This window comes from Bufo bufo, chromosome 1 (assembly GCF_905171765.1).
Source record: "Bufo bufo chromosome 1, aBufBuf1.1, whole genome shotgun sequence".
Classification (NCBI taxonomy): Eukaryota; Metazoa; Chordata; class Amphibia; order Anura; family Bufonidae; genus Bufo; species Bufo bufo.
Window position 1 is genome coordinate 793,122,535 of NC_053389.1, and position 64,645 is coordinate 793,187,179.

General features: G+C 47.1%; 1 protein-coding gene across 4 annotated transcripts; it reads left to right on the plus strand.

Moving 5' to 3' along the window:
- Positions 1-29,182: 29,182 nt before the first annotated feature.
- On the plus strand, positions 29,183-51,026 carry LOC120986451 (nuclear factor interleukin-3-regulated protein-like). Of its 4 annotated transcripts, none has more exons than XM_040415042.1 (2): positions 29,183-29,276; positions 49,547-51,026. In XM_040415042.1, the coding sequence occupies exon 2, from the start codon at positions 49,810-49,812 to the stop codon at positions 50,869-50,871; it is 1,062 nt and encodes a 353-aa protein (XP_040270976.1). In that variant the 5' UTR covers positions 29,183-29,276; positions 49,547-49,809; the 3' UTR covers positions 50,872-51,026. The 4 variants fall into 4 exon arrangements, with proteins under 4 accessions (XP_040270976.1, XP_040270975.1, XP_040270973.1 ...); XM_040415041.1 differs by lacking the exon at positions 29,183-29,276 and adding an exon at positions 44,917-45,191; XM_040415039.1 differs by lacking the exon at positions 29,183-29,276 and adding an exon at positions 44,918-45,075.
- The last annotated feature ends 13,619 nt before the right edge of the window (positions 51,027-64,645 follow it).

A 64,645-nucleotide genomic window follows, 5' to 3' on the forward strand; every position in this document is an offset into this window, starting at 1 on the left:
CACCACAGGGGTGTGTCCGGTCACCATAGCACTGGACAAGTTTATAAACATTTCAAAACAGAATAAATAATAATAAATAAATGAAAGCATCAGTGGGGCCATCTAAACAAGTTTAATCAGCTAGGGCTATCAGATCTATAGAGATAAAAATAAAAATGTGATTGTGAAAACTTGGATGGCACATCTAGTGTCTCGGCGGCATCCAGATCCCTCCATAATAGTGTCATCCACAGACCATCATTAGTTCAAAACCGACCAAAAGCACACCATTTGGTTTAAAATATATTTTTTCTAATTTTCCTCCTCAAAAACCTAGGTGCGTCTTATGGGCAGGTGCGTCTTATAGGGTGAAAAATACAGTACTTTTTTTAACTATCATGTGTATATCATCACCATATCACAATTTTAGGTATGGGTAGGGTTCATATTATGCATGCTTTTAATGTCTTTTCATGTATTTATCAATTATTACACTTTTTATCACAATATATATTTATGTATTGAATATGGTTGAAAGAAGAATGCATTTATTATGCAGTGGATCAGATTGATATTTATTGCGAAGTTGGGGTAATTTTTAGATATGTTACAGCGGATAGTCTAACAGTGTTGGAGATAATCTATTGAGTATTCCTATTTCCCTCATATCTGACCTCTATCTTCCCTTCTTCTCTCCATTGTTCTATTTTTTGAACTCCACATAGTATGTTTTGTCAAATACATGCCTTATACTGGGGCTGAGGGCGAGTTGCCCTCAACCAAGACAGCGCGGACGCCGACTTGGGAATGGACCAATCTGGTTTTGCCCGCCTCGTCCTTACAGGTATGGGGTAGGCTGGACCTCAGGATTGAGTTGCCTCCTATGACACTGTGTCATGTGACCTCCCATCGCCGGAATGACTCTTGCATGACGAGCACACGTGACCGTGGGAAATCCCACGAGATGTGGGCGGCCATGTATTATATCATGTATTTATATATTTTTTAAACAATAAAGAATTAATTTATATTATATGTGTGTGTTTAAAAAAATTTTGGTGAGCCAGTGTGAGCTCTTACTGCAGCAGCGAAATCACAGCAGCTTTAAGGATCCTGTGTCCTGGAATGGCTCATATGTAGCTTGTATGTACCTGTGAGCTAATTAATATGTTTCAAGTACAGAACTCTGCAAAGAATCCCATAAAGCCATAAATGTTAGTATGTGCACCAACTGTGGACAATGTAGGAGATGTCTGCACCAACAGTGGACAATGTAGGAGGTGTCTGCACCAACTGTGGACAATGTAGGAGATGTCTGCACCAATTGTGGACAATGTAGGAGATGTCTGCACCAACGGTGGACAATGTAGGAGGTGTCTGCACCAACGGTGGACAATGTAGGAGGTGTCTGCACCAACGGTGGACAATGTAGGAGGTGTCTGCACCAACGGTGGACAATGTAGGAGGTGTCTGCAGCAATGGTGGACAATGTAGGAGATGTCTGTACCAACGGTGGACAATGTAGGAGATGTCTGCACCAACTGTGGACAATGTAGGGGATGTCTGCACCAACTGTGGACAATGTAGGAGATGCTTGCACCAACGGTGGACAATGTAGGAGATGTCTGCACCAACTGTGGACAATGTAGGAGGTGTCTGCACCAACGGTGGACAATGTAGGAGGCAGTGCTTTAAGTGGGCCAAAAGAGGTGCCGGTACTCTATTAGGCGCCGGTGCTCCCCCCCCCTGCACATCAGACCCCCCCATCACACACATATATATTAGTTCCTCTATGTACCAGTACAGTACCCCCCCCACCACCGCACATTCGTTCCTCTCTGTACCAGTACCCCCCTGCACATCAGACCCCCCCCCCCACTCATCACACACACACACATTAATTCCTCTCTGTACCAGTACCCCCCTGCCAGGGGGGTACTGGTACAGAGAGGAATTAATGTGTGTGTGTGTGTGATGAGGGGGGGGTCTGATGTGCAGGGGGGTACTGGTTCAGAGAGGAACGAATGTGCGGTGGTGGGGGGGGGGGGGTACTGGTACATAGAGGAACTAATATATATGTGTGTGATGGGGGGTCTGATGTGCAGAGGGGTACTGGTACAGAGAGGCACTAATGTGTGGTGGTGGTGGTGGGGGGGGGGGTACTGGTAAAGAGAGGAACTAATGTGTGTGATGAGGGGGGGGGGTCTGATGTGCAGGGGGGTACTGGTACAGAGAGGAACGAATGTGCGGTGGTGGGGGGGGGGGGTCCTGGTACATAGAGGAACTAATATATACACTGCGTGCAGAATTATTAGGCAAATGAGTATTTTGACCACATCATCCTCTTTATGCATGTTGTCTTACTCCAAGCTGTATAGGCTCGAAAGCCTACTACCAATTAAGCATATTAGGTGATGTGCATCTCTGTAATGAGAAGGGGTGTGGTCTAATGACATCAACACCCTATATTAGGTGTGCATAATTATTAGGCAACTTCCTTTCCTTTGGCAAAATGGGTCAAAAGAAGGACTTGACAGGCTCAGAAAAGTCAAAAATAGTGAGATATCTTGCAGAGGGATGCAGCACTCTTAAAATTGCAAAGCTTCTGAAGCGTGATCATCGAACAATCAAGCGTTTCATTCAAAATAGTCAACAGGGTCGCAAGAAGCGTGTGGAAAAACCAAGGCGCAAAATAACTGCCCATGAACTGAGAAAAGTCAAGCGTGCAGCTGCCAAGATGCCACTTGCCACCAGTTTGGCCATATTTCAGAGCTGCAACATCACTGGAGTGCCCAAAAGCACAAGGTGTGCAATACTCAGAGACATGGCCAAGGTAATAAAGGCTGAAAGACGACCACCACTGAACAAGACACACAAGCTGAAACGTCAAGACTGGGCCAAGAAATATCTCAAGACTGATTTTTCTAAGGTTTTATGGACTGATGAAATGAGAGTGAGTCTTGATGGGCCAGATGGATGGGCCCATGGCTGGATTGGTAAAGGGCAGAGAGCTCCAGTCCGACTCAGACGCCAGCAAGGTGGAGGTAGAGTACTGGTTTGGGCTGGTATCATCAAAGATGAGCTTGTGGGGCCTTTTCGGGTTGAGGATGGAGTCAAGCTCAACTCCCAGTCCTACTGCCAGTTTCTGGAAGACACCTTCTTCAAGCAGTGGTACAGGAAGAAGTCTGCATCCTTCAAGAAAAACATGATTTTCATGCAGGACAATGCTCCATCACACGCGTCCAAGTACTCCACAGCGTGGCTGGCAAGAAAGGGTATAAAAGAAGAAAATCTAATGACATGGCCTCCTTGTTCACCTGATCTGAACCCCATTGAGAACCTGTGGTCCATCATCAAATGTGAGATTTACAAGGAGGGAAAACAGTACACCTCTCTGAACAGTGTCTGGGAGGCTGTGGTTGCTGCTGCACGCAATGTTGATGGTGAACAGATCAAAACACTGACAGAATCCATGGATGGCAGGCTTTTGAGTGTCCTTGCAAAGAAAGGTGGCTATATTGGTCACTGATTTGTTTTTGTTTTGTTTTTGAACGTCAGAAATGTATATTTGTGAATGTTGAGATGTTATATTGGTTTCACTGGTAAAAATAAATAATTGAAATGGGTAAATATTTGTTTTTTGTTAAGTTGCCTAATAATTATGCACAGTAATAGTCACCTGCACACACAGATATCCCCCTAAAATAGCTAAAACTAAAAACAAACTAAAAACTACTTCCAAAAATATTCAGCTTTGATATTAATGAGTTTTTTGGGTTCATTGAGAACATGGTTGTTGTTCAATAATAAAATTAATCCTCAAAAATACAACTTGCCTAATAATTCTGCACTCCCTGTATGTGTGTGATGGGGGGGTCTGATGTGCAGGGGCCCCCTACACATCAGACCCACCCATCAGACACATATATATTAGTTCCTCTATGTACCAGTACCCCCCCCCCCCCCACCACCGCACATTCGTTCCTCTCTGTACCAGTACCCCCCTGCACATCAGACCCCCCCCCCCCCCCCTCATCACACACATTAATTCCTCTCTGTACCAGTACCCCCCTGCCAGGGGGGGGGGGGGGGGGGGTACTGGTACAGAGAGGAACTAATGTGTGTGGGGGGAGGGGGGGTGCCTGTCACTCACCAGTACTCTTCAGAAGTTGGATTCCAAAGCAAAGTCGATGTTCTTTGCTGCACCGTCCGACTCCTGACTCCAAGGAGGACCAGTCACTGGTCGCCGCACTGATCGCTCCTCAGTCACAGGCGCGCGGGAAGGAGTTGACGTCACCTAACGTGAGGTCAACTCCCTGCCTGCGCCAGCCTGAGCCGTACTCTGCAACGACCCGCCCCCCTCCACTAGCTGCCCAGCCAACGACATTAGGGAGGAGATACTGCCAGCTCTCCGCTGCGCTCCGGCAGGGCCGGCCTTAGGTGTCCAGGCGCCCTGTGCGAGCTAACCTTGTGGCGCCCCCCCCCCCCCCCCCCAAAAAAAAACAAAAAAACACTGCTTGTTGCTGGCATCATGGCATAGGCTGGCTGACTATCCAACCAAGTAGTTACCAGCCCGCACACCCCAAAGGCCGGTGTAATGTCATACTTCCCTACTTCGTGAGATTTCCCTACCTTCGTCACTTCCGGTCGCACCGGACATGACGTGAGGAGGTGTGCAGCGCCGCGCAGGCGCACAATGACAGGTTAGGGAAGTTTCACAGCAGAGTGCGCATGCGCCAGGAGTCTCGCCGGCGGTTAGGGTAGGGAAAAACTATGGGCCAGTGCGCAGGCGCAGTGATCGGATGGATGTTCTCAGCTGGACACCGGCCGACACTGCGCATGCACCGGGAGCCTCACCAGCGGTTAGGGAAGGGAAAAATTATGTACGGGCCAGTGCTTTTTCCCTACCCTAACCGCTGGTGAGGCTCCCAGCGCATGCGCAGTGTCGGCCGGTGTCCTGCTGAGAACATCCATCCGATCACCGCACCTGTGCACTGGCCCATAATTTTTCCCTACCCTAACCGCCGGCGAGGCTCCCAGCGCATGCGCACTCTGCTGTGAAATTTCCCTAACCCGTCATTGTGCGCAGTGCGCCCCCCCAATATAATAAACATTGGTGGCGCAGTGCGCCCCTCCCAACACTCCAGTATAATAAACATTGGTGGCGCAGTGCGCCCCCCCAACACCCCAGTATAATAAACATTGGTGGCGCAGTGCGCCCCCCCAACACCCCAGTATAATAAACATTGGTGGCGCAGTGCGCCCCCCCAACACTCCAGTATAATAAACATTGGTGGCGCAGTGCGCCCCCCCAACACCCCAGTGTAATAAACATTGGTGGCGCAGTGCGCCCCCCCCAATATAATAAACATTGGCGCAGTGCGCCCCCCCAATATAATAAACATTGGTGGCGCAGTGCGCCCCCCGAACACCCCAGTATAATAAACATTCGTGGCGCAGTGCGCCCCCCCAACACCCCAGTATAATAAACATTGGTGGCGCAGTGCGCCCCCCCCCAATCAAATAGCCGGCACCCGACCTCTGTGACAGGGAGCTGCGATCAGCTGCTGTTGAGTTAACCCTTCAGGTGCGGTACTGGAGGGGTTAATTGTAGCTGATCGCAGCTCCCTGTCACAGAGGTCGGGTGCCGGCTATTTGATTCCAGCACCCGCCTCCTGTATTTGTATAAGAAACGTTTGTGGCACAGTGCGCCCCCCCCCCCCCCCCCCCCCAACACCCCAGTATAAGAAACGTTGGTAGGCAGTGCGCCCCCACCCCCCCCCCCCCTCAGTATAAGAAACGTTTGTGGCACAGTGCGCCCCCCCCCCCCCCCAACACCCCAGTATAAGAAACGTTGGTAGGCAGTGCGCTTTCCCCCCCAAACACCCCAGTATAAGAAACATTGGTGGCTCAGTGGGAAGTGCCAGTGAGGGTTAAAAAATAATAAAAAATTTTTAACTCACCTCCTCCAGATGATCGCGTAGCTGCCGTTCTCCTGTTTTCTTCAAGACCTGTGGTGACGTCACTGAGCTCATCACATGATCCATCACCATGGTAATGGGTCATGTGATGAGCTCAGTGACGTCACCACAGGTCCTTTGACAGGTCATGAAGAAAGAACAGAAGACGATCAATTGGAGGAGGTGAGTTAATTATTATTTTTATTTTTTAACCCTCATTGGCACTGCCCACTGCGCCACCAATGATTATTATATTGAGGGGGGGCCCACTGCGCCACCAATGATTATTATATTGAGGGGGGGCCCACTGCGCCACCAATGATTATTATATTGAGGGGGGGCCCACTGCGCCACCAATGATTATTATATTGAGGGGGGGCGCACTGCGCCACCAATGTTTATTATATTGAGGGGGGGCCCACTGCGCCACCAATGTTTATTATATTGAGGGGGGGCGCACTGCGCCACCAATGTTTATTATACTGGGGTGATGGGGGGGCGCACTGCGCCACCAATGTTTATTATACTGGGGTGTTGGGGGGGCGCACTGCGCCACCAATGTTTATTATACTGGGGTGATGGGGGGGCGCACTGCGCCACCAATGTTTATTATACTGGGGTGTTCGGGGGGCGCACTGCGCCACCAATGTTTATTATATTGGGGGGGGCGCACTGCGCCAATGTTTATTATATTGGGGGGGGGCGCACTGCGCCACCAATGTTTATTATACTGGGGTGTTGGGGGGGCGCACTGCGCCACGAATGTTTATTATACTGGGGTGTTCGGGGGGCGCACTGCGCCACCAATGTTTATTATATTGGGGGGGCGCACTGCGCCAATGTTTATTATTTTGGGGGGGGCGCACTGCGCCACCAATGTTTATTACACTGGGGTGTTGGGGGGGCGCACTGCGCCACCAATGTTTATTATACTGGAGTGTTGGGGGGGCGCACTGCGCCACCAATGTTTATTATACTGGGGTGTTGGGGGGGCGCACTGCGCCACCAATGTTTATTATACTGGGGTGTTGGGGGGGCGCACTGCGCCACCAATGTTTATTATACTGGAGTGTTGGGAGGGGCGCACTGCGCCACCAATGTTTATTATATTGGGGGGGCGCACTGCGCACAATGACGGGTTAGGGAAATTTCACAGCAGAGTGCGCATGCGCTGGGAGCCTCGCCGGCGGTTAGGGTAGGGAAAAATTATGGGCCAGTGCACAGGTGCGGTGATCGGATGGATGTTCTCAGCAGGACACCGGCCGACACTGCGCATGCGCTGGGAGCCTCACCAGCGGTTAGGGTAGGGAAAAAGCACTGACCCGTACATAATTTTTCCCTTCCCTAACCGCTGGTGAGGCTCCCGGTGCATGCGCAGTGTCGGCCGGTGTCCAGCTGAGAACATCCATCCGATCACTGCGCCTGCGCACTGGCCCATAGTTTTTCCCTACCCTAACCGCCGGCGAGACTCCTGGCGCATGCGCACTCTGCTGTGAAACTTCCCTAACCTGTCATTGTGCGCCTGCGCGGCGCTGCACACCTCCTCACGTCATGTCCGGTGCGACCGGAAGTGACGAAGGTAGGGAAATCTCACGAAGTAGGGAAGTATAACATTACACCGGCCTTTGGGGTGTGCGGGCTGGTAACTACTTGGTTGGATAGTCAGCCAGCCTATGCCATGATGCCAGCAACAAGCAGTGTTTTTTTGTTTTTTTTTGGGGGGGGGGGGGGGGGGGCGCCACAAGGTTAGCTCGCACAGGGCGCCTGGACACCTAAGGCCGGCCCTGCCGGAGCGCAGCGGAGAGCTGGCAGTATCTCCTCCCTAATGTCGTTGGCTGGGCAGCTAGTGGAGGGGGGCGGGTCGTTGCAGAGTACGGCTCAGGCTGGCGCAGGCAGGGAGTTGACCTCACGTTAGGTGACGTCAACTCCTTCCCGCGCGCCTGTGACTGAGGAGCGATCAGTGCGGCGACCAGTGACTGGTCCTCCTTGGAGTCAGGAGTCGGACGGTGCAGCAAAGAACATCGACTTTGCTTTGGAATCCAACTTCTGAAGAGTACTGGTGAGTGACAGGCCCCCCCCCCCCCCCCACACACATTAGTTCCTCTCTGTACCAGTACCCCCCCCCCCCCCTGGCAGGGGGGTACTGGTACAGAGAGGAATTAATGTGTGTGATGAGGGGGGGGGGGGGTCTGATGTGCAGGGGGGTACTGGTACAGAGAGGAACGAATGTGCGGTGGTGGGGGGGGGGGTACTGGTACATAGAGGAACTAATATATATGTGTCTGATGGGTGGGTCTGATGTGTAGGGGGCCCCTGCACATCAGACCCCCCCATCACACACATATATATTAGTTCCTCTATGTACCAGGACCCCCCCCCCCCCCCACCGCACATTCGTTCCTCTCTGTACCAGTACCCCCCTGCACATCAGACCCCCCCCCCCCTCATCACACACATTAGTTCCTCTCTTTACCAGTACCCCCCCCCCACCACCACCACCACACATTAGTGCCTCTCTGTACCAGTACCCCTCTGCACATCAGACCCCCCATCACACACATATATATTAGTTCCTCTATGTACCAGTACCCCCCCCCCCCACCACCGCACATTCGTTCCTCTCTGAACCAGTACCCCCCTGCACATCAGACCCCCCCATCACACACATATATATTAGTTCCTCTATGTACCAGTACAGTACCCCCCCCCCCCCACCACCGCACATTCGTTCCTCTCTGAACCAGTACCCCCCTGCACATCAGACCCCCCCCTCATCACACACACACACACATTAATTCCTCTCTGTACCAGTACCCCCCTGGCAGGGGGGTACTGGTACAGAGAGGAATTAATGTGTGTGTGTGTGTGATGAGTGGGGGGGGGGGTCTGATGTGCAGGGGGGTACTGGTACAGAGAGGAACGAATGTGCGGTGGTGGGGGGGGGTACTGTACTGGTACATAGAGGAACTAATATATATGTGTGTGATGGGGGGGTCTGATGTGCAGGGGGGGGGAGCACCGGCGCCTAATAGAGTACCGGCACCTCTTTTGGCCCACTTAAAGCACTGTATGACAGGTCAGTTTTCTTCATTGGTGGCGCAGTGGCCACAGCCCCTCCTCCTCCCGTCTCTCTTCTTATTGGCAGCGGCGGGGGCAGCAGGCAGGTCAGACAGGGGAGGAGGAACGAATCAGGTCAGACAGGGGAGGGCTAGATGGAGGGGGCGCCCCGAGGGAGAACACAAGTTCAGCCTCGCCTGCCGCATATTACATTGCGAGCTGTCGGCCGCCCAGCGCCCCTGTTACTATGGCGCCCTGTGCGGCCGCACAGCCCGCACACCCCAAAGGCCGGCCCTGCGCTCCGGTACCGGAAACCCACGTACTGGGCGCACGGAGAGGTGCTGGTACTCTCCAGGGCAATTTTTGGAAGTGGCGGTACTGAGTACCGCCGCGTTCCGGCCCACTTCAAGCACTGGTAGGAGGTGTCTGCACCAACGGTGGACAATGTAGGAGGTGTCTGCAGCAATGGTGGACAATGTAGGAGATGTCTGTACCAACGGTGGACAATGTAGGAGATGTCTGCACCAACTGTGGACAATGTAGGGGATGTCTGCACCAACTGTGGACAATGTAGGAGATGCTTGCACCAACGGTGGACAATGTAGGAGATGTCTGCACCAACTGTGGACAATGTAGGAGATGTCTGCACCAACTGTGGACAATGTAGGAGATGTCTGCACCAACTGTGGACAATGTAGGAGATGTCTGCTCCAACTGTGGACAATGTAGGAGATGTCTGCACCAACTGTGGACAATGTAGGAGATGTCTGCACCAACTGTGGACAATGTAGGAGATGTCTGCACCAACTGTGGACCATGTAGGAGATGTCTGCACCAACGGTGGACAATGTAGGAGATGTCTGCACCAACTGCGGACAATGTAGGAGATGTCTGCACCAACTGCGGACAATGTAGGAGATGTCTGCACCAACTGCGGACAATGTAGGAGATGTCTGTACCAACTGTGGACAATGTAGGAGATGTCTGCACCAACGGTGGACAATGTAGGAGATGTCTGCACCAACTGTGGACAATGTAGGAGATGCTTGCACCAACGGTGGACAATGTAGGAGATGTCTGCAACAAATGTGGACAATGTAGGAGATGTCTGCACCAACTGTGGACAATGTAGGAGATGTCTGCACCAACTGTGGACAATGTAGGAGATGTCTGCTCCATTGCCTCCCAGCTGAAGGTCTCCAGAAGTTGTGGAATGGTTTAATTCTCAGCGGTCAGAAGCTTTCACTCCGATCCTTTCTGCTCATATATCTATAAGACCTCGCTTATGTACAACTCCTTTTACCTTATCTCCTGCCTCATCTCATCTGGATGTGGTCTCTGGGATCAGGAGGATTCTGAAGATCCTTGTTTCATGATGGCGTACCTTCATTTACCTTCATTATTAAAAGCTGTGCTAGCTCACCTTAAAATGGTTGCACCTAGAGGGGATAAGCCCAAAATGGATGAAAAAATAATATTGTGGTTCCAGCCAGACAGGTAACATTATGTGGGAGCTAGATTACAGGGAACTTCTAGTCAGGGAACTTCTAGTCAGAAATATTGTTTCCTGCTGAAACATAGTAATTCCTTGTCTATGGCAGAGTGCAAAGCGTCTTTGGGTTTAGTTTCCCCATGAAGTCTCACTTAGGCTACTTTCACACTGGCGTTTTGGCTTTTCGTTTCTAAGATCCGTCATGGGTTCTCACATTTGGTCCAAAACGGATCAGTTTTGCCCTAATGCATTCTGAATGGAAAAGGATCCGCTCAGAATGCATCAGTTTGCCTCCGATCAGTCACCATTCCGCTCTGGAAGCAGACACCAAAACGCTGCCTGCAGCGTTTTTCTGTCCGTGATGTGGTGCGGAGCGAGACAGATCAGTCCTGGCACACAATGTAGGTCAATGGGGATGGATCAGTTTTCTCTGACACAATAGAAAACTGATCCGTCCCCCATTTGACTTTCAATGGTTTTCATGACGGATCCGTCATGGCTATAGAAGACATAATACAACCAGATCCTTTCATGACGGATCCGCAAACGGATCCGCAAAAAACGCTAATGTGAAAGTAGCCTTAGTCAACTAAGATTGGGGGTCCATTCAGAGAACCATATCTGATTTTGCGGACAAGTTGCGGATCCAGAGGACACGAATGCCGCCGTGTGGATTCTGCATTTGCAGTTCAGAACATCCTGCCCTATGATGGTCATGCCCATTCTTGTCCACAATACAGACAAAGGTGGGACTTTTTTTATCTCTTTTCAGGGCCGCGGAATGGATGTGCGGATGTGGACGGCACACTGTGTGCTGTCCATGTCTTACAGTCCCATTGTAATAATGGGTCCGTATGAGATCTGCAAACTGCGGGACATGTCGGAAAGAAAAAAAACTTTCGTGTGAATGGGCCCTGAATGTGCCTCTGAGTTCATGTGATCCCTATAGACACTCTCTGCAGAGGGACATTCTGTTAGCGCCATTTTGTTCCTCACCAAATTAATTCTTTTTAGAACCAATCGTTGTTACAGAGGGGTCTCCTTTCCACAATATGCCTCTAGGTCTAGATTCATTCTTGCAATTTTCATTCCAAAGATCACCTAAGAGGGGCTCAGAAAGGTCAGAAAGAGAAGGCTCTCCAAGCACTAGAAAGTAGAAATTTGCAACAGGGAAACATCAAATTTAGGACACCAGGCTTCCGGTGGGAGCAAGATTGCAAAACCTTTTCTCAAATTGTGCAAAGATTACATCAGACACCTGGATAGAATCTTGTACCCAGGTCACTCCCTCAGGTTAAAGAAATTGCCCCTCCAAGGCAAATAAGTCAACCCTTCACAAAGCCTCATATGGTGGTTGTTTCAGGACTTCACAGGAAAATCTTGACTTCTTTCCCAGGAAATGTCTGGGGTCTTTTCAAGAGCGTATGCAGTGCCAAAGCCACAGGTGAAATGAAGGCTAAATCTGACGTGTCTAAACATATACCATCTCGGAAGAAATTCATGATGTGAATTGCTGTTTTGTTATCAACATTAGCCAGCAGGATGATTTTATGGCCATCACTCAGCAGGGTTTCTCATCTTCAATTCACTGGCCTTTGGTTTCTCATCATCGCCTGATGTTTTTATTAAGTTAGATGTGGCATTAACTCAGCACTTAGCTTCCAGTTAGACTGGTTGCTTAAGCTCTCACAGGAGCGGATCCAGAAATCAAGGTGGATGTGGGTGTAGTGACCTGGCCGCAGGGGCAATATGTGAGTGTTGGTGGGCCAATGGGGGTAGTAATTGTTTACTCACTGTTATCTAGAGCTCCCTGGGCCGGTGTGCAGTGAACGGTTCTTTCAGGGCACACTGTTGTCCAGGGACTCCCACCAGATGGTGGTTGAGGTGCCCTTGGTGGAATGGTTTAAGGTGCCGCGGAGGTAGGGTCCCTGGTGTTCGTGACGCCAGCACCGTTAGGTGCAAAGGAAGGTGGTAGAAAGGATGAAGAGTCAATGGTTGTAAACAACTGAACTTTTTACTTGATCAATTGCCATGAGGTAGTTAGTGCAGTACATTTACATGGCGAGGGTGACAACCAACCCATATGATGCATACACGATTGGCTTAGCTGCAATCCTAGTAACAGGCTTGACAATAGGTGCATTGAGATTTTCCTTTGGCTGGTATGAGAGAGTTCCCTTCTAACTGTCCTCACTTTGTCCACACTCTAGCCGACAGATACTGGATATAATAATGACTCTTACTTGTGTTGGGAAACCCACAGGGCGGTCTCCCTAATGGCAGGCATGAATCCTCTGCTCCATTGTTTGCACTGGTTGCTTTCAGAAACTCTGATCCACAATATCTATAGAGGTTTGTGGTAATGGACAACCTTGCGCCTGGTCGTCCGGCTGTGTCCAGGTGCTTTTAGGCTTCTCCCAGTCACTGGTGCTGTGGAGTCCATAAGCTAATGCTGCTTCTATTTCCACTAGACTTTCTCTATATCCACAGTTTACTCTGGTCTGTGCTAGGTAGCTGTAAGGGTGTTCTCCCTACTCCCTCAGCTTGGCCAGGGCCAAGGGGCTAAGATAGCAGCTACATATTGGACTTTGCTTCTCCTGCTCCTCACACATCACTACCTCTCTTCTTACTCCTCAGCTAACTTCCTTCCTTCTCCACAGAACTGACACACCCTAAGGCAGTGGTGGCGAACCTATGGCACAGGGTGCCAGAGGTGGCACTCAGAGTCCTCCCTGTGGGCACCCACGCCCTGGAAAAAGTCTAATATGCCTTAGACTTTTCCTGCCATTCATCAGCGCAGGGCGCACTATGAACAGCACAGGCAGCGCACTGAATGTAGGCAGGCTATTATAGCTAAGTGATAACGTACATGGAAGATACAATATATTGGACTGTAGTATTCAGGATAAATTGCCGTGTTGGCACCTTGTGATAAATAAGTGGGTTTTGGGTTGCAGTTTGGGCACTCGGTCTCTAAAAGGTTCGCCATCACTGCCCTAAGGTATATACAGTGGGATGCGAAAGTTTGGGCAACCTTGTTAATCGTCATGATTTTCCTGTATAAATCGTTGGTTGTTACGATAAAAAATGTCAGTTAAATACATCATATAGGAGACACACACAGTGATATTTGAGTAGTAAAATGAAGTTTATTGGATTTGCAGAAAGTGTGCTATAATTGTTTAAACAAAATTAGGCAGGTGCATAAATTTGGGCACCACAAAAAAGAAATGAAATCAATATTTAGTAGATCCTCCTTTTGCAGAAATTCCAGCCTCTAAACGCTTCCTGTAGGTTCCAATGAGAGTCTGGATTCTGGTTGAAGGTATTTTGGACCATTCCTCTTTACAAAACATCTTTAGTTCATTCAGGTTTGATGGCTTCCGAGCATGGACAGCTCTCTTCAAGTCACACCACAGATTTTCAATTATATTCAGGTCTGGGGACTGAGATGGCCATTCCAGAACGTTGTACTTGTTCCTCTGCATAAATGCCTTAGTGGATTTTGAGCAGTGTTTAGGGTCGTTGTCTTGTTGAAAGATCCAGCCCCGGAGCAGCTTCAGCTTTGTCACTGATTCCTGGACATTGGTCTCCAGAATCTGCTGATACTGAGTGGAATCCATGCGTCCCTCAACTTTGACAAGATTCCCAGTCCCTGCACTGGCCACACAGCCCCACAGCATGATGGAACCACCACCATATTTTACTGTAGGTAGCAGGTGTTTTTCTTGCAATGCCGTGTTCTTTTTCCTCCATGCATAACGCCCCTTGTTATGGCCAAATAACTCAATTTTCGTTTCATCAGTCCACAGCACCTTATTCCAAAATGAAGCTGGCTTGTCCAAATGTGCTTTAGCCCACCTCAAGCGGCACTTTTTGTGCTGTGGGCTGAGAAAAGGCTTCCTCTGCATCACTCTCGCATACAGCATCTCCTTGTGTAAAGTGCGCCGGATGGTTGAACGATGCACAGTGACTCCATCTGCAGCAAGATGATGTTGTAGGTCTTTGGTGCTGGTCTGTGGGTTGACTCTGACTGTTCTCACCATTCGTCGCTTCTGTCTATCCGAGATATTTCTTGGTCTGCCACTTCGAGCCTTAACTTGAACTGAGCCTGTGGTCTTCCATTTCCTCAATATGTTCCTAACTGTGGAAACAGACAGCTGAAATCTCTGAGACAGCTTTCTGTATCCTTCCCCTAAACCATGATGGTGAACCATCTTTGTCTTCAGGTCATTTGAGAGTTGTTTTGAGACCCCCATGTTGCTACTCTTCAGAGAAAATTAAAAGAGGAGGGAAACTTACAATTGACCCCCTTAAATACTCTTTCTCATGATTGGATTCACCTGTGTATGTAGGTCAGGGGTCGCTGAGCTTACCAAGCCAATTTGAGTTCCAATAATTAGTTCTAAAGGTTTTGGAATCAATAAAATGACAACAGTGCCCAAATGTATGCACCTGCCTAATTTGTTTAAACAATTATAGCACACTTTCTGTAAATCCAATAAACTTCATTTCACTTCTCAAATATCACTGTGTGTGTCTCCTATATGATATATTTAACTGACATTTTTTATCGTAACAACCAACGATTTATACAGGAAAATCATGACGATTAACAAGGTTGCCCAAACTTTCGCATCCCACTGAATATTGTGGTGTTTCACTCTGGTAGATAGGGTAAGTGGGCGCAGTACAGAGGCAAAATACAAGCTCTTAACTCAAAACGTCAGTATTTATTCACACTTGAGACAATTGCACAAAACAGCACGTAACTTTGCAGTCTTGGTGTTAATTCTGGCAGTTCTGTCTCCAGTAGTCCACAGCAGGCTTTAAAGGGCCTGTTTCCCCAGTGTGTGGCTCTCAGCCCTCCAGCACAGCACATAGCCTCAGATCCCAAAAACAGAGACATCTCTGCTGAGCCCAGCTGCCTATTTAAGGACAGCCAGGTGCTGCCAAAACCCAGACCGGCACTTAAACTCCGGTCCGATATTTGACCTCACCTGGCTGGAAACCAGCCCAGCCACACATGCTGGGAGTAAAATACATGCCTTGCCAGACACAACCCCTCACTGTGTAACATACCACCCCTCCCCCTTTGTTCCACCCTGAGGAGATGGACACACGCCAAACAATGGACCCGGGACAGGGCATCCGCGTTTTCCCTGCAACCGGCCTGCTCTGTGTTCTACCGAGAACTTAAAGTTCTGCAGAGACTAAAACCATCTGGTGACCCGGGCATTCCTGTCTTTGACCTGGCTCATCCACTTCAGAGGGGAGTGGTCGGTCACCAGGGGAAACTTTCTCCTTAACAAATAGTAGCGGAGAGACTCAAGTGCCCACTTGATAGCCAGGCACTCTCTATCCACTATACTGTACTTGGTTTCGGCTGGGATGAGCTTGCGGCTTAGGAAGACAACAGGATGCTCCTCTCCGTTGACTTCCTGAGACAGTACAGCACTGAGGCCTACTTCGGAGGCATCTGTTTGTACCACGAACTCCCTCTTGAAGTCGGGCGTCACCAAAACCGATGACCCACACTGGGCCGACTTCAAAGCGGCAAAGGCTTCTTCCGCCCGATCATCCCAGAGAACCATCACTGATTTTTGTCCCTTCAAGAGCACTGTCAAGGGCGCGGCTAGAGTAGCAAAGTGGGGAACAAACCTCATGTAATAGCCAAACATTCCCAGGAATTACTTTATTTTCCTAGTGGTGAAAGGTCGGGGCCAATTCCGTATCGCCTCTATTTTGTTCACTTGGGGTTTGATGACTCCGCGCCCAATGACATACCCCAGGTACCTAGTCTCCTCTAACCCTATCGCACATTTTTTTGGGTTAGCGGTTAGGCCAGCTTTCTGAAGGGAGTCTACTACAGCCTACACTTTGGGTAGGTGACTTTCCCAGTCGGTTCTGTGGATGACAATATCGTCCAGTTAAGCCAAAGCGTGCCAACGATGTGGACAAAGCACAGTGTCCATTATTCGCTGAAAAGTGGAGGGGGCGCTATGCAGACCAAAGGGTAAGACCGTGATGAAGGCAGTTTTCTCTTTGGCAGCCTCCGTTAAGGGCACCTGCCAGTACCCTTTTGTGAGGTCCAAAACAGAAAAATACCGGGCTTGTCCTAACCTCTCGACTAGCTCATCCACCCGGGGCATGGGATACGCGTCGAACTTAGAAATATCGTTAAGTTTTCGAAAGTCGTTACAAAACCGCAACGTCCCGTCCGGCTTGGGTATCAATACTATAGGAATGGCCCACTCACTTTTTGACTCCTCAATGACGTTTAGCTGCAACATTAGCTGCACCTCCTCCGATATGGCTTGTCGCCGAGCCTCGGGTACCTGGTATGGTTTTAATCGGACTTTTGCCTGAGGCTCAGTGACAATGTCATGCAGGATTATGGAAGTGCGCCCAGGGAGGTCCAAGAACACATCCGTGTTCCGACTAATGAACTCCCTGGCCTCCTGAGTCTGTTTAGAGGAGAGGCTGCAATTTTTACTGTGGCAGCTGCCTCTCTTGCATCAGACACAGGGGCCGGTACCTCTTCTCCTAGAAAACCCGGCCGCGGGCTGTCTTCTGTACAGGTTTCCCTATCTTTTCACGGTTTGAGTAAATTCACATGGTAAACCTGCTCCGGCTTTCGCCGCCTTGGCTGGTGTACCTTGTAGTTTACATCTCCAATTTTCTCAAGTACCTCGTAGGGCCCCTGCCACCTAGCCAGGAACTTACTGTCCACGGTCGGCACCAGAACCAAAACCCGATCACCCGGGTTAAAGATCCGGATCCGAGCCTGCCGATTATACTGTAGACCCAACTCTGGGCTCGCTGAGCTGCCTTCATATGCTCCCTAAGAAGAGGCAACATTGTCTCTATCCGATCTTGCATCTGGGTAACGTACTCAATGACACTTTTATGTGGAGTGGGTTGTTGTTCCCACGCCTCTTTGGTCACGTTCAAGAGAGCGCGAGGGTGTCTGCCATATAGCAGTTCGAAGGGTGAGAACCCAGTAGAGGCCTGGGGTACCTCTCGCACTGCGAATATGAGATAGGGCAGAGGGAGGTCCCAGTCCTTCCCATCTTTAGACACTACCTTTTTCAACATATTTTTTAATGTTTGGTTAAACCGTTCTACCAGACCGTCCGTTTGCTGATGGTAAACGGATGTCTGTAGTTGTTTTATGTGCAGCAACTTATAGAGTTCCCTCATCACCTTGGACATAAAAGGGTCCCTTGGTCGGTCAGAACCTCTTTAGGTAGTCCTACTCGGGAAAACATCTGCATTAACTCCTTAGGAATCGCGGCACGGACTGCTTTCTGGGCATCGTAGACGCTCGGGGGTTGCTGCTGCTGTCTGCAAAGCCATCATGCGTTGTAGCAGCAACTGGTTGGTCTCTTGCTGCTGCTTATTAGCCTCCCGTTGCTGCAGGTTTGTCTCTCGCTGCTGCAAATTAGCCTCTATGAGGGCCTTCACAACAGCCTCCATTTTGTCATGGGGCTGTTGAAATACAGCTGGTTTGATGTATGAAAAATGCAAACCCAAAAATATATCGGCGTTCACGCCAGCCTCACTGCACTTGCCCGCATCCTCCACCACTTGTGGGGTTTCGCTCTGGTAGATAGGGTAAGCGGGCGCAGTACAGAGGCAAAATACAAGTTCTTAACTCAAAACATTAGTGTTTATTCACACTTGAGACAATTGCACAAAACAGCATGTAACTTTGCAGTCTTGGTGTTAATTCACACACAATGGAAAGTTCATATAACACAAGTCACCTTGCTGGCAGTTCTGTCTCCAGTAGTCCACAGCAGGCTTTAAAGGGCCTGTTTCCCCAGCGTGTGGCTCTCAGCCCTCCAAGACAGCACATAGCCTCAGATCCCAAAAACAGAGACATCTCTGCTGAGCCCAGCTGCCTATTTAAGGACAGCCAGGTGCTGCCAAAACCCGGACCGGCACTTAAACTCCGGGCCGGTATTTAACCTCACCTGGCTGAAAACCAGCCGCACATGCTGGGAGGAAAATACCTGCCTTGACAGACACAACCCCTCACTGTGTCACAATATGTGTACAGTTGCAAGAAAAAGTATGTGAACCCTTTGGAATGATATGAATTTCTGCACAAATTGGTCATAAAATGTGATCTGATCTTCATCTAAGTCACAACAATAGACAATCACAGTCTGCTTAAACTAATAACACACAAAGAATTAAATGTTACCATGTTTTGAACACACCATGTAAACATTCACAGTGCAGGTGGAAAAAGTATGTGAACCCCTAGACTAATGACATCTCCAAGAGCTAATTGGAGTAAGGTGTCAGCCAACTGGAGTCCAATCAATGAGATGAGATTGGAGGTGTTGGTTACAGCTGCCCTGCCCTATAAAAAACACACACCAGTTCTGGGTTTGCTTTTCACAAGAAGCATTGCCTGATGTGAATGATGCCTCGCACAAAAGAGCTCTCAGAAGACCTATGATTAAGAATTGTTGACTTGCATGAAGCTGGAAAGAGTTATAAAAGTATCTCCAAAAGCCTTGCTGTTCATCAGTCCACGGTAAGACAAATTGTCTATATATGGAGAAAGTTCAGCACTGCTGCTACTCTCCCTAGGAGTGGCTGTCCTGTAAAGATGACTGCAAGACCAGAGCGCAGACTGCTCAATGAGGTGAACAAGAATCCTAGAGTGTCAGCTAAAGACTCACAAAAGTCTCTGGTATATGCTAACATCCCTGTTAGCGAATCTACGATACGTAAAACACTAAACAAGAATGGATTTCATGGGAGGATACCACAGAGGAAGCCACTTCTGTCCAAAAAATACATTGCTGCACGTTTACAGTTTGCACAAGAGAACCTGGATGTTCCACAGCAGATGAAACCAAAGTTGAGTTGTTTGGAAGAAACACACAACACTATGTGTGGAGAAAAAGAGGCACAGCACACCAACATCAAAACCTCATCCCAACTGTGAATATGGTGGTGGGGGAATCATGGTTTGGGGCTGCTTTGCTGCGTCAGGGCCTGGACGGATTGCTATCATCGAAGGAAAAATGAATTCCCAAGTTTATCAAGACATTTTGCAGGAGAACCTAAGGCCATTTGTCCACCAGCTGAAGCTCAACAGAAGATGGGTGTTGCAACAGGACAACAACCCAAAGCATAGAAGTAAATCAACAACAGAATGGCTTAACCACCTCAGCCCCCTTAGCTTAAACACCCTTAATGACCAGGCCACTTTTTACACTTCTGACCTACACTACTTTGACCGTTTATTGCTCGGTGATGCAACTTACCACCCAAATGAATTTTACCTCCTTTTCTTCTCACTAATAGAGCTTTCATTTGGTGGTATTTCATTGCTGCTGACATTTTTACTTTTTTTGTTATTAATTGAAATTTAACGATTTTTTTGCCAAAAAATGACATTTTTCACTTTCAGTTGTAAAATTTTGCAAAAAAAAACGACATCCATATATAAATTTTTCTCAAAATTTATTGTTCTACATGTCTTTGATAAAAAAAAATGTTTGGGTAAAAAAAAAATGGTTTGGGTAAAAGTTATAGCGTTTACAAACTATGGTACAAAAATGTAAATTTCCGCTTTTTGAAGCAGCTCTGACTTTCTGAGCACCTGTCATGTTTCCTGAGGTTCTATAATGCCCAGACAGTACAAACACCCCACAAATGACCCCATTTCGGAAAGTAGACACCCTAAGGTATTCGCTGATGGGCATAGTGAGTTCATAGAACATTTTATTTTTTGTCACAAGTTAGCGGAAAATGATGATTTTTTTTTTTCTTACAAAGTCTCATATTCTACTAACTTGTGACAAAAAATAAAAACTTCTATGAACTCACTATGTCCATCATCAAATACCTTGGGGTGTCTTCTTTCCAAAATGGGGTCACTTGTGGGGTAGTTATACTGCCCTGGCATTCTAGGGGCCCTAATGTGTGGTAAGTAGTTTGAAATCAACACTGTAAAAAATGGCCGGTGAAATCCGAAAGGTGCTCTTTGGAATGTGGGCCCCTTTGTCCACCTAGGCTGCAAAAAAGTGTCACACATGTGGTATCTCCGTACTCAGGAGAAGTTGGGCAATGTGTTTTGGGGTGTCATTTTACATAAACCCATGCTGGGTGAGAGAAATATCTTGGCAAAAGACAACTTTTCCCATTTTTTTATACAAAGTTGGCATTTGACCAAGATATTTATCTCACCCAGCATGGGTATATGTAAAATGACACCCCAAAACACATTGCCCAACTTCTCCTGAGTACGGGGATACCACATGTGTGACACTTTTTTGCAGCCTAGGTGGGCAAAGGGGCCCACATTCCAAAGAGCACCTTTCGGATTTCACCGGCCATGTTTTACAGATTTTGATTTCAAACTACTTACCACACATTCTGGCCCCTAAAATGCCAGGGCAGTATAACTACACCACAAGTGACCCCATTTTGGAAAGAAGACACCCCAAGGTATTCGCTGATGGGCATAGTGAGTTCATGGAAGTTTTTATTTTTTGTCACAAGTTAGTGGAATATGAGACTTTGTAAGAAAAAATAAATAAATAAAAAAATCATCATTTTCCGCTAACTTGTGACAAAAAATAAAAAATTCTATGAACTCGCCATGCCCCTCATGGAATACCTTGATGTGTCTTCTTTCCAAAATGGGGTCACTTGTGGGGTAGTTATACTGCCCTGGCATTCTAGGGGCCCTAATGTGTGGTAAGTAGTTTGAAATCAAAATCTGTAAAAAATGGCCAGTGAAATTCGAAAGGTGCTCTTTGGAATGTGGGCCCCTTTGCCCACCTAGGCTGAAAAAAAGTGTCACACATGTGGTATCTCCGTACTCAGGAGAAGTTGGGCAATGTGTTTTGGGGTGTCATTTTACATATACCCATGCTGGGTGAGATAAATATCTTGGTCAAATGCCAACTTTGTATAACAAAATGGGAAAAGTTGTCTTTGCCAAGATATTTCTCTCACCCAGCATAGGTATATGAAAAATGACACCCCAAAACACATTGCCCAACTTCTCCTGAGTACGGAGATACCACATGTGTGACACTTTTTTGCAGCCTAGGTGGGCAAAGGGGCCCACATTCCAAAGAGCACCTTTCGGATTTCACCGGCCATTTTTTGCACATTTTGATTTCAAACTACTTACCACACATTAGGGCCCCTAGAATGCCAGGGCAGTATAACTACCCCACAAGTGACCCAATTTTGGAAAGAAGACACCCCAAGGTATTCGCTGATGGGCATAGTGAGTTCATGGAAGTTTTTATTTTTTGTCACAAGTTAGTGGAATATGAGACTTTGTAAGAAAAAAAAAACAAAAAAAACCCATCATTTTCCGCTAACTTGTGACAAAAAATAAAAAATTCGAGGAACTCGCCATGCCCCTCACGGAATACCTTGGGGTGTCTTCTTTCCAAAATGGGGTCACTTGTGGGGTAGTTATACTGCCCTGGCATTCTAGGGGCCCTAATGTGTGGTAAGTAGTTTGAAATCAAAATCTGTAAAAAATGGCCGGTGAAATCCGAAAGGTGCTCTTTGGAATGTGGGCCCCTTTGCCCACCTAGGCTGCAAAAAAGTGTCACACATGTGGTATCTCCGTACTCAGGAGAAGTTGGGCAATGTGTTTTGGGGTGTCATTTTTCATATACCTATGCTGGGTGAGAGAAATATCTTGGCAAAAGACAACTTTTCCCATTTTTTTATACAAAGTTGGCATTTGACCAAGATATTTATCTCACCCAGCATGGGTATATGTAAAATGACACCCCAAAACACATTGCCCAACTTCTCCTGAGTACGGAGATACCACATGTGTGACACTTTTTTGCAGCCTAGATGCGCAAAGGGGCCCACATTCCTTTTAGGAGGGCATTTTTAGACATTTGGATACCAGACTTCTTCTCACGCTTTGGGGCCCTAAAATTCCAGGGCAGTATAAATACCCCACATATGACCCCATTTTGGAAAGAAGACACCCCAAGGTATTCAATGAGGGGCATGGCGAGTTCATAGAATTTTTTTTTTTTTTGGCACAAGTTAGCGGAAATTGATTTTTTTTTTTTTTTCTCACAAAGTCTCCCTTTCCGCTAACTTGGGACAAAAATTGCAATCTTTCATGGACTCAATATGCCCCTCAGTGAATACCTTGGGGTGTCTTCTTTCCAAAATGGGGTCATTTGTGGGGTGTTTGTACTGCCCTGAAATTTGAGGGTCTCCGTAATCATTACATGTATGGCCAGCATTAGGAGTTTCTGCTATTCTCCTTATATTGAGCATACGGGTAATGAGATTTTTTTCTTCCGTTCAGCCTCAGGGCTGAAAGAAAAAATGAACGGCACAGATTTCTTCGTTCGCATCGATCAATGTGGATGAAAAAATCTCTGCCAAAAAAAAAAAAAGGAGGGGAAAGGCGTCTGCCAGGACATAGGAGCTCCGCCCAACATCCATACCCACTTAGCCCGTATGCCCTGGCAAACCAGATTTCTCCATTCACATCAATCGATGTGGATGAATAAATCATTGCCAGGATTTTTTATATTTTTTTTATATACAAAGTGTTTGCCAAAGTATATGAACACCGCCGCCTCCTCAGCTCATATGCCTCGGCAAACGTATCTTTTACTGCAGAGGAGAAATCTCGTCTTGCAGCGCCGCATACACCGACTTTTGTGTAATCTGACAGCAGCGCAATGCTTTTGTCCGAATGCACATCAGTGCTGCAGCTAGTCGATCGGTTGGTCCACCTGGAAGGTAAAAAAAACTAAACAAAAAAGAAAAAACCAGGCCGCAACGCAATAAATTTATTAACTTTATAATAACTTTTGAACATAACATATAAACTTTATTGAACTGAACGTTAACTTTTTTACTTACCGGTGATTTTTTTTTTTTTTTTACCTTTATAGGACAAACCTCTCCTTCCCCATGGGACAATGTGCAAAGCGCAAATCGCCCAAAGATGTGGTGAAGTACATTATGCACTTTGTCCCAGGTGAAAGGAGAGGTTTGCAGCAGCTGTGAGAGAAAGGGCCCTAATAGCCCTGTGTGCCTGTCCTGTGAGATGCAATCCCTATACTAAGTGTACCTGTGTGTGGTACTTCCGGAAACACTCCCCTAAGCATAGGGCAGGGTGGTCAGGGCAGTCAGGACAGAAATAGCGGGTGTCACGCCTTATTCCACTCCTGCTACAGACACGACATTTTTTTCGGGGTGACGGTTGGGTTGAGGTACCAGGAACGACACTGGGGAAATGTCGCTCGTGTAGACGGCTCACTACACTGGTGGTTTGGGACACGGAACCTCCTGGATACAGGAGGTTCTCAATGATCTCTTCCTGAAATTTGAGGAAGGATCGTGTTCTCCCAGCCTTACTGTAGAGAACAAAACTATTATAGGCAGCCAATTGAATTAAATATACAGACACCTTTTTATACCAGCGTCTGGTGCGTCGGGAAACTAAATATGGAGCCAACATCTGGTCATTGAAGTCCACCCCTCCCATGAGCGCATTATAGTCGTGGACACAGAGGGGCTTTTCAATGACACGGGTTGCCCTTTCAATTTGTATTGTCGTGTCTGCGTGAATGGAGGAGAGCATGTAAATGTCACGCTTGTCTCTCCATTTCACCGCGAGCAGTTCTTCGTTACACAAGGCAGCCCTCTCCCCCCTTGCAAGACGGGTGGTAACGAGCCGTTGGGGGAAGCCCACGCGACTAGGTCGCACGGTGCCACAGCAGCCAATCTGTTCTAGGAACAAATGCCTGAAGAGGGGCACACTTGTGTAAAAATTGTCCACATAAAGATGGTACCCCTTGCCAAATAAGGGTGACACCAAGTCCCAGACTGTCTTCCCACTGCTCCCCAGGTAGTCAGGGCAACCGACCGGCTCCAGGGTCTGATCTTTTCCCTCATAGATCCGAAATTTGTGGGTATAGCCTGTGGCCCTTTCACAGAGCTTATACAATTTGACCCCATACCGGGCGCGCTTGCTTGGGATGTATTGTTTGAAGCCAAGGCGCCCGGTAAAATGTATTAGGGACTCGTCTATGCAGATGTTTTGCTCGGGGGTATACAAATCTGCAAATTTCTGGTTGAAGTGGTCTATGAGGGGCCGAATTTTGTGGAGCCGGTCAAAAGCTGGGTGGCCTCTGGGACGAGAGGTGCTGTTGTCGCTAAAGTGCAGGAAACGCAGGATGGTCTCAAAACGTGTCCTGGACATAGCAGCAGAGAACATGGGCATGTGATGAATCGGGTTCGTGGACCAATATGACCGCAATTCATGCTTTTTGGTTAGACCCATGTTCAGGAGAAGGCCCAGAAAAATTTTAATTTCGGAAACTTGGACTGGTTTCCACCGAAAAGGCTGGGCATAAAAGCTTCCCGGGTTGGCGGATATAAATTAAGTGGCATACCGATTTGTTTCTGCCACGACTAAGTCCAAGAGCTCCGCAGTCAAGAACAGCTCAAAAAATCCCAGGGCCGAACCGATCTGAGCTGTCTCAACCCGAACTCCAGACTGGGAGGTGAAAGGGGGAACTAATGGTGCGGCTGAAGTTGGTGACTGCCAATCAGGATTTGCCAGCACCTCAGGGACTCTAGGGGCTCTACGGGCCTGTCTTTGCGGTGGCTGTGACGGGGTAACTATTGCACGTGCCACCGTACCAGCTTCAACTGCCCTTCTGGTGCTCGCCACTTCACCATGTTGTACGGCAGTGCTGGTACTAGGTCCAGGGAGGGCTGCGCTGCTGGTGTATGCCTCACCACGTGATCCGACAGCGCCAGCCCCACTCTGCTGCCCTTGAAACGGATCCTGCACAACCTGTGGTCTAGCGACACGGGGCCGGGTACGCCTGGTGCTATCAGGGACCTCAACCTCCTCGTCCGAACTTTGGGTCAGAGAGCCACTGCTTTCTACAGGTTCATATTCTGACCCGCTAGATTCGTCAGATGAGGGTTCCCATTCCTCATCCGACTGGGTCAGAATCCTGTAGGCCTCTTCAGAAGAATACCCCCTGTTTGACATTTGGACTACTAAATTTAGGGGTATTCCCTGAGACTACCCAAGAAAAAAAGCAAGCCTGTCTTACAAATGGGAGGCTAGCGAAGTACCGGAGGCCGCTGCGATTGATAAAAAATATCAAAACGGATTTTTTTTATCGCCGCAGTGCTTACGAAGTGATTGTGCAGTGATAAAAAAAAAAAAAAATTTTTGTCACTGCGGTGGGGCGGGCGTGGGTGAACGCACGTGTGGGCGACCGATCAGGCCTGATCGGGCAAACACTGTGTTTTGGGTGGAGGGCGAGCTAAGGTGACACTAATACAATTATAGATCTGACTGTGATCAGTTTTGATCACTTACAGATACTATAAAAGTACAAATGCTGATTAGCGATACGCTAATCAGCGAATCAGTGACTGCGGTGCGGGGGGCTGGGCGCTAACTGACGCTAACTACCTAACCAAGGGACCTAAACTATCCTAAAACTGTAAGTCAATACCAGTGGAAAAAAAAATGTGACAGTTTACACTGATCACTTTTTTCCCTTTCACTAGGTGATTGACAGTGGGGCGATCAAGGGGTTAATTTGGATGATGGGGGTGATGGAGGGTGATCTGGGGCTAAGTGTGGTGTTTGGTGGGTACTCACAGTGATGTCTGCTCCTCTGCTGGAACCAACCGACGAAAAGGACCAGCAGAGGAGCAGACAAGCCATTTAACACCTTATATTTATAAATATAAGGTGTTAGATGGCTTCTGATTTGATTTTTTTTAAAATCAGCAACCTGCCAGCGACGATCATTGGCTGGCAGGTTGCTGACGAAATACTCCTCTAACTTTTGCCGGCCCGCGATGCGCATGCGCGGGCCGGCTCTGACCGAAATCTCGCGTCTCGCGAGAGGACGCGTATATGCGTCCAGGAGGAATCAATCAACCACCTCCAGGACGCGTCGCTGCGTTCGGCGGTCCGGAGGTGGTTAAACAGAAGAAAATACGCCTTCTGGAGTGGCCCAGTCAGAGTCCTGACCTCAACCCGATTGAGATGCTGTGGCATGACCTCAAGAAAGCGATTCACACCAGACATCCCAAGAATATTGCTGAACTGAAACAGTTCTGTAAAGAGGAATGGTCAAGAATTACTCCTGACCATTGTGCACGTCTGATCTGCAACTACAGGAAACGTTTGGTTGAAGTTATTGCTGCCAAAGGAGGTTCAACCAGTTATTAAATCCAAGGGTTCACATACTTTTTCCACCTGCACTGTGAATGTTTACATGGTGTGTTCAATAAAAACATGGTAACATTTAATTCTTTGTGTGTTATTAGTTTAAGCACACTGTGATTGTCTATTGTTGTGACTTAGATGAAGATCAGATCACATTTTATGACCAATTTGTGCAGAAATCCATATCATTCCAAAGGGTTCACATACTTTTTCTTGCAACTGTATGTGGTGCCAGCACCACCTAGGGGTGAATGGATGTAATGCAACTACCAGCCTGTTGTAGGGAATTTGCAGCTTAGTACATAGAAACTACAATTGCATAAAATGAGATACATGAGATTTAAGGGGCCCACTTTCAACACGGAGGGGGACACTGCATGAGATCTAAGGTCCCATCACCAAGTGCCAGTCAAGACCAGTGGAGTAACTAGAAATAACTGGGCCCCACAGCAAATATTTGAACAGGGCTCCCCCCCAGCGACTTCTGTGCAAGCCCACCCCCCCTCCCGTCAACCGCCTCTCCTGTCGCTAGTCAAGATCGCAATCAGATCAGGCCAGGCAGCCGCTCTGTCTTTAAATATATACTTTCCTGACCTCTTCGATAGAAGCCGTAACATGGGCATTAGTGTACATTGCAAACCAGCATTGTTTCAGGAAGAAACCAATGTTTATCAAGTCTGGTTCGTCTTGTGGTGATCAAGCCAGAAACTCGGGAAGACCTGTCTTGATTCCTTCGTCCGAGAAATACGGAATAAGGTAGATTTTTCGGGCCATTCCGATAACTCTGGTGAGGAAGTACACTTCCACATTCTTTGAGTTCAGGGGAGGTGGTCTTCTCAAGAGATGTATCTGTGATCTAATATCAGAGACATGGGAGCAACATATCTAGCTCTTCATAGGGCAGGCTCAAGAATCAGTCAGTGGTGGAGCAAACAGATAATATCTCCACCATGTGCTATATCAACAATTGGCACAGGACTTGCTCTGATCCACGGTATAGTCAATGCAGTCAAATTATCACTTGGGCAAATGTCAAACCGTGAATGTTTAGGTGGATCTGTTAAGTAGGTCACAGTTGAAGTCTCAGCGACTGTATTTTATACAGATTGCGTGCAGATGGGGTACCCCCATTTAGATGCAATGGGGACAGCCTCCAATACAAAGCTCAATAAGTTTTGCTCCCTGAATCCAGCCGATCCACCAGAAAGAATAGATGGCCTGTCTTTCAGTTGGGAAGGAATTTTTCATCCAAATTTTCCTCCATTTTTCCTCATATCCTGAGTTCTCAGGAAAATGAGACGAGAGTCTCAGCCATGGCCATAGTGCTCATCTGACCAGGAGGGCATGATCCCTCACTGGCTACAACTTTCCAGAGGAAATTATTGGATATACAGTCCAGCCAGATCTTCTGGTTTAAGCAGGCCTACAGCATCCACACCGGAGATGTTTCAGCTTACAGCCTGGAATCTGACGGTTCAGGACTGAAGAAGGGCTTGTAAGATGTGGTGGTGGTGGAAACTTTGCAAAATCCTGATCTGTCTGAAGTCTTACATTTTTTACAGGACGGTTTCCAGTTTGGGTTAAAACCTAACACTGTAAGAGTGCCTTTCGTAGCTGCCACCGCTCGCATAGATGGAGCCTCCGTGAATTTATTTTTTTTACGTTCTTTATTCAATTAAAATTAATCGGTTGTCTCCTATTCCAGCCTGGGATCAGGCTGTTCTCCTGAAGACCCTGGTTGAATCTCTATTTCAGCCTCTTACAGAAGCACCACTAAGGTTTCTATCTTGGAAGGTTTTATTTCTGTTGGCAATTGCATCAGCCAAGAAGGTGTCAGACTTTGCAAGCTCTATCATGTAAAGGGCCATATCTGAAAGTACATCAAGAAGACTTAATTTTAAGGTTGATGCCCTATATCCTACCAAAGCTCTCATCTGACATGAATGTAAGTTAAGAAATTCATCTATCAGAGTCCTCAATCAGCTGAACAAGACAAGCTTCATCTACTGGTCATTGGAGAACCAAGGACCTTCAGGTCGGCTGACCAGCTGTTTATAGAGAAGAATAAAAGTTGGAGTGACAGCACACTCAACTCGGTCCACTTAGTCACTTGGGCAGAGAAAAGAGGGGGAAAAAAGGAATTGGATCAAATATGCAGTGCCTCTACATGGTCTTCTCCATGCACCTTTTACAAAACAATATAAGTTGTATGATTCTGGTGCTTGCGATTAAGCTGCGATTTCGACACCCCCCCCCCCCACCTTGTTAATACTGCTTTTCAGATCCCTTTGTGTTGTGCTGCCTGAAGGACGATAAGGAGAGTCAAAATTTTCTTACCGAAATTTATCTTTCCTTGAGTCCAAAGGCAGCACAAATATCCCTCCCTGAAAAAGGACATTGCTTGGAAGAAACACGTCTGCCTAGTGGGTGTGCCCTCTTTTATAGGGGGGTTAATTAGTCTGATTTACTAATGATTTATCTTCTGTCCTAGACGGGAGGAGCAAGACATTAACCCTTTGAACTCAAGGAAAGATACATTTCGGTAAGCAAATTTAGACTATCTGTCTATCTATCTATATCTTCTATGCCATATCTATCTATCTATCTATTATGAATCTATGTATGAATCTATCTATTATCTATCTATCTCATATAGGATATAGGAACTCGTGTGAAATAAAACAGCATCTCTGACAGCTGTAGTATACAAGTCCCATCATGCAGAGCCTATTGAGGTTTATTACATAAGATGCGGACAGATCCAGGTTGCCTAATAGAGCTTATAAAACCTGCCATAATTCTGCCCCATACAAGCAGCACGTAACAGCTGCATCCCATGGAAATGACACAAATAGTATAATTGCGAGCAGCGTTACATGGAGGAGCCATTCTCATCCCGCTGCCCCCCTCCCGCCCCCCCTTGTGCACTCGCCTTTTTCTGCATTGACTTGGGTTCTTTGTGTTATATTTCCACTAGTTTCATGACCTACATCTCTCAATCCAGGTCAAGCCAGCACCATGTGACGGCGCAATACAGCTGCCTCATAACAGGCTGCCGGCACACACTGTCCCTGTCTAGTGTCTGAGCCCGCTGTATGTTAGAGTGTAAGCTCTGCAGAACAGCCGTCTCTTAGTATCTGGCAGCATTATGTGTTCACCATCAAACTGGCACTATATGGCAGTATTATATGGGCACAGGAGGACATTGACATCTCTTCACATTATAGCACTGATTATGTAGTGATTGTATGTCACTGTTATGTGTTCACGATAGTATATAACACTTCTAATGGCTGTATTAGTCAGACAAATATATTTCAGTATTACATGAGCACTGAACGGCACTGTTATGTGTTCACATTATTGCACCAATTATGTAGTCACTGTACGGCAGTATTGTTTAGCCAATGTATAGCGGTTTTATGTGGGCACTGTTGCGTTCATGTTATAGCACCAATTAAGTAGTCACTGTATGGCACTATTATTTAGGCAATGTACTGTATGGCACTATTATGTGTACACTGAATGGCACTATTATGTGTTCACTGTATAACAGCACTATTTAGACAATGTATGGCAGTATTACGTCGGCACTGTATGTTAGTATACCTTAGGCACAGTATAGCAGTATTATTATATTATTATGCATTTACTGCATTGCAGGAACTATGATGTCACTGTATTATGTAGGCAGTGTATGGCAGTATTACATGGTTACCTTATGTTGGCAGGAGTAAACTGGGAAATTAAAGTAGCCCCCAAAAAAACTAAAGTGGCCCCATGTTGTAGGCGGGTCCAAATTTAATGAAGGCAGGGCATACTACAGCAATACAACGGCACAAAATACCACTTCAGCAGAGCTAAAGAACATAGTGCAGCACAATATACTGCCCCAGCAGAGCCAAGTACCGCAGTGAGTCACAAAATAATGCCTCAGCGGCACAAAATACCTCCCCAGAAGCTGCCCCTCTGTGGTGGCCAGTGTCAGCTGCCACGTTCTGTCCTCCTGCTCCGATTTTCTCAGGATGGCAATACAATTAAATTAAAGAGTCAGGAGGGCACCTGTGCCAGGTACCTAAGTACTTGCTGCTGCCAGCGTTTATTAAATCTGGGAGCATCAGATCACTATTTACCTGGCTGGCTGCCATGAGCAGAGCTTAGGTGGCCCCCTCGGAAGTTTCACCCTAGGGTCTAAAGCCAGTCTAACCCGCTATATTGGTGATCACAACATAGGCATTAGTATGTAATCACTTGATAGCAGTATTTTGCGGGTACTGTTATATGTTCACTGTATAGCACTAGTAATATACTCACTGTATAGCAGTAGTATGTAAACAGTGAATGGCATTTTTATGTGGGGACATCTTAGAGCTTTTATTCTACTGGCATCACATATTAGTATCATATAATCAGTGTATGGCTGTATTGTGTAGACATTTTATGGCAGTGTTATGAGGGTCGCTTTGGATATGATATGTTCACATAATACTACGAACTATGTATAATGCTGCCATACAGTAACATAGTAAAATAGTACACTGCGTGCAGAATTATTAGGCAAATGAGTATTTTGACCACATCATCCTCTTTATGCATGTTGTCTTACTCCAAGCTGTATAGGCTCGAAAGCCTACTACCAATTAAGCATATTAGGTGATGTGCATCTCTGTAATGAGAAGGGGTGTGGTCTAATGACATCAACACCCTATATCAGGTGTGCATAATTATTAGGCAACTTCCTTTCCTTTGGCAAAATGGGTCAAAAGAAGGACTTGACAGGCTCAGAAAAGTCAAAAATAGTGAGATATCTTGCAGAGGGATGCAGCACTCTTAAAATTGCAAAGCTTCTGAAGCGTGATCATCGAACAATCAAGCGTTTCATTCAAAATAGTCAACAGGGTCGCAAGAAGCGTGTGGAAAAACCAAGGCGCAAAATAACTGCCCATGAACTGAGAAAAGTCAAGCGTGCAGCTGCCAAGATGCCACTTGCCACCAGTTTGGCCATATTTCAGAGCTGCGACATCACTGGAGTGCCCAAAAGCACAAGGTGTGCAATACTCAGAGACATGGCCAAGGTAAGAAAGGCTGAAAGACGACCACCACTGAACAAGACACACAAGCTGAAACGTCAAGACTGGGCCAAGAAATATCTCAAGACTGATTTTTCTAAGGTTTTATGGACTGATGAAATGAGAGTGAGTCTTGATGGGCCAGATGGATGGGCCCGTGGCTGGATTGGTAAAGGGCAGAGAGCTCCAGTCCGACTCAGACGCCAGCAAGATGGAGGTGGAGTACTGGTTTGGGCTGGTATCATCAAAGATGAGCTTGTGGGGCCTTTTCGGGTTGAGGATGGAGTCAAGCTCAACTCCCAGTCCTACTGCCAGTTTCTGGAAGACACCTTCTTCAAGCAGTGGTACAGGAAGAAGTCTGCATCCTTCAAGAAAAACATGATTTTCATGCAGGACAATGCTCCATCACATGCGTCCAAGTACTCCACAGCGTGGCTGGCAAGAAAGGGTATAAAAGAAGAAAATCTAATGACATGGCCTCCTTGTTCACCTGATCTGAACCCCATTGAGAACCTGTGGTCCATCATCAAATGTGAGATTTACAAGGAGGGAAAACAGTACACCTCTCTGAACAGTGTCTGGGAGGCTGTGGTTGCTGCTGCACGCAATGTTGATGGTGAACAAATCAAAACACTGACAGAATCCATGGATGGCAGGCTTTTGAGTGTCCTTGCAAAGAAAGGTGGCTATATTGGTCACTGATTTGTTTTTGTTTTGTTTTTGAATGTCAGAAATGTATATTTGTGAATGTTGAGATGTTATATTGGTTTCACTGGTAAAAATAAATAATTGAAATGGGTATATATTTGTTTTTTGTTAAGTTGCCTAATAATTATGCACAGTAATAGTCACCTGCACACACAGATATCCCCCTAAAATAGCTAAAACTAAAAACAAACTAAAAACTACTTCCAGAAATATTCAGCTTTGATATTAATGAGTTTTTTGGGTTCATTGAGAACATGGTTGTTGTTCAATAATAAAATTAATCCTCAAAAATACAACTTGCCTAATAATTCTGCACTCCCTGTATATAAGGCCGAAAAAAGACATTTGTCCATCCAGTTCGGCCTGTTATCCTGCAAGTTGATCCAGAGGAAGGAAAAAACCCTGTGAGGTAGAAGCCAATTTCCTTCACTTAAGGGGAAAAAAATTTCCTTCCTGACTCCAATCAGGCAATCAGACTATCTCCCTGGATCAAAGACCCCTCTCTAGTAGCTATAGCCTGTAATATTATTACGCTCCAGAAACACATCCAGGCCCCTCTTGAATTCCTTTATTGTACTCACCATCACCACCTCCTCAGGCAGAGAGCTCCATAGTCTCACTGCTCTTACCGTAAAGAATCCTCTTCTATGTTTGTGTACAAACCTTCTTTCCTCCAGATGCAGAGGATGTCCCCTCGTCACTGTCACAGTCCTGGGGATAAATAGATGATGGGATAGATCTCTGTACTGACCCCTGATATACTTATACACAGTAATTAGATCTCCCCTCAGTCGTCTTTTTTCTAAAGTGAATAACCTTAATGTTGATAATCTTTCAGGGTACTGTAGTTGCCCCATTCCAGTTATTACTTTAGTTGCCCTCCTCTGGACCCTCTCCAGCTCTGCTATGTCTGCCTTGTTCACAGGAGCCCAGAACTGTACACAGTACTCCATGTGTGGTCTGACTAATGATTTGTAAAGTGGTAGGACTATGTTCTCATCACGGGCATCTATGCCCCTTCTGATGCAACCCATTATCTTATTGGCCTTGGCAGCAGCTGCCTGACACTGGTTTTTGCAGCTTAGTTTGCTGTTCACTAAAATTCCTAGGTCCTTTTCCATGTCAGTGTTATCCAGACTTGCATTATTCCTTCCCATGTGCATAACCTTACATTTGTCAGTGTTAAACCTCATCTGCCACATCCGGTCCTGGCGATTTGTCTACTTTAATCTTTTTAAGTCGCTGTTGTACTTCTTCCTGGGTCAGACAGGACACTTTTAATGGGGAATTTACTTTTACATTCTGCATGTCATCTGACAGTTTATTTTCCTCAGTGAATATATTGGAGAAAATAATATTTAACAGCTTTGCTTTCTCCTCGTCGCTCTCTGCGACTTCCTCCTCATTACTCTTTAAAGGGCCGACACCTTCAGATTTATACTTTTTACCATTTATATAATTGAAGAACATTTTAGGGTTAGTTTTACTCTCTTTGGCAATTAATCTCTCGGTCTCTAGTTTGTCCGCTTTTATTAGTTTTTTATATATTCTATTTTTTTCCTTAAAGTTTTTCGGTGCTTCCTCGCTACCCTCCTGTTTTAGTGATTTAAATGCTTTCTTTTTGTAATTTATTGCTTTCTTTGCAGTTCTATTTATCCACATTGGTTTCTTTTTGTTCCTTAACCCTTTATTCCTATACGGTATGTACCTCTCACAATGAGATTTTAGGATGCTTTTAAAGATATCCCATTTTGTGGCTGTATTTTTATTTTTGAGGACTTTGTCCCAGTTAGTTAGGCCTATGGCCTCTCTTAGTTGGCTAAATGTTGCTTTTTTGAAGTTTGGTATTTTTGTTCCTCCCTGTAGAAATGCTCTTTTGAATGATAATTGTATAATTGGTTATTACTTTATGGTCACTATTTCCCAGGTGGTCACTATTTCCCAGGTGTCCCCCAACCTGCACGTCTGTTGTTCTGTCAGGCCTATTGGTTAATACTAAGTCCAGTATGGCCGTCCCTCTAGTCGGGTCCTGAACCAGTTGGGAAAGGTAATTGTCTTTGGTTATTGCCAAGAACCTGTTTCCTTTATGAGATATACAAGTTTCAGTTTCCCAGTCTATATCTGGGTAGTTGAAGTCCCCCATAATAACCACCCCATTATTATTTGCCGCCTCGTCTATCTCGTTTAGTAGTAGATTTTCTGTGGACTCTGGTATATTAGGCGGTTTATAGTAAACTCCTATTAGTAATTTATTGTTGTTTTTAGCTCCATGTATCTCTACCCACAGTGACTCCACATGTTCATGGCCCTCACTTATATCTTCTCAGAGTGTGGGCTTTAGACAGGACTTTACATAAAGGCAGACCCCTTCCCCTCTCCGGTTTTGACAATCCTTTCTAAACAGACTGTAACCTTGTACATTAACCGCCCAGTCATAGCTATCATCCAGCCATGTCTCAGTTATTCCCACTGTCATAGCTATCATCCAGCCGTGTCTCAGTTATTCCCACTGTCATAGCTATCATCCAGCCATGTCTCAGTTATTCCCACTGTCATAGCTATCATCCAGCCATGTCTGTTATTCCCACTGTCATAGCTATCATCCAGCCATGTCTCAGTTATTCCCACTGTCATAGCTATCATCCAGCCATGTCTCAGTTATTCCCACTATGTCATAGCTATCATCCAGCCATGTCTCAGTTATTCCCACTGTCATAGCTATCATCCAGCCATGTCTCAGTTATTCCCACTGTCATAGCTATCATCCAGCCATGTCTCAGTTATTCCCACTGTCATAGTTATCATCCAGCCATTTCTCAGTTATTCCCACTGTCATAGCTATCATCCAGCCATGTCTCAGTTATTCCCACTGTCATAGTTATCATCCAGCCATTTCTCAGTTATTCCCACTGTCATAGCTATCATCCAGCCATGTCTCAGTTATTCCCACTGTCATAGCTATCATCCAGCCATGTCTCAGTTATTCCCACTGTCATAGCTATCATCCAGCCATGTCTCAGTTATTCCCACTGTCATAGCTATCATCCAGCCATGTCTCAGTTATTCCCACTGTCATAGCTATCATCCAGCCATGTCTCAGTTATTCCCACTGTCATAGCTATCATCCAGCCATGTCTCAGTTATTCCCACTGTCATAGTTATCATCCAGCCATGTCTCAGTTATTCCCACTGTCATAGCTATCATCCAGCCATGTCTCAGTTATTCCCACTGTCATAGTTATCATCCAGCCATGTCTCAGTTATTCCCACTGTCATAGCTATCATCCAGCCATGTCTCAGTTATTCCCACTGTCATAGCTATCATCCAGCCATGTCTCAGTTATTCCCACTGTCATAGCTATCATCCAGCCATGTCTCAGTTATTCCCACTGTCATAGCTATCATCCAGCCATGTCTCAGTTATTCCCACTGTCATAGCTATCATCCAGCCATGTCTCAGTTATTCCCACTGTCATAGCTATCATCCAGCCATGTATCAGTTATTCCCACTGTCATAGCTATCATCCAGCCATGTCTCAGTTATTCCCACTGTCATAGCTATCATCCAGCCATGTCTCAGTTATTCCCACTGTCATAGCTATCATCCAGCCATGTCTCAGTTATTCCCACTGTCATAGATATCATCCAGCCATGTCTCAGTTATTCCCACTATGTCATAGTTCTCCTCACACATCACTAATTCCAGTTCCCCAGTTTTATTAGTCAGGCTTCTGGCATTAGTATACATACATTTGAGAGGTTTATGTATATTTTTTACCCTACACCTTTCCTTCTGAACTGTTCTAGTCCCTCCTTCCATTCCTCCCCCAGTCCCACTACCTTGCCCCCGGTCTCTATCTGCACTATCTTCCCCTCCTATAACGTAATTACCCTCCCCCCCAGTCCCTAGTTTAAACACTCCTCCAACCTTCTAGCCATCTTTCTCCCCAGCACAGCTGCCCCTTCCCCATTGAGGTGCAGCCCGTCCCTACGATAGAGCCTGTAGCCGATAGAGAAGTCGGCCCAGTTCTCCAGGAACCCAAACCTCTCCATCCTACACCAGTTCTTGAGCCACTTGTTAACCTCCCTAATCTCCCGCTGCCTTTCTTGTGTGGCTCCTGGTACAGGCAGTATTTAGGAAAATACTACCTTTGAGGTCCTTGCCCTAAGCTTTTGACCTAAATCCCTGAAATCATTTTTAAGGACTCTCCTCCTACCCCTAACTTTGTCATTGGTTCCGATATGGACCATGACCGCTGGATCTTCTCCAGCCCCTCCCAGTAATCTGTCAACCCGATCCGCGATATATCGAACTCTAGCGCCAGGAAGACAGCACACTGTTCGGCGATCACGGTCTTTGTAACAGATTGCCCTGTCTGTACCCCTAATAATGGACTCTCCACTACCAGCACCTGTCTGGCCTGCCCTGCTCTCCTGGTCCCCTGCTTACTGGAGCCGACATTCCCCTGACTGGCAGAGGAAGGGTCCGGCTGCAGCAGTGCCGTTCCTGGACTGACATCCCCATCATCTGCCAAACGTGCAAACTTGTTGGGGTGTGTCAGATCAGGACTAGCCTCCCTGGCACTCTTCCCTCTACCCCGCTTTCTGTTACCCAGCTACCTACCTCACTTTCCTCCTCGCTACCACCCTCCCCCCCATCTACCCCATAGAGCGCTTGCTCAGTGAGCAGCAAACTCTTTTCCAAATTGTCAACGCCTCTCAGTGTTGAAACTCGCCCGGTTAGAGACTCGATGTGTGATTCCAAACAAGCAATTTGCTCACATTTTGAACAAAGATATGCACCTGAAACGGCTGTTCCAGGACTGCATACATCATGCAAGATGTGCACTGGACTGCGCTGTCAATAATGGAACACATACTAAGTGGCGATTACACAAGAAAGAGAAAAATACAATGTAGTGCAGTGATAAGTATATAACATACTGTAGTCCCCTCCTAAAGTCCCTGAATCTCAAGTCACGTAATCTAAAGTCACGCACTTAATACAAACACGCGAATGCTCACAAACTCGCGTTATTTGCCTGCTTGTATAAATAGAGCTTTTAAACCAGTCTGCTTATTTTTCTCTGGATTCAAAAGTAGTTAATGTATGTATTTATAACAGCATTATATGAGCACTTTCTAGCAGTTATGTATGGTGGTAATCTTCAGGCACATTATGGCACTGTTATGCAGTCATTTTATGATGGTTTTATGCGGGTAATGTATGGCGGTATTCTTCAGGCCCATTTTTACATTATTGTGCAGTCATCTATGGCAGCATTGTGTGGGTATTGTGTGGTGGTTAACCTTAAACCCATTCTGACAATATTGTGTAGTCATTTATGGCAGTATTATGTGGGTACTGTATGGTTGTAATCTTCAGACAAATTATAGCACTATTGTGTAGTCATTTTATGCAGTATTATGTGGGTAATACATGGTGGTAATTGTCAGGCACATTATGGCACTGTTATATAGTCATTTTCTGATGTTTTATGCGGGTAATGTATGGCAGTATTCTTCTGGCATATTTTGACATTATTGCGCAGATATCTATGGCAGCATTGTGTGGTGGTAACCTTCAAGACCTTTTTGACAATATTGTGTAGTCATTTATGGCAGTATTATGTGGGTAATACAGTATATGGTGGCAGTCTTCAGGCACATTATGACACCATTGTGTAGTAATTGTATGCAGTATCATGTGGGTAATATATGGCAGTAATCTTCAGGTACTGTTTCTGGATGCCTCTTTATGCCAGTACAATCTAGTCATACTTTAGTATTATTTGGGTAGTATTAGAGTACTATTAGAGTACTGTTCACACGTGGCAGATTAGTTGCCAAAATTTATGCAATTGAAAATCTGCTCCCTACATCTGAATGCGGATATTTCTGCGGCATGAAAATGGATTTCTGCAAGCCTCATTCCGATGTATGGGACAGTCGCAGACATTTCTGCCACATGCAAACATATCCTTACTCTCCTTTTGGCTTCTTCCAAAAATTGAGAAGGTGGGATCAATTTTATCCTATTGCCATTGACAGCATGCATTGGGCCAGTAGTATCTGTAATACTAGAGTGCAAGCTCTGCAGGAGACTGTATCCATAACGTAGCCATAGAGGGTCCAGCGTTCACTCCCTGCCCTAGTACAACCATAAGAGGACAGTGGTATTAGCTCCACACAGTTAGTGTTTAACCTAACAGATGGATGGGAGACGTAACCTGCATTACACTGCATACCAACACAGGTTACATGCCAGGGCAAACCACCATCAGCCGCATACCAACACAATTATGCAATGCCAAGCATGCCCAGTCAGACTAATGAATGAAGAGAATGAGCTGCAAAACTCCTGAGTAATATTTCGTCACAAAACCATGTAGCAGTGTGGAGTCGTTTGGCATGGGTCATGATGAATAGTTTTGCCCGTTTTACCCACTAAAGGCTGTAAAATTGGACCAACGGCTACATGCATAAATTCCATGTTAAAATGACAGACTGTTCAGAGACTGCACTAACACACTGTAACAGACCCTGCCGTGGTGTCACTTCAGTGACAGGAAGCAGGGCTCTTGAAATGTAGGAATGGATGTAAAAAGTAGATTGAAAGCTCTGAGGGCCAGGGATCCTTTAGAGAAGGCCACCCATCTCTCAGTACTGTCGCCCTGTACATGATCTATACAATCTCTGTGTATTGGATTGCAAGCTCTTCAGTCAAGGATTCCTTCTGCATTAGGCCTCCTGCAGCAGCGGCCCTCAAAATGCGGGCCACAATGCACAAACACCGACAGTGGGGCAGCCGCAGCGGATCGGGGACCCATTCACTTTAATGGACCCGCAATCCGGCCGTTCCGCAAAAAGTTAGGACATGTTCTATCTTTTTGCGGAACGGAAGTACGGGATGAAACCCTACGGAAGCACTCCGTAGTGCTTCCGTAGGGTTCCGTTCTGCACCATTTCGCATCTCCGGATTTGCGGACCCATTTAAGTGAATGGGTCCACATCCGTGATGCGGAATTCACACGGAACGGTGCCTGTGTATTGCGGATCCGCAAATGAGGTCCCTCTCTCAGTAGTGATGCCCCTTGTTGTCCCCCTCTCAGTAGTGAAGCCCCTTGTTGACACCCTTCTCAGTAGTGATACCCCTTTTTGCTCCCCTCTCAGTAGTGATGCCCCCTAGTGTCCCCCTCTCAGTCGTGAGGCCCCTTGTTGCCCCTTCTCAGTAGTGATGCCCCTTGTCTCCCTCTCAGTAGTGATGCCCCTTGTTGTCCCTTCTCAGTAGTGATGCCCCTTTTTGTCTCCCTCTCAGTAGTGATGCCCCTTGTTGCCCCTTCTCAGTAGTGACGCCCCCTGGTGTCCCCCACTCAATCGTGACGCCCCTTGTTTCCCCATTAGTAATGCCCCTTGTTGTCCCTTCTCAGTAGTGATGCCCCTTGTCTCCCTCTCAGAAGTGATGCCCCTTGTTGTCCCTTCTCAGTAGTGATGCCCCTTTCTGTCTCCCTCTCAGTAGTGATGCCCCTTGTTGTCCGCCTCTCAGTAGTGATGCTCCTTGTTGTCCCCCTCTCAGTTGTGATGCCCCCTTGTTGTCCTCCTCTGAGTCGTGATGCAACTTTTTGCCCCTTCTCATTAGTGATGCCCCTTGTCTCCCTCTCAGTAGTGATGCCCCTTGTTGTCCCTTCTCAGTAGTGATGCCCCTTTTTGTCTCCCTCTCAGTAGTGATGCCCCTTGTTGCCCCTTCTCAGTAGTGACGCCCCCTGGTGTCCCCCACTCAATCGTGACGCCCCTTGTTTCCCCTTCTCAGTAGTGACGCTGCGTGTTGTCCGCCTCTCAGTAGTGATGTTCCTTGTTGTCTCCCTCTCAGTTGTGATGCCCCTTGTTGTCCCCCTCTCAGTAGTGATGCCCCTGGTGTCCTCCACTTAGTAGTGATACCACTTGTTGTCCCCTCTCAGTAGTGATGCCCTTCTTGTTCCCTTACCAGTAGTCATGCCCCCTTGTTGTCCCCCTCTCAGTAGTGATGCTCCTTGGTGTCCCTCTATCAGTAGAGATGTCCCTTGTTGCCCCCTCTCAATAGTGATGCCACTTGTTGTCCCCCTCTCAGTAGTGATGCCCCCTTGTTGTTCCCCTCTCAGTAGTGATGCCCCCTTGTTGTTCCCCTCTCAGTTGTGATGCCCCCTTGTTGTCCTCCTCTCAGTCGTGGTGCTACTTTTTGCCCCTTCTCATTAGTGATGCCCCTTGTTGTCCCTTCTCAGTAGTGATGCCCCTTGTTGTCTCCCTTCTCAGTAGTGATGCCCCTTTTTGTCTCCCTCTCAGTAGTAATGCCCCTTGTTGTCATTTCTCAGTAGTGATACACCTTGTTGTCCCTTCTCAGTAGTGATGCCCTCTTGTTGTCTCGCTCAGTAGTGATGCCCCTTGTTGTCCCCCTCTCAGTAGTGATGCCCCTTGTTGTCCGCCTCTCAGTAGTAATGCCCCTTGTTGTCTCCCTCTCAGTTGTGATGCCCCCTTGTTGTCCTCCTCAGTCGTGATGCTACTTTTTGCCCCCTCTGATTAGTAATGCCCCTTGTTGTCCCTTCACAGTAGTGATGCCCCTTGTTGTCTCCCTCTCAGTAGTGTTGCCCCTTGTTGTCCCTTCTCAGTAGTGATGGCCCTTTTTGTCTCCCTCTCAGTAGTGATGCCCCTTGTTGTCCTTTCTCAGTAGTGATACACCTTGTTGTCCCTTCTCAGTAGTGATGCCCTCTTGTTGTCTCGCTCAGTAGTGATGCCCCTTTGTTGTCTCCCTCTCAGTAGTGATGCCCCTTGTTGTCCGCCTCTCAGTAGTGATGCCCCTTGTTGTCCCCCTCTCAGTTGTGATGCCCCCTTGTTGTCCTCCTCTCAGTCGTAATGCTACTTTTTGCCCCTTCTCATTAGTAATGCCCCTTGTTGTCCCTTCTCAGTAGTGATGCCCCTTGTCTCCCTCTCAGTAGTGATGCCCCTTGTTGTCCCTTCTCAGTAGTGATGCCCCTTTCTGTCTCCCTCTCAGTAGTGATGCCCCTTGTTGTCCGCCTCTCAGTAGTGATGCTCCTTGTTGTCCCCCTCTCAGTTGTGATGCCCCCTTGATGTCCTCCTCTGAGTCGTGATGCAGCTTTTTGCCCCTTCTCATTAGTGATGCCCCTTGCTGTCCCTTCTCAGTAGTGATGGCCCTTGTTGTCTCTCTCTCAGTAGTGATGCCCCTTGTTGTCCCTTCTCAGTAGTGATGCCCCTTTTTGTCTCCCTCTCAGTAGTGATGTCCCTTGTTGTCCCTTAGTAGTGATGCCCCTTGTTGTCTCCCTCTCAGTAGTGATGCCCCTTGTTGTCCCTTTTCAGTAGTGATAGTTCTTGTTGTCTCCCTCTCAGTAGTGATGCCCCTTGTTGTTCCTTCTCAGAAGTGATGCCCCTTGTTGTCTACCTATCAGTAGTGATGTCCCTTGTTGTCTCCCTCTCAGTAGTGATGCCCCTTGTCTCCCTCTCAGTAGTGATGCACTTGTTGTCCCTTCTCAGTAGTGATGCCCCTTGTTGTCTCCCTTTCAGTAGTGATGCCCCTTGTTGTCCCTTCTCAGTAGTGATGCCCCTTTTTGTCTCCCTCTCAGTAGTGATGTCCCTTGTTGTCCCTTCTCAGTAGTGATGCCCCTTTTTGTCTCCCTCTCAGTAGTGATTCCCCTTTTTGTCTCCCTCTCAGTAGTGATGCTCCTTGTTGTCCCCCTCTCAGTTGTGATGCCCCCTTGTTGTCCTCCTCTCAGTCGTGATGCTACTTTTTGCCCCTTCTCATTAGTGCAGTAGACATCGCATATCTAGATTTTAGTAAGGCTTTTGACACTGTCCCACATAGAAGACTTATCAATAAACTGCAGTCATTGAGCATGGACTCCCATATTGTTGAGTGGATTAGGCAGTGGCTGAGTGACAGACAGCAGAGGGTTGTAGTCAATGGAGAACATTCAAAACAGGGTCATGTTACCAGTGGGGTTCCACAGGGATCTGTACTGGGACCAATTTTGTTTAATATCTTCATAAGTGATATTGCAAAAGGCCTCGCTGGTAAGGTTTGTCTTTTTGCTGATGACACAAAGATATGTAACAGGGTTGATGTTCCTGGAGGGAAACGCCAAATGGAAAAGGATTTAGGAAAACTAGAAGAATGGTCAGAACTCTGGCAACTGAAATTTAATGTGGATAAGTGCAAGATAATGCACCTGGGGCGTAAAAACCCAAGAGCAGAATATAGAATATTTGACACAGTCCTGACCTCAGTATCTGAGGAAAGGGATTTAGGAGTAATTATTTCAGAAGACTTAAAGGTGGGAAGACAATGTAATAGGGCAGCACGAAATGCCAGCAGAATGCTTGGATGTATAGGGAGAGGTATAAGCAGTAGAAAGAGTGAAGTGCTTATGCCGCTGTACAGAACACTGGTGAGACCTCACTTGGAGTATTGTGCGCAGTACTGGAGGCCATATCTCCAGAAGGATATAGATACTCTAGAGAGAGTTCAGAGAAGAGCTACTAAACTAGTACATGGATTGCAGGATAAAACTTACCAGGAAAGGTTAAAGGACCTTAACATGTATAGCTTGGAAGAAAGACGAGACAGAGGGGATATGATAGAAACTGCTAAATACATAAAGGGAATCAACTCGGTAAAGGAGGAGAGCATATTTAAAAGAAGAAAAACTACCACAAGAGGACACAGTTTTAAATTAGAGGGGCAAAGGTTTAAAAGTTATATAAGGAAGTATTACTTTACTGAGAGAGTAGTGGATGCATGGAATAGCCTTCCTGCAGAAGTGGTAGCTGCAAATACAGTGAAGGGGTTTAAGCATGCATGGGATAGGCATAAGGCCATCCTTCATATAAGATAGGGCCAAGGGCTATCCATAGTATTCAGTATATTGGGCAGACTAGATGGGCCAAATGGTTCTTATCTGCCGACACATTCTATGTTTCTATGTTGCCCCTTGCTGTCCCTTCTCAGTAGTGATGCCCCTTGTTGTCTCCCTCTCAGTAGTGATGCCCCTTGTTGTCCCTTCTCAGTAGTGATGCCCCTTTTTGTCTCCCTCTCAGTAGTGATGTCCCTTGTTGTCCCTTCTTAGTAGTGATGCCCCTTGTTGTCTCCCTCTCAGTAGTGATGCCCCTTGTTGTCCCTTTTCAGTAGTGATGGTTCTTGTCTCCCTCTCAGTAGTGATGCCCCTTGTTGTTCCTTCTCAGTAGTGATGCCCCTTGTTGTCTACCTATCAGTAGTGATGTCCCTTGTGGTCTCCCTCTCAGTAGTGATGCCCCTTGTCTCCCTCTCAGTAGTGATGCACCTTGTTGTCCCTTCTCAGTAGTGATGCCCCTTGTTGTCTCCCTCTCAGTAGTGATGCCCCTTGTTGTCTCTCTCTCAGTACTGATGCCCCTTGTTGTCTCCCTCTCAGTAGTGATGCCCCTTGTTGTCTCCCTCACAGTAGTGATGCCCCTTGTTGTCCCTCTCTCAGTAGTGATTCCCCTTGTTGTCCCTCTCTCAGTAGTGATTCCCCTTGTTGTCCCTCTCTCAGTAGTGATGCCCCTTGTTGCCCCCCTCTCAGTAGTGATGCCCCTTGTTGCCCCCCTCTCAGTAGTTATGCCCGCTTGAACTGTCCAGCTGAATCAGGAATGGTTGGGAGCCATGCAGCAGAACTTGGAGAAATATAACATGGTCACCCCCTACATGCTCATCACTGCAGCTCATCTCTTAGCTTTTCCAGACTCCTGAATGTAAGTCATTATATAACTGGGGGCTCGTCACTAGTTGACAACTGCAATGGCGGCCATATTGGTTGTCACTCGACTTTTCTAGAAATATTCAAAAATAACTTAGAGGTGGATAAAAGTGCCAGATGCATTGTCCATTAGGGCTCCTTCACATGAGCGGGTTTTCCGTCCGTGTAGTGAACGCACAGCATCCGGACTGAATCCTGACCCATTCATTATGTACGTTTTTCACGCATCATCTTTGCGTTCAGGAAAAATCGCGACATTTTCTATATTGTGGCTTATTCAAAAAATTGATGGAATACGTTTTTCACTTATGGCTACTTAGAGATGTAGATTGTTATTCTTCATGCTCTCGAAAAACGCATGCAGCCCGGATGGAAAGAAACCGCAAATGCTGAAAAAACTGATTGAACTTGCGTCAAAAACCATCAGTTTTCCCCTGAACTGATCCTGACACAATATGTATCACTCGTGCGAAAGAGGCTTTAGAGTGCAAGCTCTGCGGGTCACTGATCCCTGGCGGACAAGGGCCTATTTTTAACCCGGTATCCCTCCTTCCTGCGTCCCGGTTTACCTCCTCCCCTCCTTCCACAGCCCCCGTCAGACACAGATTGTGACGCTGGGTTATGCAATGTCTGACCCACTGACACACATTTTCTGAGAGAGACAGAGGAACGATGCCAGGAAACTAGAGCACACACAGGAGGAGGAGAAAGAGGCGCAGAAAACAACCAGAGACACAACCGGCTCTGTCACTGGCACAGGAGGACACACACAGACTGCACACACACCACGCTGACACCCATCTCGCAGGTAAGTGACCACCAGAAGGACACCCCATACACTAGGTCTGTGCCAGGCTGACATGTGGTCACCTCCGGGTGTGGACGGGACATCCAGTAATGTGTGGGGCGTGTACCGACTGCAAGGTGTGTGCAACCATATGGAGGTGTGTAGCTGTGCCGGGTTTGTCAGATGCAGCAGTGCTGAGTTTGTCAATACAGGGCACATTCGGCTCTGCTACATCTTTATGGAAATTAGGAGGTTGAGGGAAGAAGCAGATGTGTGCGAGGTGCCTTCCATCTGGGTGACAGGTGGGCACCATCTGTACATGAGATAGGGGCAGTGTGTAGGTAGGGTGCATGAATGGGCAATATGCCGGTTGTGTGTGAGCTGCTGACGGAGCGGGGTTGGCATCTGTGGGTAAGGCTGTGTGCTACTGGTGGTGCAGTTGTGCCCCAGTTTGCAGCAGGCATCACCTTTGCCGATGTATGTAACAAGTATAAGCCTCATGTAGACGTCCGTGGAACACGGTCCGTGAGCTACCGGACTGGCATTGCAGGAGCGCACGGCGTCACTGGCTGCTATGAGGCCGTGCGCTCCTGCAATGCCAATCCGGTACCTCACGGACCCTGTTCCATGGACGTCTGCATGAGGCTTAGGCCTCTTGCACACGACCAGTAATTTGCGGTCCGCAAAAAATACGCATGACGTCCGTGCACATTCCGTTTTTTGCGGAACGGGACAGCTGTCCCCGGATAGAACAGTACTATCCTTGTCCGTTATGCGGACAAAAAAGACATGTTCTATCTTTGAACGGAAAAAACTGAAATATGGAAACGGAAGGCATACGGAGTACCTTCCATTTTTTTTGCGGATCCATTGAAATGAATCGTTCCGTATACGGAACGCAAAAAACGCTACGTAAACGGAAAAAAAAAAACGTTTGTGTGCAAGAGGCCTCAAGGAGAGTGTGCCCGTAGGGTAATACAAGCCAGTTATATAAGCAGCCCCCGGGCACAAAGCATGGGCATCACCCGTGGCTGCCAACAAACTATATACAGGTATACATTATAAGTGCACGGGGCATATATCATAGAGCAGCGCTCGCCAACTGTTTCAAGACCACAACTCCCGGCCTGAATACACTAGGAGTTGTAGTTTGAGATCCAGCTGCCAGTTTGTTACTATAGATGTGGCAGAGCTGAATTTGTTCTGCGACTTTTTACAGTTGCCTCATATCTGCGTCTGCAGTCCTATGTAAGGAAACAAAAACAAAAAAAAGCGTGCCACATGACAAAGTCAGTACTGCTATGTTCGATGGTTAAAACAATGCAGGAATAAATTACAAACTCAGCACTGCTACATCTTTACGTGTTTGCGTATATAGCTTACACGGTTTTCATGGCTGAAAATCCAAAACATATGACCCTCATGTAAGAAGATGTAGGGGGAAAACAAAGGACAATCTACAAAGACCTGTTTCTCAGTGCAGCAGAACGGAGTTGGCGTCACAGGTGAAGCCACTACTTTATCCCTGCTCAGAAAGGGAGTCATCGCCCTGTACAATAGAAACAATGACAAATTCGGCTCTGCTACATCTGTGTAACATAACCTCTTCCAGTTTCATCCTGCCGCTCACGTTGCAGTTTATATTTGTGTATAATAAACTTCCGGAATATATGACTTACAGGGCTAACTATTCACGTGTAATTAGACGCCACACGTGCGGGCTGATTACTGATTTTCTCTCTCACCCCACCCCGCCGCACACATTTCCTTTAACTCCCATTTCTAGGTCCCATTAAAGTCGGTTACAAAACCCAGTAATAATGGTGACCGGCATCGACATACCACAGAGATAAACGGCAATTACTCCATATTTTCATTCCCAGAAGCCGGCACGTGTTTGAATAGCTTAACCTATTTTAATGTAGAATAATAAAGGCGCAGGCGATGATACTGCGCGGGCGTTACACAATGTGAGGTCACTAGGAAGAAGTGACGCCGCGCCACCGCCTACCCAAAATACCGGGTGTATGGGCACTGACAGTGTATCCAAACCCGAGAAGCGGTTCTGTGCTGTGCATACAGTAGTATATAGAAAGATACCAGAGCATGAGAAGTGGTACTGTGCTTAGGCTACTTTCACACTCGCGTCTGGTGCGGATCCGTCATGGATCTGCTCAGACGGATCCGCACCGATAATACAACCTCATGCATCCGTTCAGAACGGATCCGTTTGTATCATCTGTAACATAGCCAAAACGGATCCGTCCTCCATTGACTTTCAATGGTGTTCAAGACGAATCCGTTTTCTATTGTGCCATATTGTGTCAGTGAAAACGGATCCGTCCCCATTGACTTACATTGTGTGTCAGGACGTTTGCCTCCGCATCGTCAGGCGGACACCAAAACGCTGCAGGCGGCCTCCAGAGCGGAACGGAGACGGAACAGAGGCAAACTGATGCATTCTGAGCGGATCCTTTTCCATTCAGAATGCATTAGGGCAAAACTGATCCGTTCTGGACCAAATGTGAGAGCCCTGAACGGATCTCACAAACGGAAACCAAAACGCCAGTGTGAAAGTAGCCTGATCCCAGCAGTTGGAAAGACGATGTGCCCACCAGGTGGTGAGTGGCAGGAGTTTACTGCTACTAAACGCTTGGGAAGGAATGGGTGTGTGGAGCTGCCTGGTAGATTGGCACAGAATGGCTCCATAGAATTGCTTGGTATAAGGAGATTATACCTGGCACTAGGAGATTGGCATAGAATAGGTTTTTCCTGGTACTAGGAGATTGGCATAGAATAGATTTTTCCTGGTACTAGGAGATTGGCATAGAATGGGTACATTGAGTTGCCTGGTACTAGGACTGGCAATGCAGTGCACTGGGAGTCCAGCTGGGCACAGGTGTTTGGCATTGCAGGGTACTAGCAGAGAATGGTGTTATGGAGCTGCCTGGCAGGGAATGGGTGCAGGGCAGTAGTAGTAGTTGGTAGTGAATGGATGTGTAGCCTGGCAAGGAATGAGTGTTTGGCATGGCGGAGCACTAGGATCCTGGCAGGGAGGATTATTGTGCTGCTCTCAGTGTCTGGCATCGAAGGGGTCTTTGGCGGTGCTGGGCATTGGTCTCTGGCTGAGCGCCCTCAGGTCTGTTTACGAAATCCTGACCTAGTTTCCGTGCCTCGCGCTGGTTGATCACATGGCAGCGAGATTAGGCACGTGGACTGGAGGAGAAGGGGAGGGTGGAAGAGGCAGGGTGTGTACACATACTAACACACTGACACACATGTATGGATGGAGCAGGCTGACAGGCTGATGTCTTCGGGGGGCAGACGAAGAAAAACTGAACCCAGCTAGCACTGCGCCCAACATTAACCCTTATAAGCCCACCCACCAAACTGAATAAAGTCAAAAGGGAACTCATCCCTTTCCAGCGCCATTCACCTCTATGCTCCATCATAAAATCTTCAAATACAGAGGCAGCAGAGCTGTATTTGTCATGGATAGGGGTATTCCCATCTTAGAACGTTATGGAGTTATTGCTAGTATATACAGTACCATTCTGACCGGTGTGTGGGGAGGGTCATACTTCTGCCAAATCAGGGACCAAGTTGACTTTGGCATTTCCCCTGCACAATGGAGCCCCCAGCCTCCCTGCTGTGCATGAGACTACAACACACCTCCATGTCGGTGAATGCAGGGGTGCACCTAACCTTTCTGCTGGCGAAAACTAAAAGGGCGCCACCCCCCAATGCCAATTTCTTAATCAATGAAAGCGCTCACTGCCCCCCTCTTTCCCCTACTTGGTGCTGCCTGAGGCGATCGCCTCACCTGGCCTCATTGGTGGTGCACCCCCTGACTGAATGCCACTATTTTGTGGTTCCCCGCACAACAGGAGGCCAGGAGCGCAGCTATGGAGGACAAAAACTGTCAAGAGGATGCAGTTCCCCTGACTAGTGCTGGGGCCCCCTCCATTCTCGGGGTCAGTCATGCCTACCAATCACTAGGCATGTCCATAGGGTTGCATGATGACAACAGTCATACTACTGGGGGCTGCGGGATGCAGATGTGTTGCTCGGGGAAGCCGCAGTAGTGCCACAAGTCACTTGGTCTCATGAATTTAGATACAGGGTGGCGTATTGTGTCCAGTGACACACTCACCTTTGCTACATGCGCCCTGGTTATTTTTTTGCCCACCATACGCATCTAGCACGGCATCCATGTGATGGATCTGCCCGCACGTGTACCAGCGGCTTAGTCACCTCTATTTGATCATTCCACATGCCCAGCGCCTGGGTTACACCTCTGTGGATATTCGATGTAATAACACGACAGATTACGAAACACAAAGTCATTGATGTAATTAACATTCAAAGTAAAACCAGGGCAAACGTGAGGCCATTCCATGCCAAGCGGGGTCAGATTATGTAAGACGTGCGGGGAGGGGCACCATCACCATAAGATCACTTTCATAAGTTGTTTTTTTTTTTCTTCCTATAGGTGTGTCCAAAGCAGAAAAACCTGGAACACAGAGGAGCAGAATTACTACCTGGCAGAGACGTGAGAGGCAGAGGATCCTCCGAGTATCACAGCTCACCCAGAGGATGCCCAGGCTGCATGGCCAAGTCCACCAAGTGATACCTACTTCAATCCATCATCTCAAGAGCCAACGTTCAACCTGAGTGCCTTCATCCAACTTTAACCCGGACCTTGCCGCTACTAACACGACAAGGCTTCTCTGAGGTTTACACGGTTGGGTTGACATGGAATCTCCTCGGTCCAACTACTCGGAGATGCAGGAGATGCAGGAGGAGCAGCATTCCAGGGGCAAAGCTTCTGGCAACCAAATGGGTCCCGGAAGCGGACGCCGTAAGCGAGAGTTCATCTCCGACGAGAAGAAAGATGCCAGTTACTGGGAGAAGAGAAGAAAAAACAACGAAGCTGCCAAGAGATCCCGCGAAAAGAGACGTTTCCACGATCTGGTCCTGGAAGGAAGGGTGGCGGCCCTCGATGAGGAGAACGGGCGTCTGAGGAGCGAACTGCTTCAGCTGAAGATCCGTTATGGACTCATAAATGCCGCCTCCTTTCTGGAAGCGGGACATGGACTTGAAAGGTGTAATAGTGGAGACGCGGGGTCGCTTCTGTGTAACGGAGGGAATTCGGCTTTCACATCTTCCTTCTTGGCAATGAATTCAGACTCTTCGGAGGCAGACAGCGGAGGCGGAGCAGCAAATGACAGCTATTCCCCCCGGGGGTCACTTTCAGACCTCTCAGACCAGTCCTCTCGAGACAGTCCGCTGCCAGGCTCTTATGGAGATGAGAGAGCAATGGAAAATGACTTTGCCAACGGGTGCCCGGTGGACAGCAGCGCATCCTCAAGACTGGCAGTGCCACGCGGGGGCGTGATCCTTTATAGAGTCGGTGGGCTCACAGTGGACCCTCAGTCAAGGCACATGGCAAGTCCAGAGCTTGCAGATCTGGTCCCCTTGAAGCACTTTGTCGGTGACAGTAACCCCCCTCCGCTACGCTCCTCCATATTTGTTCATGCAGACAGTTTACAGACTCAATACCAGCAGCTGATGAAGACGGCGGCCGAAGACGAGGTTACGGGGGATCTGAGGTCGCCCAAATCTCCCCATTCGGGTTACCACAGTGAGGACAGTGGCAGTGACGAGGGAACATCTAATTCTTGCTCGACTTTCTGGGATAATGCAGCGGGCGTGAAATTACCGCATAAACTGAGACTGAAAAGTCGGTCACATGGACAGGAGAGCTGGTGGGCACACACGGCTGAGGAGAACCAACAGGAACATTTTACTGTTTAATGACTGAAGCCAAATATGTGGGCACCACTATTTCTATTTACCTGTAGGTGCCACATCTTGGACTGCTGCACCTGTGTCACTGCTCTACTATGAGGGTAGAAGGCGATGACAGAGATCTTGTATATATGTAATGTGAGTTGTAATAAAATCATAAAAGGATGTGTATAATCTACTGTCACCGTGTAATCAATACCTAATACTAGCCCTGCTACATGCTGCAGTGATAGGTGAGATGGGGTAGTAGCAGATCATGCAGTACTCGGTACACCTCACCAACTACATACGTGTCCGTTATCAAATCTGTTGTGTTGGGCTTTAATTAATATGAATTAGAGGAAAACACCATCTGCTGGTGGTGTCACTGTGTACATACATTACTTATCCTGTACTGATCCTGAGTTACATCCTGTATTATACTCCAGAGCTGCACTCACTATTCTGCTGGTGCAGTCACTGTGTACATACATTACTTATCCTGTACTGATCCTGAGTTACATCCTGTATTATACTCCAGAGCTGCCCTCACTATTCTGCTGGTACAGTCACTGTGTACATACATTACTTATCCTGTACTGATCCTGAGTTACATCCTGTATTGTACTCCAGAGCTGCACTCACTATTCTGCTGGTACAGTCACTGTGTACATACATTACTTATCCTGTACTGATCCTCAGTTACATCCTGTATTGTACTCCAGAGCTGCACTCACTATTCTGCTGGTGGTGTCACTGTGTACATACATTACTTATCCTGTACTGATCCTGAGTTACATCTTGTATTATACTCCAGAGCTGCACTCACTATTCTGCTGGTGCAGTGACTGTGTACATACATTACTTATCCTGTACTGATCCTGAGTTACATCCTGTCTTATAGGGGAGGGTTCTATAGGCTAGAGCAGTAAAGATAGGTATTACAGGATGGAGCGCTACAAGGGGGCATGAGTATGGGAGGGGCATTACAGGCTAACGCACTATAGTGGGGCATTACAGGCTGGAGCACTAAAGGGTGCATTTTAATACAGGGGGCACTATGGGGGGAACTATACATACAGGTACTACAGGAGAGAATTATACATATGGGCAATATAGGAACATTATTATACAGGAGGCACTACATGGGAGGTTATAACTGCAGGTGGGCATTATAAGTACTGGGGACCATTATAGGGGTTATTATAACTACTTGGCCACTATAGGGGTCGTTACTACTGGGGGCACTGCAAGGGGCATTATGACTACTGAGACCATTGTAGGGGGCCTTATTACTAGGAGGCTCAATAGGGGTGCCTTATAGAGGGGCCTTGTTACTGCTGGGGACTCTATTTGAGCCTTACTTCTACTGGGGACTCTATGGCGGCACTTCAATTTTCGCCTCAGGCAGCATAAAAGCTACAGTAGGTGCACCCCTGAGTGCAAATCATACATGTTCACCTCCCCCATCACACAGGGGGTCACAGCCATCATGTCTGTCCATTGTGGGTGCCCCAGGCGCTCCATACATTTTCTCTTCAGCTCCACAATAAACTAAGCCTTGTGCCAGCGACGGTGCAGATATAGGTCAGAGCAAAATGGGTCAGATTCTTGTCCAGCTGCCAGGAGCCTAGCACAAGATGTCTGGAGGGGGCAATACCCACCCAGAATGTACCAGGAGATCAGCGCCAACGGGAGGAGTTGGCAGGGACATGTATGGAGGTTATCAGTGCTACTGATTATGTAAAGGGCTCAGGTCCTGCCCCTTCACCTCATTCTCAGGACAAGATCTTCTGCTCCATGAAGTTTATGTAACCAGATGCTACAGAACACATCACATACAGAGCCTGACCCACAGAGCTGACATTCTGTATATAATCATGACCCACAGAGCTGACATTCTGTATGTAACCCTGACCCACAGAGCTGACAGTCTGTATATAATCGTGACCCACAGAGCTGACATTCTGTATGTAACCCTGACCCACAGAGCTGACAGTCTGTATATAATCGTGACCCACAGAGCTGACAATCTGTATGTAACCCTGACCCACAGAGCTGACATTCTGTATGTAACCCTGACCCACAGAGCTGACAGTCTGAATATAATCGTGACCCACAGAGCTGACAATCTATTTGAAATCCTGACCCACACAGCTGACAATCTATATGTAATCCTGACCGACAGAGCTGACAATCTATATGTAATCCTGACCCACACAGCTGACAATCTATATGTAATCCTGACCCACACAGCTGACAATCTATATGTAATCCTGACCCACACAGCTGACAATCTATATGTAATCCTGACCCACAGAGTTGACAATCCGTATGTAATCCTAACCCACAGAGCTGACAATCTACATGAAATCCTGACCCACAAAGCTGACAGTCTGTATATAATCCTGACCCACAGAGCTGACAATCTATATGTAAACCTGACCCACACAGCTGACAATCTATATGTAATCCTGACCCACAGAGCTGACAATCTATATGTAATCCTGACCCACAGAGTTGACAATCCGTATGTAATCCTAACCCACAGAGCTGACAATCTATATGTAATCCTGACCGACAGAGCTGACAGTCTGTATGTAATCCTGATCCACAGAGCTGACAATCTATATGTAATCCTGACCGACAGAGCTGACAGTCTGTATGTAATCCTGACCCACAGAGCTGACAATCTACAGGGTGGGCCATTTATATGGATACACCTTAATAAAATGGGAATGGTTGGTGATATTCACTTCCTGTTTGTGGCACATTAGTATATGTGAGGGGGGAAACTTTTCAAGATGGGTGGTGACCATGTCGGCCATTGTGAATCCAACTTTTGTTTTTTCAATAGGAAAAGGGTCATGTGACACATCAAACTTATTGGGAATTTCACACGAAAAACAATGGTGGTTTTAACGTAACTTTATTCTTTCATGAGTTATTTACAAGTCTCTCTTTGTTTATAGCCATTGACATGTCGCCGAGGTTAAGTGAGGAGCGGATAGAAATTGTGTTGATGTCTGGTGAACGCAGTAACCGGGTCATTGCAGCAGATTTCAATGCAAGACCCCCTACGAGACCACCCATCTCCCATGCTACAGTTAGCAAACTGCTTGCTAAGTTTCGTGAAACTGGTTCAGTGTTGGATTTGCCAAAATGTGGACACATGAAATCTGTCTCTAATGAAGAAACATCAGTGGCTGTCCTAGCTTCATTCAACAAGAGCCCACAGCGTAGCACTCGCCGCATGTCACTGGAGAGTGGCATTAGTCGAACATCCCTTCGGCGGATATTAGCTACTCACAAATGGCACCCTTACAAACTCCAGCTACTGCAGCATCTCAACGAGGATGACCCAGATCGGCGCAGAATGGGCAAAACAAAAATTGGAACAGGACCCTCAGTTTATGCAGAAGATTTTGTTCAGTGATGAGGCAAACTTTTATGTGAAGGGTAAAGTTAACAAACAAAACCACCGCTATTGGTCTGACACTGACCCACATTGGATAGATCCCTCCAAGACTGGTGTGGTATATGGGGTACAAAGATAGTGGGGCCATTCTTCATCAATGGAAACCTCAAGGCCACTGGATATGTGAAATTGCTACATGATGATGTGTTTCCCTCTTTATGCACTGAAGCTGGCACGTTCCCTGAGTTTTTCCAGCAAGATGGTGCACCACCACATTATGGGTGTCAGGTCCGAGCATTCCTAGATGAACAGTTTCCTGGAAAGTGGATTGGTCGTCGTGGGCCAGTTGAATGGCCCCCAAGGTCTCCCGATCTGACCCCCTTAGACTTTTATCTTTGCGGTCATCTGAAGGCAATTGTCTATGCTGTGAAGATACGAGATGTGCAGCACCTGAAACTACGGATACTGGAAGCCTGTGCTAGCATTTCTCCTCCGGTGTTGCTATCAGTGTGTGAAGAGTGGGAGAAGAGGGTTGCATTGACAATCCAACACAATGGGCAGCACATTGAACACATTTTATAAGTGGTCAGAAACTTGTAAATAACTCATGAAAGAATAAAGTTACGTTAAAACCAAGCACACCATTGTTTTTCTTGTGAAATTCCCACCAATAAGTTTGATGTGTCACATGACCCTCTTCCTATTGAAAAAACAAAAGTTGGATTCAAAATGGCCGACTTCAAAATGGCCGCCATGGTCACCACCCATCTTGAAAAGTTTCCCCCCTCACATATACTAATGTGCCACAAACAGGAAGTTAATATCACCAACCATTCCCATTTTATTAAGGTGTATCCATATGAATGGCCCACCCTGTATATGTAATCTCGACCCACAGAGCTGACAATTAGTGTTGAGCGAACTTCTGTTTTAAGTTCGGCGTCTAAAGTTCGGCTTCCGGTTAGCTGAGAATCCTGATATGGATTCCGAATTCCGTTGTGGTCCGTGGTAGCGGAATCAATAATCGGCCAATTATTGATTCCGCTACCACGGACCACAACGGAATTCGGAATCCATATAGGGATTCTCCGCTAACCGGAAGCCGAACTTTAGACGCCGAACTTAAAACAGAAGTTCGCTCAACACTACTGACAATCTATATATAATCCTGACCCACAGAGCTGACAATCTATATATAATCCTGACCCACAGAGCTGACAATCTGTATATAATCCTGACCCACAGAGCTGACAATCTATATATATATAATCCTGACCCACAGAGCTGACAGTCTATATATATCCCTGACCAACAAAGTTAATAATATATAATCCTGATTTATGGATCTGATAATCTACATATAATCCCAACCCGCAGAGCTGACAATCTATAATTCTGACCTTATGTGGATGTTTGGGATAGAAAGGTCATGACAGTTCATTTTTTCTTTAATTTAATGTAACTACCGATGTAGCAGAGCTGAATTTGTCATAGTTCCTGTTGTGTGTGGTTATGTGCACAGATTATAATCACTCACATCAGTCCCTCTCCCCAGGAGCTCACAATCTAATCTCCCTATAGCACACGGTAAAGACTGCCCAGAAAATACAGACTCCATGTAGCTCCAGTCTGGATTCAGGACCCCAAAAGTTGCATATCCCAGCATGCACTGCAAGCTTATAGAAGATGATGTCACTTCATACAGTCCCAAAATTAATTTGTAAGATCTCTGCTTGCTGTCAATTTAGCTAACGCTTCACATGGTTTGACTGGACTCCACTGATTGATTGTACCTGCACTGATACATTGTAGCAAATAGGAGGAAGGTTTGTGTTGCTGATGCGTTTAGCTGACAGATAATTTGGGAAAAAAGTGTAACAAACCCTCAGCTGTGAGAGGCATTAGGTCAGTATGGAAGGGGGTACATACTGTACAGGCGGACCTTGAAGACTGCCCTCTCTAGAGGAACCATATTCTTAGCAAAGTGGGCCTCAGCATCATGTTGCCATTCACTGACAGCAAGCAGAGATATTGAAAATGTTAAGAGATGGGTACGTGAAGTATATTAGAAAGTTCCAGAAGGGCTTAAGAAGCAGCAATGGGGCGTGGATACTTCTGCTGTGACGCCGGTCTGGCGTTGTCTCCTGCCGGCTCGGTCAGCGCGGTGTTAACGCCATCATCATTTGATTATTCAGAGATCCAGGTTTAGTGGGATATTAATAACCTCCAGGCTGCGGAGGAGGAAGAGACAGTCACACGTGAGCGCACCTACCAACTGACTGACCTGGAGGTGGCATCCGATGAGACTGCCCCTTCTAATCCCTGATAACCCAGCTACCGCACTGGACAAGTCACTCCACTGACCCACACAGCTGACACTCTCATACTGACCCACACAGCTGACACTCTCATACTGACCCACACAGCTGACACTCTCATACTGACCCACACAGCTGACACTCTCATACTGACCCACACAGCTGACACTCTCATACTGACCCACACAGCTGACACTCTCATACTGACCCACACAGCTGACACTCTCATACTGACCCACACAGCTGACACTCTAATATACACTGGGATATCATATACTGACCCACACAGCTGACACTCTCATACTGACCCACACAGCTGACACTCTAATATACACTGGGATATCATATACTGACCCACACAGCTGACACTCTCATACTGACCCACACAGCTGACACTCTAATATACACTGGGATATCATATACTGACCCACACAGCTGACACTCTCATACTGACCCACACAGCTGACGCTCTAATATACACTGGGATATCATATACTGACCCACACAGCTGACACTCTTAGGCCTATTGCACACGACCGTATGGCTTTTTCAGTGTTTTGCTGTCCGTTTTTCACGGAACCGTTGTTTCGTTTTTTGTTTCCGTTGCGTTTCCGTTTCTGTTCTGTTTTTCCGTATGCCATATACAGTAATTACATAGAAAAAATTGGGCTGGGCATAAAATTTTCTATAGATAGTTCTGCAAAAACGGAACGGATACGGAAGACATACGGATGCATTTCAGCCCGTAAACGGAAGAAAAAAAACGTTCATGTGCATGAGGCCTAAGGGCTTGTTCACACGACCGTGTGAAGCCCGTGCCCGTGCTGTGGACCGCAAATTGCGGTCCGCTAAGCACGGGCACCTTCCGTGTGACAGCCGCATAGAGATCGCGGCCCCATTCACTTAAATGGGTCCGCGATCCCTTCTGTCCGCAAAATGATAGAGCAAGCTCTATCTTTTTGCGGTGCTGAAGCACGGAACAGAACCTCAGAAAGCACTCCGTAGTGCTTCCGTAGTGTTCTGTTCCGCACCGCGTTCCGCATCTCCGGATTTGCGGACCCATTGAAATGAATGGGTCCGCATCCGTGATGCGGAATGGCCACGGAACGGGACCCGTGTATTTCGGATCCGCAAATGCGGTCCGCAATACGGTCACGGGCTTCACGCGGTCGTGTGAACAAGCCCTAATACTTACCCACATAGCTGACACTCTAATATACACTGGGATATACTGACCCACACAACTGACACTCTAATATACACTGGGATATACTTACCCACACAACTGACACTCTAATATACACTGGGATATACTTACCCAGAGAGCTTACCCTCTAATATACACTGGGATATACTGACCCAGAGAGCTAACACTCTAATGTACACTGGGATATACTGACCCACATAGCTGACACTCTAAGGGCTCGTTCACACGACCGTGTGCTGCCCGTGCCCGTGACGTGGTCCGCAATGCACGGGCACCGACCGCGGGGCAGCCGCAAACGCATCACAGTCCCATTCACTTGAATAGGTCCGTGATCCGTTCGTTCTGCAAAAAGATAGAGCAAGTTCTATCTTTTTGCGATGCGGAAGCACGGAACGGAACACCACAGAAGCACTTCGTAGTGCTTCCGTGGGGTTCCGTTCCGTACTTCCGTTCCGCATCTCCGGACCCATTCAAGTCAATGCACACGGAAGGGTGCCCGTGTATTGCGGGTCCGCAATACGGCAACAGGACACCTATGGTCATGGGAATGAGCCCTAATACTGAGCAACACAGCTGACAATCTAATACTGGCCCACTGAGCTGACACTCTGATATACAGTGGGATATACTGACCCAGAGAGCTAACACTCTAATATACACTGGGATATACTGACCCACACAGTTGACAGTCTAATATTGGCCCACTGAGCTGACACTCTGATATACTGACCCGGAGAGCTAAAGCTCTAATATACACTGGGATATACTGACCCACACAGCTGACACTCTAATATACAATGGAGAAGTCACTCCACTGACCCAGAGCTGACACTCTAATATATACTGGGATATCATATACTGACCCACACAGCTGACATTCTAATATATTAATATATATTAATCCTGCCCTGCAGAGTTGATGCTCTAATATAAGGGGGGGGGGGGGATAATACTGTTCAGAGATGGTTAGAAACCCTGAGGTCTATAAATCCTGCCCTGCAGAGCTGACACTCCATTATAGGGGGGTCATGATACATGGGAAGGGCAGAAACCCTGAGGTCTATTAACCTGTCCTGCAGAGCTGACACTCTAATCCATGTAAACCACTCAGTGGGTGCTTTCTCGGTGCCAGTCTCATTTACTGGTCATGAGGACCCCGCCGGCCAGTAGTCAGCAGTCACGTTGCCCACACCCACATGAGCCCGTGCCCTCTGCTCGCTGCAGTCATTACCTAAACGCTCAGATATTTCACATGTCTTATAAATAGCTTTGAGAGGCAAAGGAGTGATAAGCGGTAAACAGGCGCCGGCAAAATGGGTCAAGCTGACAGGTCTGGACTAGAGAAGGCAGAAGCTATTTACAGGAAGAAAGATGTCAGTGTTAGAAGGACTGTGCCCGGGCGCTCTCAGCCATGTTACACAATTCCTGGCAAGCGTTCAGCAGCAGCGAACACGAGTCTGGAACACGAGACCGGCATGTCACCTGTTCCAGGTAACTGCTGCTGCCCACAATGCACTGCGCCCGCCCAACAGGAACATGACAATTACCATCTCCGGGCTGCAAAGTAAACACGGAGCCAATGCGAGGTCTCAACCTTAAAGGGGAACACCCCCACCAGGCCAGACCCAACTATACACCAAAGGACTTGACCTGTCTTCACAGAGCTTCCATCGCTGCAACCAATGACTGGCCTCAGCAGTGACATCTCCAGGTGGCACATGACCCCGTCCATGCAGGTGGTTTACACGCAGGGACCCTACAGATCTAGAACCGAACAGCGGAGAGCAGGAAAGTATAATTCGCTTCACATGTCTGGGGTGATGGAATTTAAAATAAAGTTAACAACCCCTTTAATGTGGGCCGAAAGGTTCTTGGGGTTCAGCCATGAGAAGATTTCATAGATAGCTTATGGAAAACCTAATAAACTGCACTGGACGGAAGACGGGACAGGATCCGCTTAAGGCCTCCTGCACACGACCGTTTTTTTTCCCCCCGTTTACTGGCCGTTTTTTGCGTTCCGTATACGGTCTATATACGGAACCATTCATTTTAATGGTTCTGCAAAAAAAAAAACGGAATGTACTCCGTATGCATTCCGTTTTCCGTATTTCCGTTCCGTTTAAAGATAGAACATGTCCTACGTCCCGTGGCTCCATTCAAGTCAATGGGTCCGTAAAAAAACGGAACACATACGGAAATGCATCCGTATGTCTTCCGTTTCCGTTCCATTTTTTGCGGAACCATCTTTTGAAAATGTTATGCCCAGCCCAATTTTATCTATTTTATCTCGGCCCCCGTCACGTAAAAATACCTGTGTGACAAATATTGTCTCATGGGTGTTTAAAAAGTTGCAAAAAAGGAGCGTTCGACAATTTTAGGTCAAAAAGAGACGTAAAATGACCACCAATATTTCCAACAGCTGAGGGTTTGCTACTATTCTGCTAGGTGACAGCCTGGACCCCTGACCGATACATTGTACCAAACCATCAGGACCTGACAGAGAGATGGTTTAGACGGGATGCAATGGGATTGGCACACAGATGCCAGTATGCGGATGACGAGGCGGCAGTAAGCCTGTGGTGGCGTCAGAGTCAGACATGTAAGAGCCTCGGGCTGAGCCGCCTCGCTCTGTCTCAGCCAGGGACACGTGAGGGGAAAGTCTCATGCGCCCTGAGAAGTAAGACACCCAGTAACACCCTGACCTGAATATTAGAGAAGCCCTCAGGCCTCCGCTGCAACATGAGGAGGGGGAAGGGAGCGTCTGGGACACCGGTGAGGGGGGGTGAGGAGGTCTCAGACATCTCAAGGTGACAGAGAACACTCTTATATAAGCACAAAGTGAGAACAGAGGCATTTATAATACTGCTGTCTTATGTGGCCCTCTCAGGCACCAGGGCCCGGAAGTGACTGCTACCTCTGCACCCCGCACACCAGTTATTTATGGCCTAGTCACCCACAGAAACCAATCAGAGCTCAGCTCTCATGTGGTGGAAAGGTGAAAGCTGCACTCTGATTGGCTGCTGGTTTCTATAGGTAACAAGGGAATTTCTCTTTCAAACTGAATGAAAAAACGTCTTTGTTGCCCATAGCAACCAGTCACAGCACTGCTTTCATTTCACATTTAGCTCTTGAACCAATCAGAGCTCAGCTCTCATGTGGTGGAAAGGTGAAAGCTGCACAGCGATTGGCTGCTCGTTGCTTTAGGCAACAATAAGGGCCTTTCTCTCAAACTGAAAGAAAAACTGTCTTTGTTGCCTATAGCAACCAATCACAGCACAGCTTTGATTTCACATTCAGCTCTTGAAAAATGAAAGCTGTGCTACGATTGGTTGCTAGCTGTGAGGATCAACTGGCCCAGCGTTCGAACACATTTATAATACTGCTGTCTTATGTGGCCCTCAGGCACCGGAGGTCCAGGTGCATAGTTCCCAAGTGTCCTGAAATTGCTGGGATTGTTCCTGGTTTTTAGAGACAGTCCCTGCAAATTTGCGCTGTCCCGGGCTGAAAATGGGCGGGGTTAACACAAACACCGCCCATAAGTGGACCTTTCCAGGCAGGTCTGGGCGTTCCCGGGGGCAGGGCTCATATACCCCGATTTTACCAAATGAGATTCTGAAATTCTGTATATCCACTAAGTTATTAAATAAAATGTATCTGTATAGCGCCACCTACTGTTTGTTCTTTTCCTTATTTTTCCATCTACCTCAATGAGGTGGTCAGATGCACTCAGTTAAAATCTTCAACTGCCAACAGCCATATCTTCTGTAAGAGGCTGTGGCAGTTACAGGGAGAGAGCTGTGTCAGAAAGGAACGCGCCCCCCACCCAGTGCAATAGGGAGAGGGCTGTAGGAGGAAGGGCACACCCCTGAGTGGATAGGAAGGGAGCAGCAACAGAAAGGACACACTCCTGAGCTGTGATAGGGCTAGAGCTACAGCAGAAATAATAGTGATAAGGGAGATGGCTGCAGCAGAAAGTACGTGCCTCCTGAGCTGTGATACGGAGAGAGCTGCAGCGGAAAGTACACACCCCTGAGCTGTAATAAGGAGAGATTTTTGCCAAAGAGGATATTTTCAAAGTCAAAATTGTAAAATTGTCTGATGTGTTGTGGGTTTTTTCAGCTACATGAGGATGGGGTTTGAAAAACCACTTTGCTGCAGATGCAGGACATGAGGCTGATACATTGTAACGCCCCCAGAGCAGCGGAGAAATTTGTGTCCAGCCTGGATACAGTCAGCGGTATGGCCACTTCCGGGGCTCTTTTCACTGAGGATGACGCTTCAGCAGGATATTGACTCTTCTTAAAGGGACCAGCCCTGTGTGTAGACTTACTGGAAGCGCTTCATGGCATGCAGACTTACAGGCAATGCTAATTTGCTAATTGTCAATTAATTTCTCTGGGGAAGGCAGTAGTCAGCAGTGGAAATTAATTGATTGTCAGACACCATTTCACTCAGCTCATCATAATTACCACCTTCTCAGTGATGTGGAACCAAAGCAGACTCCTCCTGTGTTACGCATCCAGGTAACAGAGGAGCCTCCATGTTATTATTAGGTGTTGTACCCCAAAGAAGACGGGTTTGTGAAAAGTCTAAGATACTAAGTACTAGACTCCAGTCTAAAAGAAGGGGCTGATACTCACTGTGCCTCCTCCTGCCGGGATACAGGACAATGACACTTGGGGTACAGAATAATGACATTGACACTCGGGGTACAGGATAATGACACTGACACTCGGGGTACAGGATAATGACATTGACACTCGGGGTACAGGATAATGACACTGATACTTGGGGTACAGGATAATGACACTGATACTTGGGGACAGGACATTGACACTGACACTCGGGGTACAGGGTAATGACACTGACACTCGGGGTACAGGATAATGACACTGACACTCGGGGTACAGGATAATGACACTGATACTTGGGGACAGGACATTGACACTGACACTCGGGGTACAGGATAATGACACTGACACTCGGGGTACAGGGTAATGACACTGACACTCGGGGTACAGGATAATGACACTGACACTCGGTGTACAGGATAATGACATTGATACTTAGGGTACAGGATAATGACACTGACACTCGGGGTACAGGGTAATGACACTGACACTCTGGGTACAGGATAATGACAATGACACTTGGGGTACAGGGTAATGACACTGACACTTGGGGTACAGGATAATGACACGGACACTTGGGGTACAGGATAATGACACTGACACTTGGGGTACAGGATAATGACAGTGACTCTAGGGGTACAGGGTAATGACACTGACACTTGGGGTACAGGATAATGACACGCTGACACTTGGGGTACAGGATAATGACACTGACACTTGGGGTACAGGATAATGACGCTGACACTTGGGGTACAGGGTAATGACAATGACACTTGGTGTACAGGGTAATGACACTGACACGGGGTACAGGATAATGACACTGACACTTGGGGTACAGGATAATGACGCTGACACTTGGGGTACAGGATAATGACAATGACACTTGGGGTACAGGATAACGACACTGACACTTGGGGTACAGGATAACGACAATGACACTTGGGGTACAGGATAACGACAATGACACTTGGGGTACAGGATAATGACACTGGCACTCGGGGTACAGGATAATGACACTGACACTTGGGGTACAGGATAATGACGCTGACACTTGGGGTACAGGATAATGACACTGACACTTGGGGTACAGGACAAAAGGTGAACAGAAGAATGGAAACATTTCCTAGCCACTTAACCATACAGAAACAATGTAGCACTGCCATCTGTTGGACAGTCTGAAAAGAATCAACCCCTGTTTTGTTTTGTGTTGTTTTTTTGTTTGTTGGGCTTTTTTTGTGAAAAAGAAAATGATCTGCAGATTGTGATTTCTAGGTAGTGTCACCACCAGACAGGTCCAGTCACCTGGAGGGAAGAGATGCTGGACCCTGACACCAGTCCAACACTGTATTTATTGCTCAGAATAGACTTGTAGGTGGAAATGAAGGAGAAGAGGGTATTTTCTTAAATCTTTTGGTTTAGGGTCCATTCACACATCCGCAAAATGGGTCCGCATCCGTTCCGCAATTTTGCGGAACAGGTGCGGACCCATTCATTTTTAATGGGGCCGGAATGTGCTGTCCGCATCCGCATTTGCGGATCCGCACTTCTGGATTCGCACTTCTGGATCCCGCAATTGCGGACAAGAAAAGGCATTTTCTATGAGAGTGCCGGCGATGTGCAGTCCGCAAAATGCTTCTGACAGGGAGCTGCGATCAGCGGCAGTTAACCCCTCAGGTGCGGGACCTGAGGGGTTAACTGCCGCTGATCGCAGCGCCCTGTCATAGAGGCAAGGTGCCGGCTATGTGATTCTGCCGCCTCCTGTATTTGTATTAGAAGTTAACTTTCATTGGTGGCGCAGTGTGCTTCCTTCTCCCCTGTGTTGCTGAGGGAACTTGGAGCGCGCTGACAGCAGCACGCTCCACGTTCTGTGATACTAGACTGCGCAGCCCAGTATTGAAAAAATGGAAATCCCGGTATCATATAGAAAGCGGTACAAAAGTATTGATTGGGTATCGAAATTCCATTATCCGAAACAACCCTACTGTAGGGTATTACTGTATACTGTGGAGTGCTATATACTGTGGGGTGTTATACTGTATAGTGTTATACTGTACACTGTGGGGTACTATATACTGTGGGGTGTTATACTGTATACTGTGGGGTGTTATACTGTATACTGTGGGGTGTTATACTGTACACTGTGGGGTACTATATACTGTGGGGTGTTATACTGTATACTGTGGGGTGTTATACTGTATACTGTGGGGTACTATATACTGTGGTGTGT

Coding starts and splice junctions, on each gene's coding strand:
- LOC120986451 (XM_040415042.1), top strand. CDS start 49,810: ATGGAATCTCCTCGGTCCAACTACTCGGAGATGCAGGAGATGCAGGAG.